The sequence below is a fragment of the Pristiophorus japonicus genome, chromosome 8 (genome assembly GCF_044704955.1).
Source record: "Pristiophorus japonicus isolate sPriJap1 chromosome 8, sPriJap1.hap1, whole genome shotgun sequence".
Lineage (NCBI taxonomy): Eukaryota > Metazoa > Chordata > Chondrichthyes > Pristiophoridae > Pristiophorus > Pristiophorus japonicus.
The window spans coordinates 208380262-208452350 of record NC_091984.1 but is presented as its reverse complement, the minus strand read 5'-3'; the positions used below and the strand labels follow the sequence as shown (position 1 = coordinate 208452350).

General features: G+C 42.8%; 1 protein-coding gene across 1 annotated transcript; it reads left to right on the top strand.

Moving 5' to 3' along the window:
* The first annotated feature begins 19172 nt into the window (after positions 1 to 19172).
* Positions 19173 to 64692, top strand: pes (pescadillo). Its single transcript, XM_070887888.1, has 15 exons — positions 19173 to 19410; positions 20765 to 20844; positions 22718 to 22871; positions 26649 to 26758; positions 39986 to 40157; positions 42361 to 42450; positions 52907 to 53023; positions 55018 to 55098; positions 55194 to 55283; positions 56989 to 57119; positions 57879 to 58004; positions 59239 to 59423; positions 61442 to 61581; positions 62275 to 62442; positions 64145 to 64692. Exons 1-15 carry the CDS (start codon positions 19387 to 19389, stop codon positions 64229 to 64231), a joined length of 1755 nt encoding a protein of 584 aa, XP_070743989.1. The 5' UTR covers positions 19173 to 19386; the 3' UTR covers positions 64232 to 64692.
* The last annotated feature ends 7397 nt before the right edge of the window (positions 64693 to 72089 follow it).

Genomic DNA, 72089 nt, shown 5'->3' with positions numbered 1-72089 from the left:
AGCCTTTCGGCGTTTCATAAACCAGACAAATGGCATATTCATTCCATCGAGTAAATGCAATTAGTCGTTCTGAAATAATAGTATAATCTCTAATCAATTTTCTGTAATATTCTATCATTCAGTGAAATTGTGAGACATTCAACATTATCTTCGGCCATGCAAGTACACTTATAGCTGTTACCTTTCCAGGATTCTGCTTAATGCCATCAGTAGAAACAATATGTTCTAAGAATGCTATTTTCCTTCTCAAAAATTTGCATTTTTCAGTTTTATAGTCAGTCCTGCTTTCTGCAGCCAGAACACTTGCTGTAGATCATTCAGATGGTTGAGTATTGTGGATGATGTCACAAAAGTGTTGTCCAAGTGCACTACACAGTAAATGTTTACATATAATTTAAATTGAAATCAATATTCAGTGATTTCCCTGAAGAAATACGGAGAATAAATTTGTCTTGGGCATTCAGGTAAAAACGGGTGGGAGCAAATCGGCAGCCTGTTTTGCACTCCGCCTCATTTATCTTTCCTTGACTTGGAAATATATCGCCGTTCCTGTGAGTCGAACTACTTCCCTAACAGCACTGTGGAGTAACCTCGCCAGACCGACTGCAGCGGTTCAAGGAGGCGGCTCACAACCACCTTTTCGAGCGTAACTCGGGATAGTCAGTAAACACTGGCCTTGCCAGCGATGCCCACATCCCAAGAATGCGCGTATATTTTTTTTAAAGCTGCCCATTGTCATGTTTGTGAATTGTTCAGTAGCTTTTAATTGAAGAGTCTGTGATAACTGTGAATTTTAAATAGCAGAGCCAGTATTATGCAATTACTACTGAACCAAATGGTATTTAATCCAGCTCGTTTTAGTAGTGCAGCAGAGCAGGTCTCCAGTCATCTTGGATAACCCTTGCCACTGGACCAAGACCTAGCTCTGTCAAGCCCGTGTGGTGGCTGGTGTGCAACGGCTACCACACGTTTAAAAAAAAATCCACGCACAGGCATCTTCCACCCTTCAGGATGTAATATAGGACCTGGAATATTAGGTCCTTCATTGAAACACCTGTGAACTCATCCTTTTTTGGCGTGGAAGCAAGTCATCCTCGCTTCGAGGGACTGACTATGATGATGATGATGATTATGACAATGCTACAAACCAGACCAGTCAGCACATCCTTCATAAGGTGCTGGAATGTGACAGGAGCATTGCACAGCCCAAATGGTAGCACTTTACCTTGAACTGAAATGCCATCTTGGACCTGTTATTAGGACACACACCCACTTTCCAATATCCAGAAGTCGGATCCAGTCTGCTACTTAGCATTATCACAAAGTATTTAGTATTTTTCTTCAATGGTCACCTCATGTAGTCAACACCGAATCTAACCTCCCCCCACCCACCCCCGCCCCGTGCCTTTTGAACTATGACCACAGGAAACACACACACAGACGTTAGATTGGTTCAGTAATATCGTCTGCTAGCATCCTCTCTTGATATGTTGGTCTACTGATGTTCTTTTTGCCAGTGATGTTCAACAAGGGGTTAAGGCAATGGGAGCAGCCTCTCCTGTATCAATATAATGTATAGTCATATCAGTGCATGCCATTCAGCAAATAATTTAAACTGTTCTTCGAACTTCCTTGGCCGAAGTCATGTCCCCAACTAATTGCCCAGCTACCTTATATTATGCCTCTCCCATCTGTTGCAGAGCAAACATATTCTGCGGTTCTGGTGAATCTATCCACAGGTTTCTGTCTGACTGAAACTTGTCTCTAACAAGCTTTCCTTTAACCATGATTGCTGTAGGCCAACAGCTATCGAATTGCTCCCGGTCATACAGGCCAATCGTAACCCCATACTGATGAATTAAATTACGGCCTAGCAGGAAAAGCGCTGACAAATTTTCAATTGATAGGAAGTCCTGATTCCAACTGGCATTCAAATTTAATGTTAACTGCTGCAGCGGGTCTGGGTCACATTTAAATGTTTGGACGCCACCATAATGTCTAACGATCAACCTTGGACTATCAGTAAGCCCTGAGGATGTGCCACATATGTCCAATAGGCTGTGAACTATCTATTATTATTGCAGACAGTCAGGTGTGCCTTTTAGTCATGATCCTGAGGGAAAGAAAGAAAGAAGTGAAGTGCTGTTCCAGTTATTGATTCTGCCTTTGGAGATTTTCTTCTTTCCTGCGCCTGGGGAATCGGTGCTCTGGTAGGGAAGAGGAAAAAGGGATGGAAACTTGTTATGTCAGGTCTTTTTTAAAAAGTCATTCTCGTGATGCCCATCTTTACCACAACTCCCTGCTTGAATCGCTTCAGTCAGGTTTTCACCCTGCCACAGCACTGAAACAGTTCTAACCAAAGTAACAAATGACATCCTCTGTGATTGTGGTGAATTATTCCTCCTCAACCTCTCTTCAACCATTGACATGGATGACCTCCTCCATTGCCTTTCCTCCATTGTCCAGCTCAGTGTGATGACCTTTGCTTGGTCCCACTCTTAACTATTCGATTGTAGCCAGAGCACTTCCCATCCCCGCACCGCTACCTCCGAAGATCTAGCCTTGGCCTCCTCCCTTTCCTCGTCTATATACTTCCCTCGGCTACATCATCTGAAGATATAGAACGAGTTTCAGCATATATGCTGACGACCCTTAGCTCTACCCCTCCACACCATCAGCTATCAGACAGGGACAAAATAATAAATTCAAATATATTTGCCACCTTTGCCATGGCAAAAGATGATAAGCAGCATCCACACCTGACTGAAGAGATTCAAGCAGGGTGTTGTGGTAAAGATGGGCATCACAAGAATGAATTTTTTTAAAAGACCTGACATAACAAGTTTCCATTCCTTTTTCCTCTTCCCTACCAGAGCACCAATTCCCCAGGCGTAGGGAAAAAGAAAATCTCCAAACAAAGACAGAATCAATAACCGGAACACACTTCACGTCTTTCTTTCTTTCCCTCAGGATCATTACTAAAAGGCTAAACGGTGAGGTTCAATTTTGATAAGATGCATTGGTCAGAGCACCCTGAGCAAAGATTATATGAACTGCCAGGTATGCATAAGTGTGTCTGTTATTACACTATTAGTGCCACATGATGGCACTAGAATATCATACTGTGGCAACTCCAAGCAGTCCTCTTAAACATTTGGTGTTCCCAGTTATTAGTGCCTTCAAGATTAAGGAGTATGCTCCCTCTTGTGTCATTAAAGTGAACGACCGAGCTACGGATAGGGTAAATTCCAGAAACTGGCCTCAATACATGCAAACGATACAGTGTGTTAGAGTACTGTACACAGAAATAGGCTTCACTGAAATTAATATATAGAGTCCAAGAGAGTTCTGGATTTCATCCACAATATAGTGAGAAGCTATTCATGCTTATCTGCTTTCAGGCATCTGCCAATATTGCTACGTAGCCACAGGTTGGAAAGAATGATCCCGAACGCTGTGCTGTCCTGTTTTCCCTTACCTCCTGTGTCTTACAGCATGCCTGAGATCACAAACTCGCCACTTGGGGGCTGCAAATGGAAATTCAAAGCCTAATATACGCAAAGCCCCACCTCCACACTCCACCCCCTATCCAACCAAGCAAAACTCACTGAATAATTACCACACTGCCACAATACCATCTGCTACACGATTTTCACAAAAACTTCACAACATACTTTTGTTTTTCATTTCCGAATTGATTACAATGAATAAAAATTCAAAGTTCCCAAGGATATTGTTTTTATAAAAAGATGCTGCATTCTTATTTAGTAACAATCTTGGCAATCGCTGCACTAAAACTGATGTAAATATAGTAACACAGAATATTATTTTTCTATTATTAAAACAATTAAGACATGTGAGATTTGTAGGGTACGGGATTGGGATGGGAAAGCAGAACCTTTATCTTTTATGAGGTCATTTACTGGTGTTTTTATTTTGTTTATAAAGGGTCAGACTACACACCCCTTCAGCAAACAGTAAATAGCATACTTGGTCCTTCACACAAAACAATCCCCTGTCCAAAACTGAAATAAATTGAAATAAGAACCATCCAGCAGTTGAGCAGGGGAAGGGCATCTCACAGATTATGTTCCATGATGCGAATAGGCTTTTAACATGTGTTTTCAAGAAAAGTTCCAGTGATATTGGGCTCAAGTTTCGGCCTTCCCTTAGAATGGCGCACCTCCGAGAGGCACGCCTATTTCGTCGAACAAAAAGTGCGTCTAATGCCTACCTCTGTATTCTGTGATGTTTTTCGGGCCCGTTCCAGGTCGGTGCGGCGCAGCAGCAGCTGCGGGGGCGGGGCCAAGGCGTGGCACCGAAGAACTGCCGGCCAGGGGGGCGGGGCTAGCTCACAGCAGCACATTTAGTGCCGGCAGCCCTGCGCATGCCCGCTGGAGCATGCACGCATGCGCAGTGGAACACAAACATTGGCACTCGGCTATTTTTAAAGGTAGATGTAGAACAGTGCTGTTTGCTTTTGTGGAGCTGTGGAAAGGCTTGTGAGTAAATTTTGGTGATTTTTTTGTGCCTGAAGGAGTGCTTTTAGCAGCACTGTTGAAGAAATCACCTGCTGAAATCAGTGAATGCTGTTTGTTGCTGCTAAACTTCCAGAACAAGTGCTGCATAGGTGCATGAAAAATAAGGACTATGTGTTTTGAAAAATCAGAGTGTCAATTCAATACAGCAATGGAACAACGTCCACCAAAAACAAAGAATTTATTGCATGAGGAAGTGGAGACATTAGTTAATGTCATTGAGCAAAGATGGCAGGAGCTGAATACCAGCAACAGAGGTCGCACAAAAGTGCCACCCAAAGAAATGAAGAAACGCTGGAACCAAGTTACAGAAGATTACTGTGCAGTGGTGCATACCAGGAGATCTGGAAGCCAGTGTAAAAAGAAATGGCACAACCTTGGTCAAGTAGTTCGTGTAAGTAATATTTTCATTTTTCAATGGAACCTTAACTGTAAATGTGACCATCTGTATATGTCCCACCCTGCAGAAAAACATACTCTGTAAAAAGTTATATTTTAATCTTTGCAGAAGAAATTGGCCCACAACAAAAGGGAAAGAACTCGAACAGAAGGCGTGCCAAATCAGCATCCCCTGACACCCTTGGAACAGAGGGTAGCTGCTATGATGAGTCGTACATGGAGAAAAGCAATCAGTCCACACGCGAGGGAGAGGGTAAGTGCTAAAAATGCATCATGGCCCTTCAAATCAACCTGCTGCCTGGCCTGCTATGTGTGAGAGTACACATGCCACCCATCCTGCCCCCTCCTGTGCTGCTAAACATTTGATTGTTATGATATATTTTGCAGAAGATGATGCCGATCCTGAAGATCCAGAAAAAGAACCAGAAGAACCAGATGCGGATGATCCAGACCAAGGGTGGCTGCAGGCGTGGACTGAAATGTCTTCAGGGGAGACCTTAGAACTTAATATTTATGAGCACACATTAACGGACATTAGCGTTTCAAACCCTTGCATAGGTTCTGGTTCCACCTTCCATGGTTTCACAGATTCCAACGTTGAAGGTCCCAGTGCTGCTGGTGTAATGCAGCAGTTTACACCCACTGCCCCACCATCCCAACCCGCGGCTCCCACTGGAGTGGTGCTGCGAGGCAGACCCAGGCAGAGGAGGAGATTGGAAACACGCTCTCCTGAGATGCAGCGTGCAACAGATGTGGCTCAGGTGGTGGCATTGGATATGGAAAGCAATGACCTTACCCGATCACTCATGGGCAGCATCAGTGCAGTGGGTGAAGAGGTAACGGTACTGACGGGAGAAATAGCAGTAATGACACAGGAAATGAGGGAGGGAATGTCCGAGGGAGTGCAAGTAACGGCACAAGCCATCAGGGAGGGCATGCAAGTGATGGCACAGACCCTCATGGAGGTAGCTGCTGCAATAAGGGCACACAGCCCAGTCAATCAAATGACACCCCCATGAAGAAGTGAACATTCACTGAGATGTGGATGAGAGATGGTTGCAACCTTTCTTTGCTGCTTTTGTTCTTGTTCTTGATGTAACTGTAGTAACTTTTTTCAAATTGAAATTGTTTTGTAAGTTTTGTAACTTTACAACTTATAAGTGTTTTAAGTGATCTCAGTGTAAATGTTCTCACATTTTGTAACTTATTTAATTTTGCACCTAAAAAGTGATCTTGAAGTTTCAGTGATCTTAAGAGTGTAAGATTTTTCACATTGAAATTGTTTTGTAATTTTTGTAACTTTACAAGTTTATAAGTGATCTTAAAGTTTTTAAGTGATCTTAAAGAGTCATATTAAAAAGTAAAGTTTGATACAACAAATATTTTATTACACTAATGTTAACTTTTCAATAAAATATTTTTCATTAAAACTGAATCATGTTCCATTAACATAACACAACATAAGAACAACTCCAAAAAATAAACATGTCCATGCGCAACAGTTGTCACAGAGCCCTCGGGCATCAGTAATAGAAGCTTTCATGGATGAGCTGCTGGCACAGGGCTCGAGCAATCGTTAAAGGAGCACGATGAACCGCCCTCCTCCGACCTCGTGCTCCGGCATCAGGCACTTGCATGCTTTCCTGATCGTCGTCATCATCCTCATCCTGCTCTTCCAAATTACTATCATCAGACACTCTCCCCTCATGTGGGTCTTCTGGTTCCACTGCCAGCTCCTGCTACCTCATGATGGCTAAGTTATGCAGCATGCAGCACACAACAGTGAACTGACTGACAATCTTAGGAGAGTATTGCAAGTGGTCTCTGGAATGGTCCAGGCATCGGAAATGCTGTTTCAAGATGCCAATGGTCCTCTCTATGATGCTGCGCGTCGCAATGTGCAACATGTTCTACTGATGGTCAGCTTCTGTCCGTGTTGCGCGTAGGGGCGTCATGAGCCAGGTGGCGAGGCCGTACCCTTTGTCTCCCATTAGCCAGCTCTGCCCTTCTGGCTGCTGCTGAAACATGTCAGATATAACACCGTCACGTAGGATGAACGTATCATGGGTGTTGCCAGGGTATCTCGCATCGACTGACATGATGCGCTGCTTGTCATCACACATGAGCTGTACATTAATGGAGTGGAACCTTTTCTATTCCTGTACTGCTCGGAATCCTCCACAGGTGCTCACAAGGCGATGTGGGTACAATCAATGCAGCCCTGTACCTATGGGCAGCCAGCAATCGTGGAGAAGCACACAGCCCTGTCATGCATTGCTTGGAAAATCAATAGGAACTTGATGAAGTCATTCCTCCACGCACACAGTGACCTGGTAAACGCAGGCATGTGTTGCATGTTGAGAAATGGCGGCACACATCTTATAAGGGGAAAATGGGAAGGCTTCTCCTCCCACGAGTGGGCCCTCTGATATAAAGGGTCGACGCTCGCCCCAACCCGCGTAACAGCCCCCGGAGTTAGCAGACAGAGACGAATGGCAAGGTATAACGATCTTTATTACGAACGTCCGGGAACACCTCTCATCACAGCCGCCTGTGAGTGGAGATGCTCTCCGAACAGCAACTTTTATACATTTCAAAAACCTCTCCGTTCCCTGGTAAGATCTCCCTAGATCTCTAATTGGACTACCTTATCAGTGCTACTTCTCTAATTGGACTACCTTATTAGTACTTTGGATTGACAGGCCAAGACCCTCGTGACCACCTTAGGCCGTGACTAGAATGACTTCATTAGGTCAGAATTTGTTGATTCTCCTTGATGCCCATGAGTCATAGAAACATAGAAACATAGAAAATAGGTGCAGGAGCAGGCCATTCAGCCCTTCTAGCCTGCACCGCCATTCAATGAGTTCATGGCTGAACATGAAACTTCAGTACCCCCTTCCTGCTTTCTCGCCATACCCCTTGATCCCCCGAGTAGTAAGGACTTCATCTAACTCCCTTTTGAATATATTTAGTGAATTGGCCTCAACTACTTTCTGTGGTAGAGAATTCCACAGGTTCACCACTCTCTGGGTGAAGAAGTTTCTCCTCATCTCGGTCCTAAATGGCTTACCCTTATCCTTAGACTGGTTCTGGACTTCCCCAACATTGGGAACATTCTTCCTGCATCGAACCTGTCTAAACCCGTCAGAATTTTAAACGTTTCTATAAGGTCCCCTCTCATTCTTCTGAACGCCAGTGAATACAAGCCCAGTTGATCCAGTCTTTCTTGATAGGTCAGTCCCACCATCCCGGGAATCAGTCTGGTGAATCTTCGCTGCACTCCCTCAATAGCAAGAATGTCCTTCCAAAAGTTAGGAGACCAAAACTGTGCACAATACTCCAGGTGTGGCCTCACCAAGGCCCTGTACAACTGTAGCAACACCTCCCTGCCCCTGTACTCAAATCCCCTCGCTATGAAGGCCAACATGCCATTTGCTTTCTTAACCGCCTGCTGTACCTGCATGCCAACCTTCAATGACTGATGTACCATGACACCCAGGTCTCGTTGCACCTTCCCTTTTCCTAATCTGTCACCATTCAGATAATAGTCTGTCTCTCTGTTTTTACCACCAAAGTGGATAACCTCACATTTACCCACATTATACTTCATCTGCCATTCATTTGCCCACTCACCTAACCTATCCAAGTCACTCTGCAGCCTCATAGCATCCTCCGCGCAGCTCACACTGCCACCCAACTTAGTGTCATCCGCAAATTTGGAGATACTACATTTAATCCCCTCGTCTAAATCATTAATGTACAATGTAAACAGCTGGGGTCCCAGCACAGAACCTTGCAGTACCCCACTAGTCACTGCCTGCCATTCTGAAAAGTACCCATTTACTCCTACTCTTTGCTTCCTGTCTGACAACCAGTTCTCAATCCACGTCAGCACACTACCCCCAATCCCATGTGCTTTAACTTTGCACATTAATCTCTTGTGTGGGACCTTGTCGAAAGCCTTCTGAAAGTCCAAATATACCACATCAACTGGTTCTCCTTCGTCCACTTTACTGGAAACATCCTCAAAAAATTCCAGAAGATTTGTCAAGCATGATTTCCCTTTCACAAATCCATGCTGACTTGGACCTATCATGTCACCATTTTCCAAATGCGCTGCTATGACATCCTTAATAATTGATTCCATCATTTTACCCACTACTGAGGTCAGGCTGACCGGTCTATAATTCCCTGTTTTCTCTCTCCCTACTTTTTTAAAAAGTGGGGTTACATTGGCTACCCTCCACTCGATAGGAACTGATCCAGAGTCAATGGAATGTTGGAAAATGACTGTCAATGCATCCGCTATTTCCAAGGCCACCTCCTTAAGTACTCTGGGATACAGTCCATCAGGCCCTGGGGATTTATCGGCCTTCAATCCCATCAATTTCCCCAACACAATTTCCCGACTAATAAAGATTTCCCTCAGTTCCTCCTCCTTACTAGACCCTCTGAACCCTTTTATATCTGGAAGGTTGTTTGTGTCCTCCTTAGTGAATACCGAACCAAAGTACTTGTTCAATTGGTCTGCCATTTCTTTGTTCCCGTTATGACTTCCCCTGATTCTGACTGCAGGGGACCTACGTTTGTCTTTACTAACCTTTTTCTCTTTACATACCTATAGAAACTTTTGCAATCCGCCTTAATGTTCCCTGCAAGCTTCTTCTCGTACTCCATTTTCCCTGCCCTAATCAAACCCTTTGTCCTCCTCTGCTGAGTTCTAAATTTCTCCCAGTCCCCGGGTTCGCTGCTATTTCTGGCCAATTTGTATGCCACTTCCTTGGCTTTAATACTATCCCTGATTTCCCTTGATAGCCACGGTTGAGCCACCTTCCCTTTTTTATTTTTACGCCAGACAGGAATGTACAATTGTTGTAATTCATCCATGCGGTCTCTAAATGTCTGCCATTGCCCATCCACAGTCAACCTCTTAAGTATCATTCGCCAATCTTTCCTAGCCAATTCACGCCTCATACCTTCAAAGTTACCCTTCTTTAAGTTCTGGACCATGGTCTCTGAATTAACTGTTTCATTCTCCATCCTAATGCAGAATTCCACCATATTATGGTCACTCTTCCCCAAGGGGCCTCGCACAATGAGATTGCTAATTAATCCTCTCTCATTACACAACACCCAGTCTAAGATGGCCTCCCCCCTAGTTGGTTCCTCGACATATTGGTCTAGAAAACCATCCCTTATGCACTCCAGGAAATCCTCCTCCACCGTATTGCTTCCAGTTTGGCTAGCCCAATCTATGTGCATATTAAAGTCACCCATTATAACTGCTGCACCTTTATTGCATGCACCCCTAATTTCCTGTTTGATGCCCTCCCCAACATCACTACTACTGTTTGGCGGTCTGTACACAACTCCCAATAAAGTTTTTTGCCCTTTGGTGTTCTGCAGCTCTACCCATATAGATTCCACATCATCCAAGCTAATGTCTTTCCTAACTATTGCATTAATCTCCTCTTTAACCAGCAATGCTACCCCATCTCCTTTTCCTTTTATTCTATCCTTCCTGAATGTTGAATACCCCTGGATGTTGAGTTCCCAGCCCTGATCATCCTGGAGCGACGTCTCCGTAATCCCAATCACATCATATTTGTTAACATCTATTTGCACAGTTAATTCATCCACCTTATTGCGGATATTCCTTGCATTAAGACACAAAGCCTTCAGGCTTGTTTTTTTAACACCCTTTGTCCTTTTAGAATTTTGCTGTACAGTGGCCCTTTTTGTTCTTTGCCTTGGGTTTCTCTGCCCTCCACTTTTCCTTATCTCCTTTCTGTCTTTTGCTTTTGCCTCCTTTTTGTCTCCCTGCATTGGTTCCCATCCCCCTGCCATATTAGTTTAACTCCTCCCCAACAGCACTAGCAATCACTCCCCCTAGGACATTGGTTCCGGTCCTGCCCAGGTGCAGACCGTCCGGTTTGTACTGGTCCCACCTCCCCCAGAACCGGTTCCAATGCCCCAGGAATTTGAATCCCTCCCTGCTGCACCACTGCTCAAGCCACGTATTCATCTGCGCTATCCTGCGATTCCTACTCTGACTAGCACGTGGCACTGGTAGCAATGCCGAGATTACTACTTTTGAGGTCCTACTTTTTAATTTAGCTCCTAGCTCCTTAAATTCGTTTCGTAGGACCTCATCCCTTTTTTTACCTATGTCGTTGGTACCAATGTGCACCACGACAACTGGCTGTTCTCCCTCCCATTTCAGAATGTCCTGCACCCGCTCCGAGACATCCTTGACCCTTGCACCAGGGAGGCAACATACCATCCTGGAGTCTCGGTTGCGGCCGCAGAAACGCCTATCTATTCCCCTCACCATTGAATCCCCTATCACTATCGCGCTCCCACTCTTTTTCCTGCCCTCCTGTGCAGCAGAGCCAGCCACGGTGCCATGAACTTGGCTGCTGCTGCCCTCCCCTGATGAGTCATCCCCCCCAACAGCACTCAAAGCAGTGTATCTGTTTTGCAGAGGGATGACCACAGGGGACCCTTGCACTACCTTCCTGCTGGTCTTCCATTCCCTATCTGGCTGAGGACCCTTCTCCTGCGGTAAGACCAACTCGCTACACGTGATACTCACGTCATTCTCAGCATCGTGGATGCTCCAGAGTGAATCCACCCTCAGCTCCAATTCCGCAACGTGGACCGTCAGGAGCTGGAGGCGGATACACTTCCCGCACACGTAGTCATCAGGGACACCGGAAATGTCCGAGTTCCCACATGGTACAGGAGGAGCATATCACGTGACCGAGCTCTCCTGCCATGACTTAACCCTTAGATACCCTTAAATTGGCAACAACAATGCTAAAAGTTACTGACTGATATAAAAAAGAAAAAGAAAAACTACTCACCAATCACCAGCCAATCACTTACCCCCTAGGCTGTGACGTCACCTTTCTGTTTCTTTCTACTTCTTTTTTGCCTTCTCCTTGTAGCTGCACAAGTACGCCTCACCAACGAACTCCCGACGCCTCTCGCGGCCTTTTATAGGCCTCTGCTGATCCCCGGACTCACGCCTCACCAACGAACTCCCGACGCCTCTCGCGGCCTTTTATAGGCCTCTGCTGATCCCCGGACTCACGCTTCACCAACGAACTCCCGACGCCTCTCGCGGCCTTTTATAGGCCTCTGCTGATTCCCGGACTCACGCCTCACCAAGAGTCTGCCTCGAGCCTCTTCGCAAGGTCTTATCAATGTCTGTTTAGGTTCTCACATCGTATCCTGTCGGAATATTATTGAATTGATAACTTCTGGAGCCTTGGTACTGGAATGTGCAAGGCCGAAGAGAGGCCTTTTACGTCCTTATGGGTCGGTGCAGGAACCAGCACTTTAACCCTTGTCCCGCTGGTACCCCTAATACCAAATTTCTTTTACACATCTCCAGTGAAACGATCTCGAGGCATAGAAGGAAAGTGCAGCTGTAACCTTCACTTCAACAAACAAGGCAGTCGGTGTTCTGCTTCTCAGCTCTCAGCATATTACAGATCTCAACGACAACGTCTCTGCGGAAACGCAGCCTTTTGACACAATCAGCCTTGCTCATGTCCAGGTACGAACGTCTGGCTCGATATTGCCGACGTGGGTAAGGCCTCCTGCCCATCAGCCTACGGGCTATGACATTCCTAGTGCGTTGAGCTCTAATCAATTCTCTCCTCTGCACTGAATTGATGGAGAACCCTTGCATAATCCGTGGTGTTGATAATGCAGCACTCAAACTTGAAGTACAAATTAAACTTTTAAACTTGCTGGCTGGCTGGCTGACTCTCCCTCCCGGTGCTTTGCACGCCTCCCCTATCCCCTGGCCGAACAGCCGAATTCTTCTTCACAGCTCGGAGCCTGCTGCTGCCGCCGGGTTGTACTGCCGTCGCTCTCGCCTCATGCCACCCCATCCCCTGGTCGAACGACCTAACTCGTAAACAGCTCGGTGCCTGCTGCTGCTGCTTCAGACAGGTAGGGAAATTAAATGTATTTTTTATTTGATTTATTTATCATTTATTATTCATGATGACTCTTTATTTATAGAAGTGAAGTGTTAAATGCTTGTAAAATTCCCTAACTTCACTCTAACTTCCCTCCCCCACTGCTCGCCTCCCTCAACCCCCCATCTCTCGTTCCTTGCACCTAATTTGTAAAGTGTAGGCAAGGTTTTTCTGAGCGTACAAAAATCTACACTTACTCCATTCTAAGTTAGTTTGGAGTAAGTTTTCGCTGCCTAAACTTGCAAAACAGGGGTAAGTGACTGAACACGCCCCCTTTTGAAAAAACTGTTCTAAAATTAAACTATTCTAACTCACTAGAACTGGAGCAAACTAAATGTTGAGAATTGCAATTTCTAAGATGCTCCATTCTAAACTAGCTGCTCCAAAAAAATAGGAGCAACTCAGGCCGAAACTTGAGCCCAATAATTCTGCTTTCATTTTCTCAGTCTGTAATTGTGTGTGCAGTATAACGTCTAGACTAAAGCAATGAGTGCTGCTGTTCATATGCTTAATTCAAGAGAACTCACGGGCAGTAATATATCAAGGGGTTCAGATAACATTGTAAATTGAAAGAACAAAACTTGAATGGCCTATCAGTGCTATCTGATCCAATTGTCCAGGATGAATTATTGCTATGAACTGTGCTCGAGCCTCCACATTTCAAACCACTTTGTCAGCAAGTTCAGTACTTTTAATTATTGCTGTCATATATTATTTATATCACTTGGAACCCTATCCAACATGGATTCCTGCTCATGTTTATTCAATTGGATCCACAATTTGAATACGTATCATATTTAACAGTCTATTGTAACGTTTGATATCTGGGAGTTTTGTTTGATTACCAACAGAAGTCAAGGGAAATGTTTAGTTTTATCTCCTTGGAGGTTTAACCAATGGTTATTCAATTATCTCAATAGATTAAATAAATTGGGTAAGGTCCACCTCCTGTTGCAAGGAATGGGCTTAATATGGAAAATATTTCCATCATGGCAAAGTTATGAACAAGAAAAATGACCATGAAAACTGCAATAACGTCATAAAATGATTCAATAATATTCTTGAGGGGGTGGAGCCTGCACCCTATCCAATATGGCCTACACATTGTTGTAAAGAATCACTACAATGTTCAATAGGTGGAAACAAACTGGATTGGATTCATCAGCAATGTATTAGATTTCAGCAATCTCAGCTCAGTTGACACTGCAAAGTCCTCCTTACCAACATTTGGTGCCCAAGTTGGAAGAAATGACCCATAGACTAGTCAACAGTCTGACATAGTTGTACTCACAGAATCAAATCTACCAGACACCATCCCAGGCTTTTCCAGGAGTGTGGGAATAGTGGTTTACAGTAGCCCTGGGAGTCTCACCACTGACTTGAGACCCCATGAAGCCTTATGGCTTCAGGTCAAACAAGACCAACAGAACCTCCTGCTGATCATCACCTACTGCTCCTTCAACTGTTGAACATCACCTGGAGGAAGCGTTAAGGGAAGCAAGAATGAACTTGTGTCTACTAGTGAGAGTAGCTTAGTTGTACTATTACTGACCAAACTAGCTGTCAGACTGGGCATGTGTCAAATGGTAAGGAAACCTACATGAAGGAATAACCTACTTGACCTCATTCTCACCAACCTAGGCATTTGTCCACAATAGCACTGGTCGGAGTGACCACTTCATAGTCCTGTGACGACAATGTCCCTTCTCAAAAGTTAGGGTATCATCCATCATGTAGTTTGCCAGAACTGCCGTGCTAGGAGGAACAGGCTACGTGCAGATCTCGAAGCCCAAAACTGGACATCCATGAGGCTCTGTGGACCATCAGCAGCCAAACAAATTGTATACAATCACAATCTGTAATCTCATGGCCTAGCATGTGCGACACTCCTCCATCGCTATCAAGCTGGGAAACCAATGCAGAGTGTTAAGGGGCAGCACGGGCTTACCTTACAATGAGACATTAACCTGGTGAAGCTACAACACAGTTTGACCTGCATGATAAATATCAAAAGCAACAAGCTATAGACAAAGGTAAGCAGGCCTACAACCAATGGATGATAGCAAAGCTCTTGAGCTCTATGCATCCAGAATTGTGTTTGACAATCAGGCAATTAATGGAAGAAGTCTCCATGAACTTACCTATCCTGAATCATGGTAGAGTCCAGCACCAGTGCAAGAGGCAAAATGTAAGTATTTGAAAGTATTATCAGCCAAAAATAGAGAGTTCACAATTTTACTCAGCCTCTTTCCGAGTTCCTCACCAACATAGATGCCAGTGTCCAGCTAATTTGCTCCACTTGACATTAAGAGGCAGCTGACTGCACTGGACACAGAAAAGATTATTACACAGGATAACATCGGATATACGGCACAGAAACAGACCTTCCACCCAACTAGTCCATGCCGGCGTTTATGCTCCACTCGAACCTCCTCCCATCTTTCCACATCTAACTCTATCAATATAACCTTCTATTCCTTTTTCCCTCATATGCTTGTCTAGCCTCCCCTTAAATGCATCTATTCTATTCGCTTCAACCACTCCCTGTGGTCGTGAGTTCCACATTCTCACTATTCTTTGGGTAAAGAATTTTCTGTTGAATTCTCAATTGGATTACTTGGTGGCTATCTTATATTGATGGTCTCTAATTATGCCCTTCCCCAAAAAATGGAAACGTTCTCTCTGTATCCACTCTATCAAAACCTTTCATAATTTTAAAAACCTCTATTAGGTCACCCCTCTGTCTTCTTGTTTCAAGAGAAAAGAGACCCAGCCTGTTCCTTTCCCTATATGTATACCCTCGCAATTCTAATATCATCCTTGTAAATCTTCTCTGCACCCTCTTCAGTGTCTTTATATCCTATTGATAATATGGTGACCAGAACTGTCCACAGTACTGTAAGTGTGGTCTAACCAAGGTTTGATACAGGTTTATCATAACTTTCCTACTTTTCAATTCTATAGCTCTAGAAATAAACCCTAGTGCTTGGTTTGCTTTTTTTATGGCCCTGACAACATCTTTGCTCTAGTGCTGAAGCCCTGCACACCAGAACTAAACACTCCCTTACCCGAGCTGTTTCAATACAGTTATGGCACTGACATTTACCCAACTACATGGAAGATTTCCCAGGTATGTGCCATCTACAAATAACAGAATTACTCAGCCAATTACAATCTTGTCAATCACTTCCCAATTATTAGTAAAATGATAGAAGGAGTCATCAATAATGCTATCAAGTGACACCCTACTCACCAATAACCTGCTTACTGAGACTCAGTTCATGTTCCACCAGAACCACCTAGTTTCAGACTTCATTACAGTCTTGACCCAGACATGGACACAAGAGCTGAATGCCAGAGGGGAGATGAGAGCAGTTGGCCTCAATATCAATACAGCATTTGACCAAGTATAGCACCAAGGAGCCAAAACTGAGGTCTTATGGGAGTCAAAGGGAAAACCATCCAACTGGTCATGATTATTGGAAGTTAATCATTACAGCTCCAGATCATCAATGCAAGGGTTCCTCAAGGAAGCCTTCATGGCCCAATCATCTTCAGGTGCTTCACCAATGACCTTCCCTCTGTCATAAGGTCAGGATTGGGACTGATGATTTCAGTATTCAGCTCCGTTCACAACTCTTTCAATAATGAAGCAGCCTACAACAGAACTCGGACAATATCCAGGCTTGGACTGACAAGTAGCAAGTAACATTTGTGCCACATAAATGCACAAAAATAAGTGCACATAAATAAAAAAGTTAAATGACTACATCCAACAAGAAAATGTACAACCACCTCCACTAACCTTCAACAGCACCACTATGTTGAGTACCCCACTATCAACATCTTGCCGATCATTACTGACCAGAAGATTAACTGGATCAGCCATATCAACACTGACTACAAAAAGCAGGGCAGATGCTGGGTACTCTGCAACAACTGGGCAATCTGCTGACCCTTCAAAGCCTCTGCACCATCTACAAAACTCAAGTCAGGAGGAGTGCATTGGAATACTCACCACTTGCCGAGGTGTGTGTAGCCACAGCAACACTAAAGAGGTTCAATACCATCCAGGATGGAGAGCGATTGTTTGATCGGCTTCCTTTCCACTGGACTCAAAATCCATCCCCTCCACCTCCAATGCATTGTTTTTTTTTTTGTTTTTTTTTTTAAATTCGTAGCCAATCGTTCCAATTCTTTGTCAAATCACAAACGCCAGAGGTCACCTTGCACACGCCAAGGATCACTCTGCGCCAATGCTCTTAGCCAAAAGGCCTAGAGCCACTGCACCGTTCCTGGAAGTACTGCAATACCAGGTTCGTGCCATGGAGGTGGATGGGTCAGGTCCCCCACACACCTCCTGTTAAGACAGTTACCCAGCACCGCCTGTAGTTGTGTGTGTGTGCTGTTGCAGTGAGTACTATCTACAGAAAGCACTGTACCAAGCTTAGTTTGACAGCACCTCCCACCCCTGTGACCTCTACCACCAAGAAAGATAACAAAAATGTTGTGAGAACACCATCATCTTCAAGTTCCCTCCAAGTCATGGACCTTCTTGACTTGGATCTATATCTCTATTCCTTCACTCTCACTGGATTAATATCCTGGAATTCTCTACCGAACACAATTGTGGGGGCACCATCAGCACAAATGTCAGCAGTGGTTCAAGGAGAAGGTCTCCCACCACCTTCTCAGGTGGCAACTGGGAATGGGCAATAAGTGCGACCTTGCTAGCATCATCCACTCCCCGAGGATTAATTTTAAAAAACATCCTTGTGTACTTGACACACATTCTGTACTAGTCCCTTTTCCACACATGGCTAGCACAACTGATTCAGCAAGACATTTTGTCATGCAGCGGCCTATAGAATGTAAACAATTTAGTGTTGAGGTTATTTTCAATCCATTCTCATTCCCCAAAGTTAATCCTTAGCAGGATCATACATAGAAAACAGCATTTAAGATAGAATTTGGGAAATTTAAGGCACAGAGGAGGCTATTCGGCCCATCATATTTGTGCCAGCTGCAAAAAAGCTATCCAGCTTAATTCCACTTTCAAGTTCTTGATTCACAGTGTTCCTTAACCACTGACTCCATCCCTCTCCCCAACTTCTGTCTGAGGCTGAACCAGACTGTTCACAACCTTGGTGTCATATTTGACCTGGAAATTAGCTTTTGATCACATATCTGCAGCATAACTAAGATCGCCTATTTCCACCTACGTAACATCGCCCGTCTCTGCCCTTGCCTCAGCTCATCCGCTGCTGAAGCCCAATGTCTTGGTTACCTCTAGCCTTGATTATTCCAACGCACTCCTGGCTGGCCTCTCGCATTCTACCCTACGTAAACGAGAGGTGATCCAAAACTCAGCTGCCTGTGTCCTAACTCGCACCAAGTTCCGTTCATTCATCATCCCTGTGGTCGCTGACCGACATTGGCTTCCGGTAAATAAAGGCTTCGATTTCAAAATTCTCATCTTTATTTTCAAATCTCTCCATGGCCTCGTCCCTCCCTATCTCTGTAATCTCCTCCAACTCCACAACCCCCCGAAATGTCTGCGCTCTAATTCTGTCCTCTTGAGCATCCCTGATTATAATCGCTCAACCATTGGTGGCAGTGCTTTCTATTGCCCAGGCCCCAAATTCTGGGACTCCCTCCCTAAACCTCTCCACCTCTCTCTCCTCCTTCAAGATGCTCCTTGAAACACACCTCTTTGACCACACTTTTGGTCACCTGTGCTAATTTCTACTTATGAGGCTTAGTGTCAAATTTTTTATCTCATAATACTCCTGTGAAGCGCCTTGGGACGTTTCACTATGTTAAAGGCACTACATAAATACAAGTTGTTGCTGCTGTAGGTTGTAGCATTTCAAGTGCATACCCAAGTACTGGGGTTGTTGTTCCTTGTGCACAGAATCAGGGAAATTTATTGTACAAAAGGAGCCCATTCGGCCCATCGAGTCTGCTATCCAGCCTAATGCCACTTTGCAGCTGTTAACAGAAGGGGCATGGGAAGCAAAATAAACAGCAAAAGACAGCATTGCCACCGTGCTCCAACCGCAAATGATGCTCCTAATTCCCACGGAACAAGTTGGAGCCAGCTTGTTCTGCATTCGCCCACCAGAAGCAATAGTTTCTCGATATCGGCCGCATCAATGGCGCCACCTTGCAAACTCTGAGGGATGCCGGCTCGCTGCCCGCAGGCACGCGTCACAGATCAGGCCCCAAACACTGAGCAGCCCACCCACCGCCTCTCATTAATTTAAGACCGTTGATTCTTTCCACCCCAATTTTTTCTTTTTTTAAAAAGTATAGTAAAACGACACCAATGCGAAATGTGTATTGCGGAAGTTGATTGGAGCGCGGGGACGTGAGGCAGCTGCACGGCTAGCTGCAACCAGGCCCCGGGGTCCTGCCTCGCGGCCCATGTGCGGAGCGGCTCGGCGGTGAGGATGGGCGGCCTGGAGAAGAAGAAGGTTCGGCGGGGCTGGGGCTGGGGGCGCGCAACTCCACCGATTTTTATACATGTGTGATTCCAGCCAGGCCTTGCAGCGCACGGTCTCCGTTAGTGACTCCGGCCCAGCAAATATCACCAGGCCTTGGGCCGGGCCCGGTACTGGCAGCTTGCCCCCCTCCCCCCGTAATACTGCCCCGTCCCCCCCCCCCCCCCGTAATATAATACTGCCCTCTTTCCCCCCCCCCCGTAATACTGCCCCTGACCCCCCCACACGTAATACTGCCCCTGACCCCCCCACACGTAATACTGACCCCCCACACACCGTAATATTGACCCCCCCTCCCCCTGTAATATTGACCCCCCCCTCCCCCTGTAATATTGACCCCCCTCCCCCTGTAATATTAACCCACCCCTCCCCCTGTAATATTGACCCCCCCCTCCCCCTGTAATATTGACCCCCCCCTCCCCCTGTAATATTGACCCCCCCCTCCCCCTGTAATATTGACCCCCCCCTCCCCCTGTAATATTGACCTCCCCCTGTAATATTGACACCCCCCTCCCCCTGTAATATTGACCCCCCCCTCCCCCTGTAATATTGACCCCCCCTCCCCCTGTAATATTGACCCCCCCCCTGTAATATTGACCCCCCCTCCCCCTGTAATATTGACCCCCCCTCCCCCTGTAATATTGACCCCCCCCTCCCCCTGTAATATTGACCCCCCCCTCCCCCTGTAATATTGACCCCCCCTCCCCCTGTAATATTGACCCCCCCTCCCCCTGTAATATTGACCCCCCCTCCCCCTGTAATATTGACCCCCCCTCCCCCTGTAATATTGACCCCCCCCCCTCCCCCTGTAATATTGACCCCCCCCCCCCTGTAATATTGACCCCCCCCCTCCCCCTGTAATATTGACCCCCCCCTCCCCCTGTAATATTGACCCCCCCCCTCCCCCTGTAATATTGACCCCCCCCGTCCCCCTGTAATATTGACCCCCCCCTCCCCCTGTAATATTGAACCCCCCCTCCCCCTGTAATATTGACCCCCCCTCTCCCCCTGTAATATTGACCCTCCCCCTGTAATATTGACCCCCCCTCCCCCTGTAATATTGAACCCCCCCTCCCCCTGTAATATTGACCCCCCCTCTCCCCCTGTAATATTGACCCTCCCCCTGTAATATTGACCCCCCCCTCCCCCTGTAATATTGACCCCCCCCCTCTCCCTGTAATACTGCCCCTCCTCCCCCTGGTAATTCTTGCCCTCCCTGTAATATTGACTGCCTCCCTCCAGCTGTAATATTTACTGTGCTCCTTGCCCGAGTCAGTTATGATTACCTTTTCTGCAGAAAATAAAATGTGATTTTTTTTCCCATCAGCATGAAAGAGGAGCCGCCACAAACTACATCACCAGGAATAAAGCCAGGAAGAAGCTGCAGCTCAGTCTTGCGGATTTCAGGTAAAAATTTAGTTAAATGCGTCACGGTGTCAGTTATACTTTTAGAAGGGGGTGAAAGTTAATGGAAAGATTGCATTATTTATTGTCCTGGTTAAACGGTTAAGGGAGTGTTTACCTTTTGTAAATTAAGCGGTAATACTGTATAAGACAACATCGAAACCACTTCTAGAGTATTGTGTCTAATACTGGCTGTTATGATGCAGGAAGGATATTGTTTTCCTTGAGGGTGCTTTTCAAAATGTACATGTATTTCCTGCAGGAGAAGCAGTCAAACAGACGCACACGACCTCTTTGCACTGCTCTCCTGTGATTTTAGTTTAGCTGCTCCTGAAAGTTAAGTGGAGGTGTGACGAGCAACTCTTAGAATTCATGAAAATGTCAGTCGTTGATGGCATTGGGTTTCAAATTTTATACTAGAGTGCTTTTGCTCAGTGGTAGCACTCTCACCTGAGTCAGAAGATTGTGGGTTCAAGTCCTACTTTAGAGACTTGAATACAATTTAGGCTGACATGCGGAACCTTCTCAGGTGGACGTAAAAGATCCCACGGCACTATTTTTGAAGAAGAGGAGGGGAGTGCTCCCTGGTGTCCTTGCCAATATTCCTCAATCAACAGATTATTTGGTCATTATCTCATTACTGTTTGTGGGACCATGCTGTATGCAAATTGGCTGGCACGTTTCCTACATTATAACAGCGACTACACTTCAAGAAAAGTATTTCACGGACTGTAAAGTACTTTGGGACATCCTGAGGTTATGTTAGAATGATCTAGCCTGTCTTTTTTCTGTCAACATAAATGTGCATTACGATATTGGATCTTAGAAATACCATACTTAAAGATTAAGGAAATTGAACTAATTCTCACTGGAAAAGGGGAAAAACTTTCAGTCAGAGAAAGACAGACTTGCATTTATATCCTTTCATGACCACCAGTCGTCCCAAAGCACTTTACAATAAATGAAGTGCTTTTGAAGTGAAGTTACTGTTGTAATGTACGAAATCTTTTGGAGGTTTTCAAAATGATGAAACAAGTTGTTGATAAGTGGTTCAGAAAAATTGTTCACAATAGTTTTCAACAGTTAAACAAGGTGCAATTTCAAAATTGCGGATAAATATTTTATGCAAGAGTAATAGAAGCAATCAATATAAGTAAATAAGTGAATAAAAACTTGCATTTATATAGTACCTGTTAGCGTAGTAAAATGTTCCAAAGTGCTTCACAGGAGCATTATCAAACAAAATTTGACACCGAGTCCCATAAGGAGATATCCAGGCAGATGACCAAAAGCTTGGTCAAAGATATAGGTTTTAAAGAGCATCTTAAGGGAGGAGAGTGCGAGGCAGAGAGGTTTAGGGAGGGAATGCCATAGTTTAGGCTCTCGGTAGCTGAAGGCACGGCCACCAGTGCTGGAGTGATTAAAATTGGGGGTGCGCTAGAGGCCAGAATTGGAGGAGCACAGAGATCTCGGAGGGTTGTAGGGCTGGAGGAGGTTACAGACATAGGAAGGAGTGAGAACATGGAGGGATTTGAAAACAAAGATGAACATTTTTAAATCGAGGCCTTGCCGGACAGGAAGCTTATATAGGTCAGTGAGCACAGGGGTGATGGGTGAACAGGACTTGGTGCAAGTTAGGATATGGGCGGCAGAGTTTTGGATGAGCACAAGTTTATGTCGGGAGGAAGATGGGAGACCAGTCACGAGTGCATTGGAATAGTCAAATCTAGAGGCGTGGATGAGGGTTTGAGCAGCAACTACTGGCAAAGGCCCATCAAAAAAGATTGACTTACTGGGCCAAATAGTTTTTCCTATTACTAGTTTCTATTCCTAAGAAATAGTTGCTGTATCCATATACGCTTTTTTCTTTCAACAGGCGGCTCTGCATACTGAAGGGTATTTATCCTCATGAACCCAAACACAAGAAAAAGGTTAACAAAGGTTCAACAGCCCCACGTACTTTTTATCTCATCAAGGATATCAAGTTCTTACTGCATGAGCCTATTGTGAACAAGTTTCGTGATTATAAAGTAAGTTTGCATTCTCTCATTTCCAATTTAATTCTTCTCTTAAATGAATAGTGCATGTTTTAGAAACATGAGGCATAAGGTTGTTTTCTGGTTGTGTTGGGCTGAATGAGTCTTCAAATTCCGCGACATGTCTCCAAAGGTTTATTCGTTTCAGCTATCATGGCTGTGCTGCAGCATCACTTAGTCTTTCACTGAAAATTGTAATTCAGGAGAAATTAAACCCCCAGACCATAATCGTGTTTTCTTAATCGTGTTTTCTCTTAAATTCATTACTCAGAGAAAGCTTTGCTTCTCTGCATCCTAAGGAAAGGACATCTTTCCTCTATGCCTTCTATCGTCAGGAAAGTTGCAAGCTACAGTTCCTGTGTCAGTTGTGGCAGGGAAATTCTTTGCTAAGGCAGGCAGATGAGTCTTTGATACCAGACTCGCTGGTCTCAGTTGATGGAGTCTTGGTGTGAAAGCAGCGGCCAAGCTGCTCAAGTACAACAGTAATTTATATTTTCACTGTCCATCCTTCTGCAAAACTCTAAAACACGTTCTGGTATAGTTTACATGGGCTGGATTTCCCATGGCATCTCTGCCCGGTTTCTTGACGGTATTGGTCGGTTTGGACGGCAAATTTCGGAAAACAGTTCCGCTGGCGGTTTTGAAATACCGCTGGGGAGCGGACCGCCGGCGAGCACCGTCCAAAAACCGCCACTGCCAGAGTTTTGTCCCAGCGGTGACCCGTAGATAAGTTTTTTTTTAAAACCGCCAAACGCCCACGAGAAACCAGCCGGAGCTGGACGGTAGTTATGAAGCCCGACAAAAAAAAGGTAAGTTAGAGTTTTCTTTTACTTTTTCAACGATTATGTGTAAAAGGATCCTGAGAATGTATAATTTATTTTTTGTATTTAGAAAAAATTGAGTGTTTTCTCTCTTTCCCCCCACCCCCCCCCCCCCCATCCTAGGCCCAACCCGCAGCCTCGGTCTAAATTTTAGTAAGTACCACCCAATTAGATTAATTTCCGCCCAATCAGCCGAGGATCACATTTTTCGCCGAAAATTGGGGTGCAAGGTCCATTTTTTCTGCCGGGCGTAATTTTTTCTTTTGTGGAATTTTTTGCCCGCGGTAATTTTAAAATCTTAGCGGTATTTTGGGCGGCAATCCGGCGGTGGAGGAGTTTTTGGAAATTCTAGCCCATATATTTTTTAAGCAACTAATTTTATTGTAAATACAGACAAAATCTGCTTTAAAATATTGTAATATTTTTTGTTTTGCTCAGGTAGAAATTTGAAACATTGTTTTTCTTCCGTCTACACATCTTGAACACAATTTCATTTAAAATCTAAAAGTCTTTAATTTCTGATAGCAGTCCCTTGAGCCTTGAAGTGCATAATTACTCTCTTGTGCTTCACTTTCCTCTCCCAAAACTGCTAACTACTCCAGGATCATCCTGCATATCAAAAATAAGTAGCGTCCCGTCACCAGCAACTGTCTCCTTAAACCCCTCTCCTCCACCCTCCCTTCCAATAGCAAGTGCAATGAGCTCAGGGGATGTCTGTCACTAAGATTGAGACCATTGTTCATCTGTAATCCCCTCCCTTGGCCACCAAGACAAACCCCCTCCCCCAGCCCTGAACTTCTGCCTTTTTACTATTTTCTCTCAAATCTCCCCACATGCCCTTTGGAATCTCATCTTGTGCATGAGACTCACCTCCTCCTCCCTTGACCCCAGTCGCACAAGACTGCTGATCACCCAGCTTCCCCCTACCACCGCCCCCCCCCCCCCCAGGCTCAAGGAAAGTGTAAATAGTTCCCTCTTCACAGGTGCTGGCTATGTCCTTTTCAGAATTGCTGTCATTGCCCCTTCCTCAGAAAAATCATTCTTGGCTCCTCTATCCTTGCAAACTTCTGTTTCTATGTATCTCCAATCTTTTCCTCTCAAGTTCTTGAACATGTTGTTGCATCCACCCCTGCTGGAGCACTGAAACATTTCAGCCCAAATCAAAACGACAGATGCTCTGTGACTGTGACCATTGTGCAATATTCCTCCTCGGCCTCTGCAGTCTTTGAGATGGTCAACCCTTTCTCTTAATGCCTTGTCCAGTTCAGTGAGATTGCCCTCGCTCAGTTCCACTCTTGCCTTTCCCATCATAGCCAGAGCATCTCGGGTTATGGGGAATTGGCTTTGTTTGCCACTCCTGCACTTTTACCTCAGGAGTCTCCTCTTCCTCATCTACCTGCTGGCTCTTGGAGACATTGACTGTAAAAGAAAGAGGGCGGCTCCCACATGTACACTAATGACAATCAGCTCCACCATTTTACCGACCCTTTACTGCCTGTGTTGTCGGACAGCTTGTCCGATAGTCTTGGATGAGGTGCAATTTCCTCCAGTTAAACATTGAGACTGAAGGCATTGTCTTCAGCCCCCACTACAAACCCTTGCCACTGATTCCATCCTTCTTTGTTGCCATTGTTTCAAAATTCTCATCCTGATTTTCAAATCCCTCGACGGCTTCGCTCCTCCCTATCTCTGTAATCTCCTCCAGACACACAACCCCCCCCCAACCCCCAGAGATGTCTGGCTCCTCTAATTCTACCCTCTTGAGCATCCTTGATTATAATCGCTCAACCATTGGTGGCTGTGCCTTCTGTTGCCTCGGCCCCAAGCTCTGGAACTCCCTGATTACACCTCTCCACCTCTCTACCTCTCTTTCCTCCTTCAACACTCCTTAAAACCTTCCTCTTTGACCAAGCTTTTGGTCACCTGCGCCAATTACTACTTATGCAGCTCAGTGTCAAATTTCTATCGCATAATACTCCTGTGAAATGCCGTGGGCCGTTTCACCACGTTAAAGGTGCTATATAAATGCAAGTTGTTAGCTTGCGTTGAATCAGACTGTTCATAACATCAGCATGCTATTCGACCCCAAGCTGAGCCTCTGACCCCTATAGTCTCCATCACAAAGACTGCCTACTTCTAACTCTTAACACCACCTGCCTGAACCCATCTGCTAAAACCCTGAACCATGCTTTTGTCACCTCCAGATGCAACTAGTCCAGTGCTCTCCTAGCTGGCCTCCTGCCCTCCACCCTGTAAACTTCAGTGCATCTAAAACTCTGCTGCCTGTATCCTGTGCCACACCAGTCCTGCTCATCTATCACTCCTGTCCTACATTAGCACCCAGTCCCTCAATGCCTCCAATTTAAAATTCTAATCCTCGTGTTTAAATCCCTCCATGGCCTCTCCCCTCTTTATCACTAATCTTCAGCCCTGCATCCAATGTCCCCCCTGCCCGCAACTCTCCATTCCTCTGACTCTGGACACCATGTTTGTTTTAATTCACCTGGTTACAATAAAAGCTCTACATCTGAGCATTCTGGAATTTAACTGGGGCAAGGAACCCTTTTCTAGTAGTTTGTGTAAGAGCAGTTAGTCATTCTATATTAAAAGACCTGTATAAATGGAATTACAGTTACCTTAACAGCAAAATAATTAGCTACCTCTGAAGGGAAGTTTCAGCATTAATAAAGCATCAATTGTTCCAAGGATATTTCCATTTTACATCCACATTCTTCAAATGCTATTTCAACAGAAATTTAGTAGAAAATAATTTTTTTCCCTGACATTTTAATAGTAACCGCATATTTTGAAAGCTGCAAAACTCTATTAATGCTCTGGATTAAATTGCATTCTGTAATCATTTTACAGGAAACTGACATCCTTTGTAATTTATTCTGTTAGAGTGATGATGATGAAAGAAAAGCTGTGATGCATGGTTATGCTTTCTCAGGTATTTGTCCGGAAACTCCGTAAGGCCTATGGAAAAGCAGAATGGGGTACGGTTGAAAGGCTTAAGGACAATAAACCTGTGTACAAACTGGATCATGTTGTCAAAGAAAGGTAATTTGTGGAGGAACTCATTCATGGTCATAAAAGCCATCTGTTTCTATCCATTTGTTACATAGTTACCATTGCACATTGTATGCATTTCAAATGACTTGAGAGGTGTGCTCACCTTTTAGCCACTGAGATACAGCTGACACCAATAAAGTCTTATAAGGCCACAATTCTGACCTGCTTGGGACCTGGTCTGGAGCCACCTGATCTGGGAAAGCATGTTGCTGACTAGGTGCTGTTAATTTATTTAATTTTGAACTGAACAGTAATCTGTTTTGCAGGGTGTCTATTGCCCCCATGTTAAGTCATTAAAATCAGGACTGTGAGGAGAAGAACATGTTTATAAAGATCTCAAGCTAATTTCAAATCTTAATTTTCTTTTATATGTGTTAACAGATGTGTACACGGTTCACACTCACTGTTTTGGTGCTTGAAATACAGGGATGGCTTGAATATCTCTCAAATTTTTTAGGGTTTTTGTTTACAATTTGTGCCCCAAAATTGATCGTCCTTGATTTTACATATATCACCAACTATTAAAACATCTAAAGTAAAGAGATGAGGGGTTGCAGCCTAGCAGTAATAGAGGAATTTTCTATCACAGTTTATTGTCTGAGCGTGCAAGAGAGTTGCTCAAAGCCTTTCCAGTTATTGGAGCAGTTTTCAAGTCTTGGACAGATTTGGACTTTCTAAAAAGAATTTTTGTATAGTTCGTGGGGGGAGAGGAGAGAGGAGAAACTGGCATTGACAAATTGAACAGTGAAATTTTCATGGCCACTTGAAGGGTGTGGAGGAGGTCGGGATATGTTTGCTCAGCTGGTACATTGCAAAAAGAATGGAGACTGAACTGAGCCAGTGCGAAGTTGATGAATCCAGAAGATCGGATAGGTTTGGGTAATAAATGAAGGAGGTTGTTATGTAAAGGGAACAGAGTGGGAGAGGGCAGAGCTCCTGGAAAATCCACCCCCAAGTTAATGGACAAAATATCAGTGGATAAGCTTATCACAAATGGAGCAGTTTGAGAGAAAACTAACTATGGAAGCATTGGTGAGGGAGTGTGTTATAGTAACTCGTCAGAACTGGCTGAGATGTCCAAAGCAGTGATGTGATTCACCAAAGTTTTCAAAAGCATAGTTCTGGGTATAGTGCAGACCTTCACATCCTTGCATCAGACCAGGGTGAATTTAAAAATGTTTTCTATAAATTTAAAACTTTTAAAAATCGACAGATCTTTTCTGACCCATCTAATTTACAATTGCCGTAGTCCCTCAGTTGTGCCATGGTGTGGCGCTGTTACAAATGGAATAACATCATTCTTGCATTTGGAGTGTCCATTTATGCCTCCGATCCAGTGATTCTTAAATTAACGGTGTCTATAATTTAAGGCACTTATAACTGGCCGCACGATCTCCAGAACAAGAGCTACCACTGTTGCATGGAGAGAGCCATAGAAGGAGGCCATTCAGCTGTTGTGTTGGCTGGTTCTTTGCGAGAGCAAGCCAAAACAAGTCCCACTGCCCTGCTCTTTCCCCTTAGCTCGGTATCTTCCTTTGCTTTAAAAATGTATTTACACTTTTGGAAGATGCAATGGTTTCTGACTCAACCACTCTCTGCAGCAAAGCATTCCACCAATCTTCACTTGAAATATCTCCCACCTTGCTCTTCAATTCTCTGCCCATTTCAAATTGATGGCCATCTTTCCACTGACTCCAAAATCAGAAAATTCTTTCCACATTCAAAAATTGAAAAGCCTTCATTAAATTTCTTGGGCTTCTCTTCTGCAGTGGAAATAATCCCAGTATCATTTTTCCTTAATCATAGTTTCCTATCCCTGGTATCATTTTAGTAAATCTCTTTTCAGAAGGACAGAGCAATCAAGGTCAAAAATCAAAAAGGGCCACATTACAACATAATTCTAAAAGGACAAAGTGTTTAAAAAAAACAAGCCAGAAGGCTGAGTCTCAATGCGAGGAGCATTCGTAATAAGGTGGACGAATTAACTGCGCAGATTGCTGTTAATGGATATGATGTAATTGGGATTACGGAGACATGACTCCAGGATAACCAACGCTGGGAACTCAACATCCAGAGATATTCAATATTCAGGAAGGATAGACAGGAAGGAAAAGGAGGTGGGGTAGCGTTAATGGTTAAAGCGGAGATTAACGCAATAGTAAGGAAGGACATTAGCGTGGATGATGTGGAATCTATATGGGTAGAGCTGCGAAACACCAAAGGGCAGAAAACATTAGTGGGAGTTGTGTACAGACCACCAAACAGTAGTAGGGAGGTTGGGGATGGCATCAAACAGGAAATTAGGGACACGTGCAATAAGGGTACAGCAGTTATCATGGGTGACTTTAACCTACATATTGATTGGGCTAACCAAACTGGTAGCAATACTGTGGAGGAGGATTTCCTGGAGTGTATAAGGGATGGTTTTCTAGACCAATATGTCGAGGAACCAACTAGAGAGCAGGCAATCCTAGACTGGGCCTTGTGTAACGAGAGAGGATTAATTAGCAATCTGGTCGTGCGTGGTCCTTGGGGAAGAGTGACCATAATATGGTAGAATTCTTCATTAAGGTGGAGAGCGACACAGTTAATTCAGAGACTAGGGTCCTGAACTTAAAGAAAGGAAACTTCGATGGTATGAGACGTGATTTGGCTAGGATAGACAGGCGAATGATACTTAAAGGGTTGACGGTGGATCGGCAATGGCAGACATTTAAAGATCACATGGATGAATTACAACTATTGTACATCCCTGTCTGGCGTAAAAATAAAACAGTAAAGGTGACTCAACCATGGCTAACAAGGGAAATTGAGGATAGTGTTAAATCCAAGGAAGAGGCATAAATTGGCCAGAAAAAGCAGCAAACCTGAGGACTGGGAGAAATTTAGAATTCAGCAGAGGAGGACTAAGGGTTTAATTAGGAGGGGGAAAATAGAATATGAGAGTAAGCTTGCAGGGAACATAAAAACTGACTGCAAAAGTTTCTATAGATATGTGAAGAGAAAAAGATTAGTGAAGACTAATGTAGGTCCCTTGCAGTCAGAATCAGGTGAATTCATAATGGGGAACAAGGAAATGGCAGACCAATTGAACAAATACTTTGGTTCTGTCTTCACTAAGGAACACACGAATAATCTCCCAAAAATACTAGAGGACCGAGGATCTAGCGGGAAGGAGGAACTGAGGGAAATCCTTATTAGTCAGGAAATGGTGTTGGGGAAACTGATGGGACTGAAGGCCGATAAATCCCCAGGGCCTGATAGGCTGCATCCCAGAGTACTTAAGGAAGTGGCTCTAGAGCATTGGTGGTCATTTTCCAAAATTCCATAGACTCTGGATCAGTACCTATGGATTGGAGGGTAGCTATTGTAACCCCACTTTTTTAAAAAAAGGAGGGAGAGAGAAAACAGTTAATTATAGACCGGTTAGCCTGACCGGTGGTGGGGAAAATGCTGGAATCAATTATTAAAGATGTAATAGCAGCGTATTAGAAAGCAGTGACAGGATCGGTCCAAGTCAGCATGGATTTATGGAAGGGAAATCATGCTTGACAAATCTAGAGTTTTTTGAGCATGTAACTTGTAGAGTGGATAAGGGAGAACCAGTGGATGTGGTGTATTTGGACTTGCAAGGTTCAGTGCTGGGTCCCCAGCTATTTACAATATACATTAATGATTTAGAAGAAGGAATTGAATAATATCTCCAAGTTTGCAGATGACACTAAGCTGGGTGGCAGTGTGAGCTGTGAGGAGGATGCTAAGAGGCTGCAGGGTGACTTGGACAGATTAGGTGAATGGGCAGATGCAGTATAATGTGGATAAATGTGAGGTTATCCACTTTGGTGGCAAAAACAGGAAGGCAGATTATTATCTGATTGGTGACAGATTAGTAAAAGGGGAGGTGCAAAGAGACCTGGGTATCATGGTACATCAGTCACTGAAGGTAGGCATGTAAGTATAGCAGGCAGTAAAGAAAGCAAATGACATGCTGGCCTTCATGGCGAGTGGATTTGAATACAGGAGCAGGGAGGTCTTACTGCAGTTGTACAGGGCCTTGATGAGACCATACCTTGAGTATTGTGTGCAGTTTTGGTCTCCTAATCTGAGGAAGGACGTGTTTGCTATTGAGGGAGTGCAGCAAAGGTTCACAGACTAATTCCCGGGACGTCAGGACTGACATATGAAGAAAGACTGGATCGGCTAGGCTTATATTCACTTGAATTTAGAAGAATGAGAGGGAATCTCATAGAAACATATAAAATTATGACGGGACTGGACAGGTTAGATGCAGGAAGAATGTTCCCGATGTTGGGGAAGTCCAAAACCAGGGGTCACAGTCTAAGGATAATTGGTAAGCCATATAGGACCGAGATGAGGAGAAACTTTTTCACCCAGAGTGGTGAACCTGTGGAATTCTCTCCACCACAGAAAGTTATGGAGTGCAGTTCGTTGGATATATTCAAGAGGGAGTTAGATGTTAGTTACGGCTAAGGGGATCACAGGGCATGGAGAGAAAGCGAGAGTGTGGTACTGAAGTTGCATGATCAGCCATAATCATATTGAATGTTGGTGCAGGCTCGAAGGGCCGAATGGCTGCTCCTGCACCTATTTTCTATGCTCTTTCTGGCTCGAATGCCCTTTCCATAATGGGTGCCCACAACTGCACAAAGTACAGTGACTGTGGCTTATCCATTGCCTTGACAAATTTATCATTTCCTTTTTGCTCGTAAGTTCTATGCCCCTATTATTAAACCTAAAATGCTATTAGGGAGGGTTTATCTACCTTCACTTTTAAGGAATGATGTATTTAAACATAGGAATTGCTCGACAAAAAGAACACAGTCCATCTGCTTTGCCTTCTACCATTCTGGTGAACGCTTGATTCAGCATTAATGGAATTATTGATTCATCATGGCAACCAATCAATTAGTCTACAGCAGACTCAGACATGACGTGTGCAAACCCCCAGTGGTGGAGAGCTTTGGGAACCATGGGTCCAAAGTCACCCGTTCCTTCCAAGCTTGCGTCACCTACCACATTTTGTATGTCTCATTACTGTATCCCAGACTGTTGTGTGCGGCTGCATAAATGCAGATTGGGACAGGACACTGGATATTCGTGCTTACTGTGGTTCTGCGGTAGCTTAATCACAAGACCCCCATTACTAATGCAGCGCATTTACTCAGGTCACATACCACATGGCTGACACGAATGTGAAAACATCATATATTATTAATGCTGTTGGTTGCAGGCCTCACAAACACCACTTTAGAAAACCTGCCTAAGATGCAAGTAACTTCAGTATTTTCTTCGTCAGAACCTTTAATTCCCTCAGTTTTTGACCACAATTCTTTGCCCTACTCCCTAAGGTGAATTTGTAATATTTGCTTAAGATGCAATTGCTTTTATTTTTTTAATATGCCCCAAAACGTTTTCCCTTACCACGGTAGATTTGCAATTCTTGCTGAAGCTCTCGTTGGTAAAGTGTTATAGCACTACCAGTGATGTTCTCATCCCAATCTACTCATCGGCCCAACCCTCTTCTTAATCTTCCTCGCTGCAATGCTCCACCTCAGTCAACAAGCTCCCCGCTGGAGTGGAACTAAACTACAGAACCAGTTTCCAGGCCAGGTCCAAGACCACCCCAACCTCTGTCGTCGAGCTACAGTACCGGATGATGCCTGCGTCTCTGCACATTCAGAGGCTGAACTCCAGGATATAGTTGACGTATTTACTGAGGTGTACGAAAGCATGGGCCTTGCATTAAACATCCGTAAGACAAAGATCCACCACCAGCCTGTCCTCGCCGCACAGCACTGCCCCCCAGTCATCAAGATCCACGGCGCGGCCCTGGACAAAGTGGATCATTTCCCATACCTTGGGAGCCTTTTATCAACAAAAGCAGACATTGTTGAGGAGATTCAATGCTGCCCCCAGTGCACCTGCGCAGACATTAGCCGCCTGAGGAAAAGAGTGTTCGAAGACCAGACCCTCAAATCTACCACCAAGCTCATGGTCTACAGGGCTGTAGTAATCCCTGCCCTCCTGTATGGCTGAGAAACATGGACCATGTGCAGTAGACACCTCAAGTCGCTGGAGAAATACCACCAACGATGCCTCTGCAAGATCCTGAAAATCCCCTGGGAGGACAGACGCACCAACATTCGAGTCCTCATCCAGGCCAACATCCCCAGCATTGAAGCACTGACCCAACTCCGCTGGGCAGGCCACATTGTCCGCATGCCAGATACGAGACTCCCAAAGCAAGCGCTCTACTCGGAACTCCTTCATGGCAAACAAGCCAAAGATGGACAGAGGAAACGTTACAAGGACACCCTCAAAGCCTCCCTGAAAGTGCAACATCCCCACAGACACCTGGGAATCCCTGGCCAAAGACTGCCCTAAGTGAAGGAAGTGCATCCGGGAGGGCGCTGAGCACCTAGAATCTCATTGCCAAGCGCATGCAGCGGAAAGAACGTGCGGCAAACCTGTCCCACCCTCCCTTACCCTCAACGACTGCCCCACCTGTGGCTCTCGTATTGGACTGTTCAGCTACCTAAGGACTCATTCTAAGAGTGGAAGCAAGTCTTCCTCGATTTCGAGGGACTGCCTATGATGATAACAGCCATGTTTCAAAACTGACTGATTCTTGCCACAATTTCCAAACTTGATATTATTGCACCTCTTAATGATCCCTTTTCAGCCCTAACATAAACATTAGTCCCTAACAATAACCTGAAATACAAAGCCCCTATCTCAGTAATCTCCTCCAGCCCCAAAACCCCCTGAGATGTCTGCATTCTTCCAGTTCTGGCCTCTTGAGCATCCCTGATTATAATCGCTCAACTATCGGTGGCCATGCCTTCAGCTGCCGAGCCCTCAAGCTCTGTTTTGCTAAAAACTTTATTTAATAGCCCAAGAGAAATTCCTAATTCAGAGACTGAAGCTGAATTGAAGTCTCAAGCTTCAAAGAGAATTCAGGTCTGTGCAGGGGAACCTTCTTGCATTTATTTCTACCATCACTAAATAACTACTATTATAGGCAATTTTGATTTTCTTTTTTTCTTTCTCACCTCACCCCAATTTTATAAAAGTTTTTAGTTGTGTACACGAATCCAAATCCATCATCCATCATCCATGTCTTTGTTACCTCTCGAATTGACAATTCACGCACTCCTGGCTGGCCTCCCGTGTTCTACTCTCTGTAAACTTGAGGTCATCTATAACTCTGCTGCCCATGTCCTAACTGGTAGAAAGTCTGGTTCACCTCTGTGCTCGCTAACCTATGTTGGCTCCCGGTTAAGCAACATCTCAATTTTTAAAAATTCTCCTTGTTTTCAAATCTCTCCATGGCCTCATCCCTCCCTATCTTGGTAATCTCCTCCAGCCCCAAAACCCCCCCTGAGATATCTTCACTCTCCAGTTCTGCCCTCTTGAGCATCCCTGATTATAATCGCTCAACAATCGGTGGCCGTGCCTTCAGCTGCCAAGGCCCCAAGCTCTGGAACTCCCTCCCTAAACCTCTCCGCATTTTTTCCTCTTTCCTCCTTTAAGACGCTCCTTAAAACCTACCTCTTTGACCAGGCGTTTGGTCATCTGTCCTAATCTTCTTAAGTGGCTCGGTGTCAAATATTGTTTTGTAACACTCCTGTGAAGCGCCTTTATAGCATTAAAGGCGCTATATAAATAAATGTTTTTGTTGTGGAATGTGGAAGGAAAATAATCAAATTCACTTTTTTTAAAGTTAAGGGATTTGGGTTGTTTTGTGGCAGTTTCTTGTTCCCAGTTGGTAGCTTTGGCAGGGGGGGAATGGATGGAAGAACAATTTGGTTGCTGATTTCTGGTTAGCTTTTCCTACTTCGCTACTGCTTTGTGATTCATCATGATGGCTTTTTCTGTCTGCCTGTATTTGAGCAAATAGACTGCGTTTGACAAACAGATGAATGTGCCATTCACTTTCTCATGCACTGCAAACATAGGCAAGATTTTTAATTGTGTAGATAAAGTCAGTTGAAACCCTAAATGGTCATGGGTTAGTTGGTGTATCTTTAGAGGAAGTCTTCAGCCAGGTGGAGGAAAGAGGGAATTCTTGCCATACTCATTTTGGTAACTATAATCACCATCTATTGTTACTCTTCCCACCCACCACCTCCAAACACACTGACATTTACTACCAGCAGAGTGACCACTGGTGAGGTCAGTTTTAAGATCACTTCTGCGTGCTAAGGAGGCCATTTTATGTTGTCCCTGCCTGATCTCTTGAAGGATCCATATATTTAATTGTGAGCACTCCTGCTTTGCTATTCTGAATGCCAAAAAATAGTTCTATTCTCTTTGATCAATATAACTAAAGCTCTTGTCTTTTTTCTTCTTCCCATCCCCCCCACCCTGCCTCAATGCAGTCAATAGCACCACTCTGCATTCCACTATCTAATAAATAGTCAAGACAGCTGTGTAAAGGCATGATGCTTGAGATGGGAGGAAAACTGCAACTTGAGTTTCAGAACTGACTGCTATTTGTAATGAAAACAGGAAATGGTTGAATCGCAAACAGTCGGTCAGTGTTTAAAGGAGAAAACTAGGATAGCGCTTCAAATGAAGCCCTTCATGAGAATTTTTTTAATTTCAGATTTCTAGCATTCGTGGTTCTCATACTGATTCCTGTAATATGTGTTCTCCTTTAGTTAAGTCACAATGTTTATTTTTGCACACTCAATGTTCTGATCTTTTTTTAAAAAAAAAACAAATTAAGATGGCTAGGAATGTTACATGGCTACAATAATCTCGGTTTTTGGATAACAGCAAAGTGACGTCAATCATGTCCTCAAAGACATTTCATTTCACCTCCAGTGTGTTTATCTCTTTCTGTGTCGTCTCTTCCCTGCCCAAGCCCTAGCACTCCATGATGCTTTCCCCAACAGCTTGGCTGAGATTGAAAACTTAGCAAGTAGCGTACTGGTGGTGCGTACTTCTGTTCCACTGCTCTGTACTGCCACAGGTTGGAGCACACTGTGCCTGTTCCCTGGTATCTATTTGTAATGTATATGCTTTCATCTCGCTCTTTCCACCTCCACTCCCACCAAAGTGTGAGCTTTCCCTTTTTAGTTTTTATAGGGAATTTGCATCTTCTGTCAACCATTACCAGCTCTTCGCTGCTGAATTTTCCCCCATGTGGTATAAAATTACTTGATGCAGAAAGTGTTTTTGTTTTTCTAAAAAGTGATTTTGATGCCAGAACAAGCTTCCAATGGTGTTAGCTGATGTGGAATCCTATTTTCTTAAACAATTCTTTCTGGGCACATTGATACCTCGTGTGTGTGTGTATTTTATGTATTTGAAGGACCTGTTCAAAATTATAGTTTTTTAAGGGTAGAAATATCTCAATTCAAGGTGCTCTTATAAGTGTTAATGATTGATAAGCCATCTGAATATATCATTCATTTGCACAGTTATTTAGGTTTCTGTTTGCATTTCAGACAAAAGGACTTGTAAACCTGCAAAGTAAATTATGCTTCAAATCTTTTTAGAAACACACATGCCTCCTTTGTTCACACATGTTCCCCAGTGCATAAAAATCAAATTCCTCACCTATAATTCCATCTGTGACCTGCCCGTCCATGACCTTGCCCTACCTTATCTCTGCAATTTCCTCCATTCCAACATTCCCTCTGATTCTGGACTTGTCTTTTACCCTGCCTCTTTGCCCCAATGTTGGTAGCAAAGCCTTCAGCCACCTCTTTAAAAGACTTCTCAAAACTATTTGATCAAACTTTAACTCCTTCTCCTCCCCATCTCTCCCTTCCGAACTTGGCAACATTCCTTTCTCCTATTTGTAATGCACCTTGAGATGTCAAAAGTGTTACATAAATGTTGTTGGTCACAGTACCTTCTAGTTATATCCACAAATTCTAGTGGCTCTGAAATGAGCACCCATGAAACTCTTATCTCGTCCCTCCTTCTGATCTTTAAAACATTGAGTATTTGTTGTGTTCCAGTGATTTGGTCTATGGAAATCACTTGACCTATACCTCCCTCGGTCTTTCACCAGTTTTTTTTTAAACAAGCCATGTGATCCAAAGCTCACCTTCATCTAGCAGTCTGACCTGCGGAAACCATATGGCCCACAGAGGCACAGACTTGCTAGATTTCTTCCAGTAATGACAATTGCTTTTACACCATGTCTCATCTCTGCCCTGCCTCTACCTCAGTCTCCCCAGTCTGGCTCTACAAATGCCTCTGGCTGTGCAAATGCCCCTGCCTGGAGGAGGGTTTCAAGTTGCCGATCTCTTTGTACAAAACTGCATGTGCTGTCCACTTTTCCCACTCGTTGCAGACTGCCCAGCTCTGGTAACCGCATTTATGTGCCTGTTCGAGTTGATTGTCAGGTCAATGATGAAGCCCAGGATGTTAATGGTGGGGGGCTCACCTAGGCCCCACACTTTGGACATCCTTCTTTAAACCCCTCAAACTCCCTCTCTCCTTTAAGACCTTACTTAAAATCCACTATAAAACTACCTCTTTGCCCAAACCTCCTAATGTCCTCGTTTGGCTTGGCATCAATTTATTTTGATTGTGTCTCTGAAGTGCTTTCTACATTTCTATAGTTTTGGTCTCCTAATCTGAGGAATGACATTCTTGCTATTGAGGGAGTACAGCAAAGGTTCACCAGACTGATTCCCGGGATGGCAGGACTGACATATGAAGAAAGACTGGATTGACTAGGCTGATATTCACTGCAATTTAGAAGAATGAGAGGGGATCTCATAGAAGCATATAAAATTCCGACGGGATTGGACAGGTTAGATGCAGGAAGAATGTTCCCGCTGTTGGGGAAGTCCAGAACCAGGGGTCACAGTCTAAGGATAAGGGGTAAGCCATCTAGGACCAAGAGAATTGTGAACCTGTGGAATTCTCTACCACAGAAAGTTGTTGAGTCCAGTTCGTTGGATATATTCAAAAGGGAGTTAGATGTGGCCCTTACGGCTAAAGGGCTCAAGGGGTATGGAGAGAAGGCAGAATGGGGTACTGAAGTTGCATGATCAACCATGATCATATTGAATTTTGGTGCAGGCTCGAAGGGCCGAATGGCCTGCTCCTGCACCTATTTTCTATGTTTCTATGTACATTAAAGATGTGATATAAATGAAGTTATTATTGATTAACTCACAGTGGCTTCATTTGGCAGATTACATAGTGAATCCTTTCTGAAGGTCAATCCTGCTTAATTACCTCTCGTGTAGTGAGTACATAGACCACAGTTTTCAGTCCCCATACATGCAATCAGAATGATTCCTCACCCGACTCTGAGACTTCAAGACAGTGGAGCACAACTGGAGTATAGCAGACGCAATGAAACCACATCAGCAGCACACTGACTTGGATTACAAACATACTTGGACTGTGACATCTCTCCTCGTCCCCAATAATTCTATTCAAGTTCTAATCATAGATGAATCTCAGAAATTTACAGCACAGAAGGAGGCCATTCGGCCCATCGTGTCCGTGCACGCAGTACTCTCGCTGCGGCCTAACTAATGTTTTATACAGTTTAAGGATAACCTCCCTGCTCTTGTATTCAGTTCCTTGGCTAATAAAGGCAGGTATCCAGTATGCCACCTTAACCACCTTATCTACCTGGCTTGTTACCTTCAGGGATCTGTGGACATGCACTACAAGGTCCCTCTATTCCTTTACACTTCTCAGTGTCCTACCATTTACTGTGCATTCCCTTGCCTTGTTAGCCCTCCCCAAATACATTACTTTACACTTCTCTGGATTGAATACTATGCCACTGTTCTGACCATAAGCACATAAGAAATAGGAGCAGGAATAGGCCAGATAGCCCCTGGAGCCTGCTCCGCCATTCAATAAGATCCTGGCTGATCTGATATTGGCCTCAACTGCACTTTCCTACCTGTTCCCCATAGGCTTTGACTCCACAATAGTTCAAGAATCTGTCGATCTCAGCCTTGAATATATTCAATGACTCCGCCTCCACAGCTCTCTGGGATTCACGATCTTCTGAGAGAAGAAATTCCTCCTTATCTCCATCTCCGTGGGCGACCCCTTATTCTGAACCGATGCCCACTCGCTCTAGATTCCCCCACGAGAGGAAACATCCTCTCAGCATCCATCTTGTCAAGCCCCTCAGAATCTTACATGTTTTAATAAGATCACCTCATTTTTCTAAACTCCAATGAGTACAGGCCCAACCTGCTCAACCCTTCCTCATAAGACAACCCCTTCATCCCAGTAATCAACTTAGTGGACCTTCTCTGAACTGCCTTCAATGCAAGTATATCCCTCCTTGAAAAAGGAGACCAAAACTGTACGCAGTACTCCAGGTGTGTACCCTCTGTACCGCAACATTCTATAGTCTCTTTCCTTTAAATAATTTGCTTTTCTATTCCTACCAAAGTGGATAATCTCACATTTTCCCACATTATACTCCATCTGCCAAATTTTTGCCCACTCGCGTAACCTATCTATATCCCTTTGCAGACTCTGTGTCCTCCTCGCAACTTGCTTTCCCATCTATCTTTGTATCAACAAATTTGGTGGCAATACACTTGGTCCCTTCATCCAAGTCGTTAATATAGATTGTCAAAAGTTGAGGCCCCAGCACTGCTCCCTGTAACAAACTAGTTACAGTTTGTTAACATGAAAATGACCCATTTATCCAGACTCTCTGTTTTCTGTTTGTTAGCCAATCTTCTATCCATGCTAATATAGTACTGCCAAAACCATGAGCTACAGTCCATTGATATCTTCCTGCAATCTACAGCTTTCTTCTTCATTATCAACCACACGGCCAATTTTTGTATCATCTGCAAACTTAAACATATGCCCTATATTCAAGTCCAAATCACTGATATATACCACAAAATAAATCTCTTTCTCCCCCCCCCCCCCCCCCGGCCCGAGTGCATTGTCTGTGTAAGATCAGAAGTATCTCAAAATAGACAACTTGTTCTATAATAAAGTTGATATATTTTTTTTGGAATGTGGTTCAACTAGGGGAAATGCCATTATCTAATCCAAGTTATAATGAGGGCATGTACAAAGTTCATTGCTATCTGATTTGGTGAACTACAATCGATATGTTCATTAAACTTTGAATTTTATGGCTCACATTCTTTCCCCAGTGAAATGCTTTTTAAAAATTATTATTCTTTGATTTCTCCCCCCCCTCCCCCCCCCCCTTTCTCTATTAAGGTATCCGACCTTCATAGATGCACTCCGTGACCTGGATGATGCATTGTCCATGTGCTTCCTATTTGCAACATTCCCTCGCACGGGTAAATGCCACGTACAGACGATTCAGTTATGTCGGCGGCTAACTGTGGAGTTTATGAATTTCGTTATTGCCTCCAGGTCACTACGTAAGGTGGGTATCAGCTAAAAGAGTGGAATGTCGGCATGGTGAAATAGGGAGCGTTATGTTCAGCAAGGTGGGTTATCAGTGATGGGAAACGTGGCTGTTCTTCCACCTTTGTTCCCGAGTATCAACGGGAAACAATGCAAGATCTGGTAGGGTGTACGTTTCCAGGATTTACAAAGTTAAGATATAACGAGAGGGCAAAAGAGCTCCGACTACTGTAAGGAAACCTTGTAAGTCAGGTGTATTATGGGTGGAATGGAAAAGTACTCGGGTCATGATTATCATATAACAAACCTGCAAACTGAGTAACCACTCCACAGAGCTGGTGCTGTGAATGCTGACAGAAAACATTCAGATACTCATGGAATGTTTTTATTAAAAATATGCATCAATATTGGCTACTAACCAAGAGATGAAAATTGCATTGATTGTGAATGTAGAGCAAAACAATTAGTAAAGATGGAAAGGCTGAAAGGCCTTTTTGTTCGTATTCTATATCCTTGTAATGAAACTACTTTAGTAAGTCACAGTAGTTTTACCAGCTAAGAATTCGGTGCATTGATTATCAATATGCTATTCATATGGTTATGAATAACAACCTGATCCCACAGGAAAATCTGAGCTGCTGGTCAGACTTGCTAACAACACAAAAGTAAGAACAAAGGAGACAAAGGACTTGCAGAAAGCTTTATATCTAATTGAGCAAAAGAAATTCATGACAGAAGGGTAAAGACAAAAGTATAAGTATTGAATTAGCACAAGGAGACTGAACATTTTGCTGTCCATTGTGGTGAAGAAATCTTAAAGTACTAACAGAATGTTAGAATATATGTAGCTTTTCATAACTTCAGGGGTCCCGAAGCACTTCAGAGCCAATGAATTACTAATCCAACAGTAAACTATAAAAGTACAGAAGTTAGGTGGCTCGGTGGTCAGATCTTAGACTAATGTATTCAGTTTTTTTTTCACCTCGTCAAAAGTATACTTGTATTAGTTGAGGTGCAGGACAGAGCAATGAGAGTGATCCCACATGTAAAGGAAATGGGATTTGATGGAAAAACTAGAGAAGTTTGAATGGGAAGAAAAGTAGAGAGTACCTTCTTTGTTCAAAGTGCCTTCCCCATTTTTATTATTATACAGGTAAATTAAAACACTTGATGTTTCTTTGCCATTCTTTTAAAAACAGTGATCACCATCCTGAAGACTCCTAGTCTGCTCCAGTATTATCAGCAGAGAATCTTGAGTACATTACTCTGGGGACTATTATCGCAAACTTTGAGATCTTTCATTGCAAATTATGGAGGAATCAGACTTCAGACTAGCCTGAGGATCTCTCTCGGTTGGCTAATATTCTGTGTGTTGGTCAGTCAGACCTGGCTGCTTTAGCTGAATAGCAGATGCTCACCATACCGGCTCTCAAACGAAGAGTCCCATTGTTGCCAATGTTCTAGAAGGCTGTTGCCCATGGAACCCTAGCTCAGCGTGTATGCTAGAGTGTAATGTTGTCACGTAACCTGCAGAAGCTCTGTTGGAGCTCACGTGATCAAGTGCTTGACAGCTGTGAAACTGCACAGTACATAGTCAACGACTTCAAAAGCTAACGTCATAAAATTGGCAAAAGAATTTTTAAAAAGAGGAAAAGTTGGCAGGCACTCCTGGTACTTCGAATTGGGATGCTCTTATTCTGTAAGAACAGAACTGACGTAAATAGACTGACACCTGATTAGTTAGCAAGCCATGAACTGGAGCTGGCAGTCGACTGGAATTGGGAATTAGCGAAACGTAATAGGACCTGGAGATCATCCTGAGATTGTTTTAAGAAAATTGCACTAAAGATAAAATGTAGAGAAAAGCAGCTCAACTGATGAGTGGACGGGACAATTGAGTTGAAGTGTATATGATGTGTATTGTTTACTATTATAGTTGCATTTTGTTCTGCCAAAACCTATATAAAAAAAATTAAAATAAGATGTACTCCATCTTTTACATACTGCAAAAAATTTAATTCCCTGTTGGAGGTACAGTTGTATTGAGGGTTTTTTTAAAAAAAAGAATTCACTGTCCAAATTTAGATACATAGCAACAAGCACGTACTGTTTAACTTTGGAAAATATAGTTGTAAATCGCCTACACTGCGCTGCTTACTCGTTCATCGACGTGAGCTTTTCTCCTATGAGTTTTAGCTTAATGGGATATAATTTCTTTCTAGGTATTCCTGTCTATCAAAGGAATTTATTACCAGGCCGAAATTCTTGGTCAGCTGATAACCTGGATTGTGCCCTATTCGTTTGCACACGATGTAAGTATCAAAACAGCGTGCTGGCAGCTTGCAGTGTTGCTATTCAATAGCTCTTGATGAATCCTTAAAGTAATAGACAGTGAGAATACAGGAATATGGTACGTATTATTTCAGGCAGGCAGTGTTATTGCTGAATGTCTGTCGCATAGTCAAAATCTATTGGTTCGCGTTTGTCAACACACAATCATACAATAATCTGATTGTGTAAATTCCATAATGTTGCAGTAATTTTGTCATTTTGAAATGTTTCTTTTAGAAAGAAATTGGGGTAATTGCATAGTGGCAAAGAACTGAAGAAGCGGCTTTCTGAGTATACAGTTCGACCATTAAATGAGAAGTTTCATCCCAAGTCTGAATGCTATTCAAGGGAACATGTTTACCTGCACACAATACACTTTACAACTAAGTGCAGCTTTATAAAAAAAAAATCATAGTCGCGTTAAACAGAAGTTCTTGTTTTGTAGAAACTTTAATCTTTTACACTTTACGCATGGAATTTGGAAGAGGCCGATTCAACTATAACCTTGTTTGTGCAATGTGCAATTGATGAGCTACAGGTAGTGGTGTGTTATGATTGCAGCTGCTCCTGTTCAGGTTTCATATTGCCTTATAGGACAAGTCAATGTAATTGTGGATTAGTCCCGATGCTATATTGTACCACAACTCAGTCCAACTTTTAAAACACAGACTGGCTCTATAGCAATTATTTGACACTCTTCTGCTCGGGTTGAAGGATCACCAGGAATAAAATACTCGCACAAAATTACTTTTGAAGGGAAGCACGAGTTTGATTATCATAGAATTTTGCAGCAAGGAAGGGTGCCATTCGGCCCATCGCGCCTGCACCAGTTCTCTCAAAGAGCTATCCACTCAGTCCCATTTCCCAATACCATTTTAAACTTTAATTTTCTAAATATTTATCCACTTCACACACATTGTGGGCTTCCCCCCCCCCCCCCCCCCCGTTTTAATATCAACAGACACAGCAACTTAGTGATTTCACCCCTCAAATATAGTTTTAGGCCTACTGTATAAGAACATAAGAATTAGGAACAGGAGTAGACCATCTAGCCCCTCGAGCCTGCTCCGCCACTTAATAAGATCATGGCTGATCTGGCCGTGGACTCAGCTCCACTTACCCCCCGCTCCCCATAACCCTTAATTCCCTTATTGGTTTAAAAATCTATCTATCTGTAATTTGAATACATTCAATGAGCTAGCCTCAACTGCTTCCCTGGGCAGAGAATTCCACAGATTCACAACCCTCTGGGAGAAGAAATTTCTTCTCAACTCGGTTTTAAATTGACTCCCCTGTATTTTGAGGCTGTGCCCCCTGGTTCTAGTCACCCCGACCAGTGGAAACAACCTCTCTGCCTCTACCTTGTCTATCCCTTTCATTATTTTAAATGTTTCTATAAGATCACCCTTCATCCTTTGAACTCCAACGAGCAAAGACCCAGTCTACTCAATCTATCATCATAAGGTAACCCCCTCATCTCCAGAATCAGCCTAGTGAATCGTCTCTGTACCCCCTCCAAAGCTAGTATATCCTTCCTTAAGTAAAGTGTTCAAAACTGCACGTAGTACTGCAGGTGCGGCCTCACCTATATACCCTGTACAGTTGCAGCAGGACCTCCCTGCTTTGTACTCCATCCCTCTCGCAATGAAGGCCAACATTCCATTCGCCTTCCTGATTACCTGCTGCACCTGCAAATTAACTTTTTGGGATTGTTTTTTGTTTTTGCAGATAAACTCCAAAAAGAGTTTCATGCACAAGGACTCGCGGCCTTCCGCGAGAGGTGGGCACCGGAGGGACTGGAGTGCATCATCACGCCCGGCAATCAAATTTTAATTTGATTTTACGTTTTAAAGTTTAATTTTGTTTTAATTGCCGGTGCTTTTAGTGTCCCCCTCCCCTTTTATAGGGGGCACTTGGAAAAATGTGATTTTAGCGCCCAAAAAAAGAAGGAAAAAAACACAAAAAAAGGAAAAAAAAGGGGCCTTGAAAATGTCTGCTGTGTCACCCAGGCGGGTGGCACAGTTTAATGTTTATGTTTTTTTTCAGGTAAACTCAAAAGAGTTTCATGCACAAGGACCCCCAGGTCCCTCTGCACCGCAGCATGTTGTAATTTCTCCCCATTCAAATAACATTCCCTTTTACTGTTTTTTTTTTTCCCCAAGGTGGATGACCTCACATTTTCCGACATTGTATTCCATCTGCCAAACCTTAGCCCATTCACTTAACCTATCCAAATCTCTTTGCAGCCTCTCTGTGTCCTCTACACAACCCGCTTTTTCACTAATCTTTGTGTCATCTGCAAATTATGTTACAGTACACTCTGTCCCCTCTTCCAGGTCATCTATGTATATTGTAAACAGTTGTGGTCCCAGCACCGATGCCTGTGGCACACCACTAACCACCGATTTCCAACCCAAAAAGGACCCATTTATCCCGACTCTCTGCTTTCTGTTAGCCAACCAATTCTCTATCCATGCTAATACATTTCCTCTGACTCCGCGTACCTTTATCTTCTGCAGTAACCTTTTGTGTGGCACCTTATCGAATGCCTTTTGGAAATCTAAATACACCACATCCATCGGTACACCTCTATCCACCATGCTCGTTATATCCTCAAAGAATTCCAGTAAATTAGTTAAACATGATTTCCCCTTCATGAATCCATGTTGCGTCTGCTTGATTGCACTATTCCTGTCTAGATGTCCCCTTATTTCTTCCTTAATGATAGCTTCAAGCATTTTCCCCCACTACAGATGTTAAACTAACCGGCCTATAGTTACCTGCCTTTTGTCTGCCCCCTTTTTTAAACAGAGGCGTTACATTAGCTGCTTTCCAATCCGATGGTACCTCCCAGAGTCCAGAGAATTTTGGTAGATTATAACGAATGCATCTGCTATAACTTCCGCCATCTCTTTTAATACCCTAGGATGCATTTCATCAGGACCAGGGGACTTGTATACCTTGAGATCCATGAGCCTGTCCAGCACTACCCTCCTAGTGATAGTGATTGTCTCAAGGTCCTCCCTTCCCACATTCCTGTAACTAGCAATTTTTGACATGGTTTTTGTGTCTTCCACTGTGAAGACCGAAGCAAAATAATTGTTTACGGTCTCAGCATTTTCCACATTTACCATTATTAAATCCTCCTTCTCATCTTCTAAGGGACCAACATTTACTTTAGTCACTCTTTTCCATTTTATATATCGGTAAAAGCTTTTACTATCTGTTTTTATGTTTTGTGCAAGCTTACTTTCGTAATCTATCTTTCCTTTCTTTATTGCTTTCTTAGTCATTCTTTGCTGTCGTTTAAAATTTTTCCAATCCTCTAGTTTCCCACTAACCTTGGCCACCTTATACGCATTGGTTTTTAATTTGATCCTCTCCTTTATTTCCTTGGTTATCCATGGCTGGTTATCCCTTCTCTTACCGCCCTTTTTCACTGGAATATATTTTTGTTGAGCACTGAAAGAGCTCCTTAAAAGTCCTCCACTGTTCCTCAATTGTGCCACCGTTTAGTCTGTGTTCCCAGTCTACTTTAGCCAACTCTGCCCTCATCCCACTGCAGTCCCCTTTGTTTAAGCATAGTACGCTCGTTTGAGACACTACTTCCTCACTCTCAATCTGTATTACAAATTCAACCATACTGTGATCACTCATTCCGAGAGGATCTTTTACTAGGAGATCGTTTATTATTCCTGTCTCATTACACAGGACCAGATCTAAGATAGCTTGCTCCCCTGTAGGTTCTGTAACATACTGTTCTAAGAAACAATCCTGTCTGCATTCTATGAATTCCTCCTCAAGGCTACCCCGTGCGATTTGATTAGACCAATCGATATGTAGGTTAAAATCCCCCATGATTACTGCCGTTCCTTTTTCACATGCCTCCATTATTCCCTTGATTATTGTCCACCCCACCGTGAAGTTATTATTTGGGGGGCCTATAAACTATGCCCACCAGTGACTTTTTCCATTTACTATCTCTAATCTCCACCCACAATGATTCAACATTTTGTTCATTAGAGCCAATATCGTCTCTCACAACTGCCCTGATATCATCCTTTATTAACACAGCTACCCCAACTCCTTTCCCTTCTTGTCTATCTTTCCGAATTGTCAGATTTACCCCTGTATGTTTAATTCCCAGTCTTGGCCACCCTGCAACCACATTTCAGTAATGGCCACCAAATCATACCCATTTGTAATGATTTGTGCCGTCAACTCATTTACTTTGTTTCGAATGCTGCGTGCGTTTAGGTAAAGTGTTTTAATATTAGTTGTTAAACCATGATTTTTAGTTTTGACCTCTCCTGCAGCCCCTTTATGTTCAAACATATTGTCCCTTCCTATCACCTTGTGGTTTACACTTATCCCAGTGCTACTCTGCTCTGTTGCCTCCTGCCTTTTGCATCCTTTCTTGGGGTTCTGTTCATCTGAGCTCTCACCCACTCTAACTAGCTCAGAGCCCTCTCCTGGGTTCCCATCCCCCTGCCAAGCTAGTTTAAAACCCTCCCAACTGCACTATCGAAACCACCCGCGAGAACATTGAGTTGGAGGAGCTGGAGACACTTCCTGCACACATGGTCATCCCTGTTGCGGGAAGCATCCAGGAATTCCCACATGGCACAGGTGTTGCATTCTGTTTGAATGAGCTGCCCTGCCATCCCACTAGTTACCCTTAAATTACCCAGCAAAAACACTGACTCCCACTACACACACGAAACAGCTATTTAGTAATTTATCCTCTTATCTATTAGAACACAAAATCAAAGAGAAATACTCACCAGCCAACCACTTACCAGCTTGGCTGTGATGTCACTTTTTGATTTCTTGTCCCTCCTCCCCGCACTGCTCGCTCACCGACTGCCGCTGGGCCTTTGTAGGCTGCTGACCCCCGGACTGCCGCTGACTCTGCTCCTCCCCGTAATCTGACGTCACCCCTTGATTTCTCACCTCTCTATCTTTGTCTGCAGCTGGTATGTCAAGGCTGACTTTTCTCTGGTTAAACACCACACTGTATTAGCCCATCGCACTTCAATAATCTCTCCAGCTCAATACTAATCTCATAAATGACCCAAATTTAGTTTAAACATTAATTCTTAATTACTCCAGTCTTTTTGATAAGAATCTAGGATCCTTGGTTGACCATCACAATATGAGCAATTTCATAAAGTTGTCTTGAGGTGGTTTTGGAAAAAATTGTAATACAATTGATCAAAATTATTATTTTTTAAAGAATTGTATTGGAAACCTATGTACGGTTTAACATCTCTCTCTAGTAGGCCAACATGCAGGGATTTCGCAGTTAAACCAGGAACTGCTGCACGAGTGGCATGACCAGGTTTTAATTTCAATGAATTCTTTGCCCAAACTACTGGGAAAATAAATTCTTGTGTTGCATTCCTCAGCGTGTTGGACAGCTACTGGGCTCAGACCACTACTTGTCTGTCGTTCGTTTAGCCAACTGCAATACTGTGGGCGTTTTTTAATATTTTAAAAGCCTTCATATAACTGAAAAGGATCCCTTGTAACATTGGTATGGGGCACTGCAGCTGGCCTCTATCAATAAAGCCTCCTTTGTGCCCTGGTGGTGGATGAACAAAGAACTTTGTAATTCCTTCTATTCATTGTTCAAATGGTCCTATATGTTAAATCATGTGATATTTCTTAACCTTGGTGGCACTGCTGTTCCAAAAATGAGCAGTCTGTTTCTGGCAGCCTAGCTAATGATGGGGATGGTAGTCCCCTTCTACCAAACTGAAGTCCAGTAGAATGATTAGTACTTTACAGAAATGGGGATAATATGCTTTTATTTAGGGGATTGGTCTGCACTGTCTACATACTTGCCTTTATTTCACCATTACCCCTCGCTGATTCTGTAGCACTAAACTATGCTAGACCTGTGCATCGCCAAATGCTTAATCACGATCCCCATGTTTCGATAGAGGTTTGCCTGCCATAAAGCTGCCTCTGCCTCCTGGTTGCTGAATGTTGGGCTGGAGCACTCCCACCCTGGAGCTGCTTTCCCTTTCGGTCACCAATCGCTCAGCCTGGTTCTGGATCTCTCATGTGGGCCAGAGGTATATATCTCATTGCAAGCCTAGGAGTTCTGAAGCATGAAGGAGCACGGTTGGCCATGTGCCTCACAAATCTATCCTGATTTTGCGATCATTGAAGAAAAAAATCCCCTGCTGAAAGCTCACACGTTACAGCAGCTGTTTGCAGCAGCCAGGTTTGAGATTGTTAAATAGTGCCAAATATGTTGGCGCCAGACAAAATCTAAGGATAATGGTACTTATTACTAAATGAAGTGTTTATAATAATTGCGAAGCTGCAAAATAGTACTGGATGGATTTGTTGGAATACATTTTTATAGCGGTAAGAGCTAATCTTGTGGTATTGCTCACTGGTAGACTGGGGCCGGGAGTGCAGCTCTGCTGTTTAGATGCTCATCTGCCACTGCTCAGTACTGACTAAAGAAATCATTCAAGTAGGCCCTGATGTCTGTTTTGTTGCTGTTGGCGAGGGAAGTTTGCAGATTGATAGGCGTTTATAAATTTCTGGCCTTGCCTCTTTGTGAATATAGCTTTATTAAAACACACCATAGATAGCAGCAAACGTTTGCAGCAACCAGATTTGAAAGTGAAACGTTTTGTTCTCCAACAATGTCTTTGAGATGGAGGTGATCTTTTGCATTCCTTTGATAATTACTTTCAAAGAATTGTACTGTCATAAATCTTGGATTGTATTCTTGTCTGGCAAAGCTTTTTCCAATAGCCAAATGAATCAGGTAAAAGAATAAACCAGAAAATGCTCAACAGCCATAAACAACAGAGCTAATAGTTCAAACTATTTGTACCTTGTGGTTACTGTTCAGAATTGTTCTTCACGTTTATTGAGTACAAGATCTTCAAAAACAGGTGACTTTACACAAAACAGCCTTTTGCAGCTGCAGGGTCAACTTTGCAATAATCTGTGTTTATTTGCAGTGTATACTGCTGACTGTGGGGCTGATCGTTGATAATTTACCATTTGAGAAGTTATTCTGAGGGACTGGATAATGCGATGGCTCGGCATACCTGCCTTTGCTTAAAATCTCGGCTGATGGGATAAATGTCTCTCTTGACTTCAAGGCTCCTGTGGAAATTGACTTTGTCCAGCTTGACTCCCGTTCCTAATGTGTGTGGACTTGTAGCAAAAAAAAAACATTTTTGTGATGAGTTGGCCATTTCATTCAGGCCAAAAGGATGGTTAAGCGTGGCAAGTGGGAGAATCCTCCTTGGTACAATGAGGGTGCTTTCCTGTGATAGTGGTTGAGGCAGAGTAGAGGGAGCTTTAGTCTGCATCTAGTTGAGCTGTAAATTACTTGGAAAGATTTGATATTGACACCGGATGCCTGAAATGGCAGTGTTCTATTCCCTCATCCTAATTAGCACACTAATTCAATCAGAAATTGGTCTCTCCTAGTTATAAGCAGAATTATTTTTAATTCAAGCACATGGCAGCAATCTGAAAGATTGTTATGTACAATGTTTTTCAATGCATTTGGCTTTTTAAACATAAATAGTGATGCATCTGAATATGTTCAGTTGGTTTATTCTGACCTACCAGTATATGGAAAACTGTTAACGTCTCTGTCCTTTTTGATTTACCTACTTGTCTAAAATGTGACTTATTTTGGTATCTGAATATATGATCCAGCGTGGTTTACAACAAAGTCATCCTTGTGCTTTGGATGTATTCCATCTAAAGTTGGTATTAGAAACATAGAAAATAGGTGCAGGAATAGGCCATTCAGTCCTTCGAGCCTGCACCACCATTCGATAAGATCATGGCTGATCGTTCACCTCAGCACCCCTTTCCTGCTTTCTCTCCATACCCCTTGATCTCTTTAGCCGTAAGGGCCATATCTAACTCTCTCTTGAATATATTCAATGAACTGGCATCAACAACTCTCTGCGGTATGGAATTTCACGGGTTAACAACTCTCGGAGTGCAGAGGTTTCTCCTCATTTCAGTCCTAAATAGCTTCCCCCTTATCCTTAGACTGTGTCTCCTGCATCTGGACTTCCCCAATATTGGGAACATTCTTCCTGCATCTAACCTGTCCAGTCCCATCAGAATTTTATATGTTTCTATGAGATCCCCTCTCATCCTTTTAAACTCCAGTGAATACAGGCCCAGTCGATCCAGTCTCTCCTCATATGTCAGTCCAACCATCCCGGGAATCAGTCTGGTGAACCTTCGCTGTGGGTTATAATTAGCTGTTTCCTCTCTCCCTCCTTTTTTTAAAAAGTGGTGTTACATTCGCTACCCTCCAGTCCATAGGAACTGATCCAGAGTTGATAGACTGTTGGAAAATGATCACCAATGCATCCACTATTTCTAGGGCAATTTCCTTAAGTACTCTGGGATGCAGACTATCGGGCCCTGGGGATTTATCGGCCTTCAATCCCATCAATTTCCCTAACGCAACTCCCCGTCTAATAAGGATATCCTTCAGTTCCTCCTTCTCACTAGACCCTCGGACCCCTAGTACTTCTGGAAGGTTATTTGTGTCTTCCTCCAAAAGGCAGAACCGAAGTATTTGTTCAACTGGTCTGCCATTTCTTTGTTCTCCATTATAAATTCACCTGAATCTGACTGCAAGGGACCTACGTTTGTCTTCACTAATCTTTTCCTCTTCACATATCTATAGAAGCTTTTGCGGTCAGTTATGTTCCCGGCAAGCTTCCTCTCATATTCTATTTTCCCCCTCCTAATTAAACCCTTTGTCCTCCTCTGCTGAATTCTAAATTTCTCCCAGTCCTCAGGTTTTCTGCTTTTTCTGGCCAATTTATATGCCTCTTCCTTGGATTTAACACTATCCTTAATTTCCCTTGAAGGTGGTTGAGCCACCTTCCCTGTTTTATTTTTACTCCAGACAGGGATGTACAATTGTTGAAGTTCATCTATGTGATCTTTAAATGTTTGCCATTGCCTATCCACCGTCAACCCTTTAAGTATCATTTGCCAGTCCATTCTAGCCAATTCACGTCTCATACCATCGAAGTTACCTTTCCTTAAGTTCAGGACCCTAGTCTCTGAATTAACTGTTACTCTCCATCTTAATAAAGAATTCTACCATATTATGTTCACCCTTCCCCAAGGAGCCTCACACAACAAGATTGCTAATTAGTCCTTTCTCATTAGGCATCACCCAGTCTAGGATGGCCAGCCTTCTTGTTGGTTCCTCGACATATTGGTCTAGAAAACCATCCCTAATACACTCCAGGAAATCCTCCTCCACTGTATTGCTACCAGTTTGTTTAGCCCAATCTATATGTAGATTAAAGTCACCCATGATGACTGCTGTACCTTTATTGCATGTGTTGATACGGATTCTTTTCCCTCAATCTGTCTCGGCGAAAACACTGACACGAACACCAAGTTACTCTGAGTTATACTTTATTAATGCAACATCGATGCTGGCTTGTCTTCACCAGGGAGTTCCGACTCTCCGGGAGTCAGTTATCCCTCGCAAGACAAGCCAAAAGATAGTACAAACATACAGTAGTTATACATTTTCCAGACAATACACAGTTAACTGACACTCAGCTTGCCCAATCCCTGTCTCTCTGTTCTTCATTCTGAGCCAATAGGGCTTTTCTGCTGCACACGGTTCGGCAGACACAGCCCGCCTCACTTTAGTTTCCTCCCCTCTACACTCGAGACTATGTTCACAATATATCGGTACTGTACCATCTGGTTCTGCTACGCCGTTCTTATCCTGTTATCTGCACCACATTTTAGCTGATTCACGCTGACTTAGCACCCCAACTGGTGACCAAAGTCTGTGGACACATGGCATTTTATTATGTTCAATCCCTTATACTTATTTCACATTCTTTCAACATTCCTCAATACTTTCTCACATTCTCACATGCATCCCTAATTTCTTGTTCGATGTTGTCCCCAACCTCACTACTACTGTTTGGTGGTCTGTACACAACTCCCACTAGCGTTTTCTGCCCTTTGGTATTCCGTAGCTCCACCCATACAAATTCCACATCATCCAAGCTAATGTCCTTCCTTACTAATGCTTTAATTTCCTCTTTAGCCAGCAACACTACCCCACCTCCTTTTCCTTTTACTTTCTGTCTATTCTTGATTCATTATATTGTCCGAATAACACACAGCTTAACTAGTAAAGAAAATCCCTTTTCACTTCAGATTTTGTGCTGTTGCTTTGTTCCCAGGTGATCTCAAATAAACTATTATTGTGTTCAAAACAGATATTTCTATTTGGTTTTAAAAGCTTTCTGGGTTGTCCAGTTTAAAGCTGTACATTTTTTTTTTAAACAGCATTTTCATCCTGGAAATGATTTCATAATGTTTGTTCTTGTAGCTTAATTAAGGCTCTTAACTCAAGCTCTCAAATTCTGTATGTGTTTCTAGCATCCAACAGATGTGGACTACAGAGTGATGGCTACCTTCACAGAGTTTTTCACAACCATTCTAGGATTTGTCAATTTCAGACTCTACCAGAGCCTCAATCTTCTTTATCCTCCAAAGGTAGATTACATTTTCATTCATTAAATTTAGCATCTTCGAAAGTGTACCTGAGATCATTTGAAACTTCAGGTTTGTAGGATTTGTTATGCAGTTTGTGAACGACCTGGCTCAGATTATACATGAACCAGTTTTCCCTCTTCAAATTTTCATGCACTGTATATTCTCTGCTGTCTTTTTTGACAGCTGAAATGTTAAACGCTCTGCACAAACTTCTGTTATTAAATTGTTGTGCATCACCAAGAGTACAAAGTACTTTTATTCTGTTTGTTTCAATACTTTGAAGCCCATGATAGTAATGCTCCATCTTGAGTGAATTTCTCAGCTATCGTAAAATAATAAAAAATTAAATTGTTCACTCGGATAGAATTGAGGGAGTTTTAATAGGTCAATAAATCTTTGATCTAGTTAGTTACAAAGCCCCCCCCCCCCCCCCCCCACCCCGAGTGCTACCTTTCACACGTGGAATGGCTATCCATTTACTATACTGCTCATAATGAACCTGCCATGGTATTTAGTGCTGGACTAGGTCCCCTCGAGCTGATAAAAGTACATGGTGTGACTGTGTTTTTCTAACATTAACCCCTTTTCCAGAATAAACCCTTTTGGAATGTTAATTATAGTCTGAATGTTTACCAGGTCCACGTAGTATTCCACACCTTGAGAAAGCTGCTGGGCAATCATCCAGCACTATCCTTAAGTTGGCTGTTGGTGGACAACTGAATAGTGTGGTCTGGGCAGAGAGGAACTCGCCCTATGGGAAATTGCTTGATACGTTGTCAGAAACATCCCCATCTGCACAGCAAGTTTCAATAACCTGCCATGTGGGGAATCTTGAGCACGAAGCAGCGTTCTGCTGCTTTGTGAAACGACCCTTTGGCGCAATCAGCTCAATGTGAAAACAAAGCACTTTTACTAAACCAGATCAGGCAGTTAGATAGCACATGCAAATACTGTTCTGTTGGAACATGATTCATTTCTATCAGCCCCCTTGCCGCTCTTATTGTTGGATGTATGCACATTCCACTCCTTATACAAAATGTTCGTGTTTCATTTGTATTTGTGACCTTTTCAGTTTTGAGCCGTCCACATTCATAAATTAAGTTAATAATATTCCCTTGCTGATATTTGCTAATCTGACCACAGGCTGTTTGGTGTTTTTCTTAAAAATTCAGAACTGATTTATAGTTATTTGAGCAAACATTAACGGCAGAACCTTTCATGAGATTTATTTCTTTAAAATACCATCTTTGGAGAAATTGATATCCAGTTTACATGCCAGCTAAAGTGGTTTTGATCCAAAATACTGGAAAGAACTTAATTTAATTACATAGTTTCCATAGTTCCAAAATCATTCATCTATAATTTATGGACTACCTGAATCCAGTGTAAAAGTTTGATAAATTTAAACTTATTTGAATTCAAAATATTTAATGGTCAGATTAAATGAGCAAAAGTCACGGAGGAAAATAAATCCAATCTGATGAATCAAAATATAAAAACACTATCTCAGTTTGGGAAAGTAATCACTGCAGTCCAAAATTATGCAAATGGAACTCAAACCATTGAAATACAATGTTGAGCTAATGTTTACAAACTGGAGAAAGATCCAAAAAGTTGAGAGCTACAAAACTATCTCACATCTTTATGATTAGAGAAGGTTATCTGTTCCATATATGTTGGTAGGTACTTGTCATATTTTCACTGCCCTATAGATATCCCATAAATGTGGCTAGTTTGTGTATGCAACAGTATCCACTTTTAGTTGTAGAATTTGCCCATAAAACAATAAGTTGCTTTCTTTGTGATAGTTAATTGTTTTACTGTATTATGTGTTTGTATTTTAGTCATGTAATGTATAGTATTTTACAGACTGATCCATGTTGTATCTAACATTGTGATTCTACGATTCGTGAAAGATTTGTGGTCAGAAAAGTCTGAAGGATTCATATCCTTTTATATGTTTAACATAATTAACCAAACTGAAAATTTTTCAGCTTGAAAACAAGCCAGAAGACAGTGTGCTGAAGCAAGAGGATGAAGAGAAGTATGCAATGGACTCGGAAAGTTATATGGAGGTAAGTGGCAATCCTAACTGAGGCCTAACCTTTTATTAAAAAATAAGTTTTCCCGTTATTCACTGTGCTGATTTGAATGTTATGATCTTTTGTAGAAATTGGCTGCCTTGGGTGCAAGTTTAGCTCGTGTGGTATCTTCAAATGAAGAGGATGATGGGGCACCAGATGAATTCCCTGCGGATGGAGTAAGTTTTAAATTGTATTGCTCACCATTATTGAGCAGTATGTTTTTCAGTGAGAAGGAGACCTTCTTTCCTTTGGTGCTCGACTTCAATTTTCAATATTCTTATAGTTGGTTGGTTTGACTGCAGCTTCTTCATATTTTCATCTGAGGAAAGGAAAATTGGGCAGCTTGGTGCCGGCAGAACTGCGCGTTGGATGACCGCAAGAACTGTCCATCAATTCTGTAGTTGTAGCTCAGATTCCTTTGCCCACCTTTCCCTCAACGACTATCTGTCCCACCTGTGACAGAGAATGTGGTTCTCGTATTGGACTGTACAGCCACCTAAGAACTCATGCTAAGAGTGGAAACAAATCTTCCTCGATTCCGAGGGACTGCCTATGATGATGATCTACAGACAGAAAATATATTTATATCAGCAGGGCTAATTGTCACTATTGTGTAGGTGACATACAACATGGACAATCTAGGGTCATTGCTTTTTTGATGTTGTAGACCCATCACCCAACAGCGATTCTCACTGTCGCTCTAATTTACCAGCATGCATCCTTGCCGAGTGTACCAGTTGCCTGCTGAAAGAGTAAAATGCTATATTAGCTATAAAATAGGTATGTAACCGTGCAATGAATACAAAATTCAATCAATCAGTTTGAAGTTATTCCAATTGAATCTTTCCCCTTCTCGCTTTTCATCAGTTCTGTTAGATTGCATGGCTCCTGAATTTAATTAAGAGAACACTGCTGACTTTTAGCTGCATTAAATACTATAGATTCATGACAAAACTGCTTGAATTTTTCCTTCCCAAGAGAGATTGGAAGTGCAAATGAAAGGAAAACTTAATTTAAGACGTAGAATGGAGATTTTTGAAATGTGTGGGCTTACACCCACCTGGTCAGTTGATGCTTGCTGTTGAGAGTTGCACGTGAATAGCAGCCGCTCAGCTAACCGGAGCAAGAAGTCACCCTTCAGGAGAGAAGGAAGGGATAGTTCAAGAAAAATAAAAAATACTGTTTAATTTCCCCTAAGCATAACAGCACAATATGAAAAGTACACAAACAAGCAGGCCAACTCCAAAAATAGTACTTTTAAAAACAAAAAATTTCCTTTTTATTGCTGGATACAATTTGCATGTCCTTTGTGACCTTTTGACATTTTGAATGATTTACAAAACCACCTTGATTAGCCTCTTTTCCAAGATGATTTTTATGAGCACCCACCTTTTAGTTTGTTTCTGTGCATGAACCTGATTGTTTATTAAAACAATCTTTTTTCTCAGCATGTGTTTAACCTTCCTTTACTATTCTATTAATGCTCCTTTCCCTCATAACAGTAACTGCCTGAATAATAATGCAAAGTAAATGTTAGATTTTGCTGCCTAGTTGATATGTTAAGACCAGAAGGTGAAATACTGTTTTCAAAATTAGTTGGGCAATAGGTTAATGATTTGTACCATAAATGTGTTACGTGAAATAGAAAGGGATATTTTGCTGCCCACACTGGCTTTATGGTATCTGAATAAGCTCTTTGATGTTTTAAATATAAAAACTTAAGTTAATACTTAAAATTTTAACGCTGTATATCTGGTATGCTCAGAGTATTTACTGTGTTACATACACAACTTGTTTGAGACGGTTACTTGTGCGTTAAGAGGTTATCCTCAGCAGCAAAATAAATAAGGTACCCTAGGGTAACTTCTATAATTTATTCAGGAAAATGCAGAGTTGCTTGAAGAGCGGCAAAAAGAGCAACAAATATTAGAAAAACAGAAGAAGTTGTTTGAAGGGATGAAGTTTTTCTTGAACCGAGAAGTACCACGTGAATCACTGGCATTTGTCATAAGGTATGTACGCCAGGTTGTGTTATGGGTAAACAATGTTTTTATCCCTTACACCCCACCCATCGACACCTTGCTCGGGTTCACTTCGACAAGTGCTGTGCACTCACTGGTACCTCACACAGGTGACCGTTATTCACTTGGGAGCCCCAATCTCACATGGACCATGGGGCCAAACCCAATCCTGTTCTCTTTCACCTGTGTTGCTGGATAACGATGCTGAGTGGGAACCCCAGCTGACTTTTTGTCACCTCTCCGCTCCACTTTGTGCACTGAGGCTACAGCAGCTGAGGCATCAAACCTGGTATCTTCCTGGTTTGTAGGGCTCCACGATTTGTCTGATAAACTTGCTGAATCATTGACATTGATGTCTGCAGAGATTAAATGTCACTTTTTACCAATTTAAATACTATTGCCCTTTTTTTTTGTCCTCCCGTTTTGAATTTTGCTAAGGTACAGTTCCTCATTCTGGCCATTTTCATACGTGTGTCCAGACTCTGAGTGTTGACGGGTCATTTGATTATATAGCGCATCGTAACCAAGCCCAATCCTGTTTTTAACTTAATATTCACACATGCATAATTTGCAGCAGGGGTGACTGGATAGCATCGTAGAATGGGAATTGTGCTTGGCATTTCTCTCTTCTCTCTCTCTCTCTCTCTCTCTCTCTCGTACTTGTTTGTTGCTCAAGAAAACTCTGCTTTAGAAAAAAAACTTTACTAAATATTTAACCAACTTGTTTTTTTTTACCAATTGCTTATTTAGGTGTTTTGGAGGCCAGGTATCATGGGATAAGTCACTTTGTATAGGTGCTGCTTATCTTGTTACAGATGAAACCATTACTCACCAGGTAGTGGATAGGCCAAATCTTGATAAACAGTTTATCAACAGGTACGTTTTTCGGTTTGGTTCAGTGAGTATGTTACTTTTTGGCACCAGTGGCAAATCTTCTCTTCCGGGTTTAATGGAAGTGAATGTTTCATCGTGCGTCCTCCACATACCATGGGTGTCTGGTTCATGAAACAAAGTACAAAATACTGCAGGTGATGGAAATCTGAAACAAAAATAGTTCCTTATCATGGCACATTGTTTCACTTTCCAGCGACAGGGCATGGTAACCTGTTCCATCTTTGCATTCCTAGAAGCCAGTCACAGAACTAAGACATTGGATGCATGCTGCCTGCTCTGCCAAGTTAAGAAAAGGTTCCTTTGTTCCCTCTCCCCTCTTTTCCCCCCAACCCCCCAAAGATAAATAATGCTGGCTTTGGGTCTTTATCCATGGACTGGTGAAGCAGAACTTGATTAGAAAGTATTTATTACGATATCTTTGAACAGTTTTACCCATTGTTTTAACTGAGATTTAATCTTTCAGTTTAAATTGTAATGCAGACCACACTTCTTGTACTCGTGCTGATCCTTCAGTATAAATTGTTATTTTCCTTGGATCTGCGGGGTAATTTAAATCGGTAGATTGACGTGTGAAGCGCCTGCAATTTCTAAATTTTGACTAATAGGTTCTGGCTTGTGGTATGAGAAAATGAAGAAAAATATAACCAGAATACCATCTGCTTGCCTATCCATGTAATGAGCAGAGTGTCATGACAATATGACTGGGTCCCATCAACAGCTTTTAACTATTAAGCAATTTATTAAGTTAGTTTTTCTCCCTCTTTATATTCCTATATCTGTTGCTTCTCATGTCATTTGTTGAAACAGGCAGTCATGGTGTGGCATTCATGTATATCATCCAGCAACAGAACGAGGACTGCTGGGTGCTGTAGCCTCCCCTCGTCCGGCAAAATCCTATATCTGGCACAGATCAAGTCCCAAAGGTGCCGGATAAGAGTGATTCAACCTGTAATTGGTTTATTAACAATCACACAACACAATACCAGTTCATCCACTAGGCTCACAATTGCATGCCTCATCGTAGATGACCTAGACTCAACTGACTGGGGTTTTATTCAGTCTTGTGAACATCACGTGACTGGCTAAGCCACTCAATGCAACAGCTCTACAAACCTGGGTGCATACATTACAATAACTAACTCAAAATCTATATGTCATTGTCCACTGCTGCAAATTATTTAGCATTGATCAGCTCTTTTTTTTTTATTACTTGCAGGTATTACATCCAGCCCCAGTGGATCTTTGACTCTGTTAATGGCAAAACGCTGCTTCCTGTAGAAGATTATTTTCTCGGCGTGTCATTACCACCTCATCTCTCTCCGTTTGTGGAAGAAAAAGATGGAGACTACATTCCACCAGAGAAACTCAAACTCTTGGCCATTCAGAGAGGCGAGAGTACATGTAAGCTGGTTGACTCATTAATTTATGTTTAGTTCATTCCTAAATACAAGTATCATCTCGAGCACTGTTAACTGTACCTGATTTGTCTACTTAAAATAGAAACAGAGCTTTGGAATGCAGTATTTAAAGCACAAATGTTTCTGACTCTTCTCAGTCGTCATAGATTATATTAAAACTTAAAAAGCTTACAGAATATAAAATCTCCTGAGGGTTGTGCCAGCTGACTGTGAATTGGAGAAAAAATTCTACATTGACTGATCTGATAAACCATCTTGCCTATAATATAGCCCGCTTTGGATGACTTCATGTAACACTTGCAGGCATTAATTCTCACAGACTCCTTTAGGTAATGTTTCCAATATCTAATGAGCAACAAAGCTAGTACTGCATGCTCAGCCTCCATCTCAGTTATGATAACGAATGCATCTGCTATAACTTCTGCCATCTCTTTTAATACCCTGGGATGCATTTCATCAGGACCAGGGGACTTGTCTACCTTGAGTCCCATTAGCCTGTCCAGCACTGATTGTCTCAAGGTCCTCCCTTCCCACATTCCTGTGACCAGCAATTTTTGGCTTGGTTTTTGTGTCTTCCACTGTGAAGACCGAAGCAAAATAATTGTTTACGGTCTCGGCCATTTCCACATTTCCCATTATTAAATCCCCCTTCTCATCTTCGAAGGGACCAACATTTACTTTAGTCACTCTTTTCCGTTTTATATATCGGTAAAAGCTTTTACTATCTGTTTTTATGTTTTGCGCAAGTTTACTTTCGTAATCTATCTTTCCTTTATTGCTTTCTTAGTCATTCTTTGCTGTCTTTTAAAATTTTCCCAATCTTCTAGTTTCCCACTAACCTTGGCCACCTTATACGCATTGGTTTTTAATTTGATACTCTCCTTTATTTCCTTGGTTATCCACGGCTGGTTATCCCTTCTCTTACCGCCCTTCTTTTTCACTGGAATCATACAGACTCTATCTCCATAACATTGCCTGTCTCTGCTCATCTGCTGCTGAAACCCTCATCCATGGCGTGGTTATCTCCAGAACCAACTGTTTGAAAGCTCTCCTGGCCAAACTCCCTTCCTCCACCCTCTGCAAACTTCAGCTGATCCAGAATTCTGCTGTCCAAATCCTATCACATATCAAGTCCTGCTCACCAATTATTCCTGTCCTTGCTGACGTACACTGGCTCCTGCTCCCCCAGTGTCTCCATTTTAAAATTCTTAGCTTTGTGTTTAAATCCCTTCATGACCTTGCTCCTCCTTATCCCTGTATACTCCTGCAGCCATACAACTGCCCCACACCCAGTCTCTACTCCTTCAGCGCTGACCTTACACTCTAGAATACCCTCCCTAAACTCTGCGACCTACCTCTCTTCCTTTTTGACCTTCCTCATCAGCTACTTCTTTGACCAAGCTTTTGGTCAGTCCTAATATCTCCTTTTGTGGGTCAGCATCCACGTTTGCCTAATTATGCCTCTGTGAAGCTCCTTAGGATGTTTTCCTACATTAAAGGCGCTATATAAATGCAAGTTATTACCACCTAATTTATGTTTTCTGACCTCCGTGTCCAATTCCTCCTGACTGAATAGCTCAGTTATTGTCATGCTTTGGCTAACCAAGAAAGGAATAATTGGGGTTAATTAGCTTAAAAGAGAAAGAGTTGTAATTTAGGAGGAAATGAAAGGGGGGTTAGAAAAAAAAGATTGTAAAATAGGACAGTGAGTAAAATTTAAACTCCTGATAGTACAACCAGTGATTTAGAATCAACAAGACAAAGGAATTTTTAAGAAGGGTTTAACTTTACCTGAGGTGGCTGCAAAAGTTAATAGTGCCACTGGATACTTGACTTCACACATACTTTACTTAAAAAGCAAAAATAAGCAACCAACCTTTGTGAGCATACATAGAAGACAGGACACGATTCCAACAACAATGTGGAGGTCATTGATGTAACTTATTCTGAATAATCACTGATATCACAAAACTTGCATTTCTCGTGTTGCATCTATTACAGATGAAAATGAAAGTCAATCTGAAGAGGAGGATGAAGAGGACCAAGAGTCCGAGGATGAAGCAGACGATGATATGGATGAAACCGAAAAACAAGATGAGGCAAGACTGAAGAATATGGAGGCTCAGAAGGTGAAACGCAATGTGAGTTTCAGCAGAAACTGCTTCTATTTGTGTAAAATTCAGTGTTTCGTTATGCCATAATGATTTCTTTAAAACTCCAACCTGTGGAGCTCATCTTTCAAATGTGACAAATCAGTGACTTTATATTTGGCTTAATATGAAATATAACATCCCACATCCACAGTCTTCAGTTCTGTGGTCCAATCAAGAACGCGCAATTACACTGCAAGAGGAAACCCACATGAATTGCAGAAAAGGTGATAAATTAGAAAGGAGTTCCTCGCTGTGGGTGGGGTGGGGGGAGCGTTCTCCTAAACCTCTAAATTTTGAAGAATTTTAACCTATATCATTTAGGTATATAGTACTTCCTGGAAATTTAGATTTTTTTTCCCTAAAAGTATGAAACACCTAGGAGCAAAAAGGTAACGATTGACTTTTAAGTTGCAGCTTTGTGATAAGTGTAGTCAAAATACACCCAGTATAGACTGAACTGCTACAAGTCAAGCGAAACGCTGCTTTGGCTGCAGTTTTGAATGTAAAAGGGTTGTCTGACAAAAGGAGTTCAAGGGATGCAACATTGGTGCAATTATACTTGTGCTTTTCACCATCTTTCAAAGTGTGGACCTGTGCATTGATTATTTGTGAATGCCAAAATTGAACATATTTGGTATTTTCCTTGAGTTACTGAATCAGTGTTGATGCTGTTTTCCACAGAAGCTGAATGTGAAGGTAACTGCAGGGACCGTGAAGACGGAGAACAAAGCACAGGCATCCCAACGGGAACAAGCTGAGGAAAAGCGCCTGGCTATCATGATGATGAAGAAAAAGGAGAAGTACTTGTACAATAAAATCATGTTTGGCAAGAAGAGAAAAGTTCGTGAGGTTAGTGTTTCAATCAGTTCTTCTTATTTCTATTATCTAAAATGGGTCCAGATTCTGTGTTTGAAGTGCTTGGAACACACTTTATTTTTTAAATGAGTTGTATAGTAATTTTATAAATCTTCAGGATTTTCTTAAAGGTAAGCGTTCTATTTAAAATTTGATGCCTAGTTCCTATTTCCATACAAATTTGGGGCGTGATCCCACTGGGAATGAAACTGTTGCACAGAAATCGATAATTGAGTTTACTTGGTGCTGAGGGTCAATGAGGATTTTTTAAATAAAATGTTATATATTTTTATTTTAATTTCAATCCTTTAATATGTCTGCTATTGTCCAGTTTTGGTCACCCAGTGAAAGGGACACATTCAGGGCATAAAGTGAGACCATGAAGACCTGCAAGACTGAGGAAGGGGAGCCTATAAAGCTATACATAAGAACATAACAAATAGGAGCAGGAGTAGGCCATACGGCCCCTCGAGCTTGCTCCGCCATTTAATACGATCATGGCTGATCTGACCATGGACTCGGGTCCACTTCCCTGCCCGCTCCCCATAACCCCATAGCGGTACAAGTTATTAATTTGTATCGATAAGCTAAGTCATGAGCTCTATAAGATGTAGACACGACAATAAAACAAGGGAGCACAAACTAAACTTAAAAGACCAGTTTAGCTGAAGCTGCTTCATACCAAGACTGATCTAATATGCGAATGCGCTACTTCCTCTTGAGGCTGAACAGCTAATTTTCCTTCAGTCTTGAATGTCTGTCTTGTGTACTACCGGAGCACGCTACGGTTTTAACATACAGAATAATTGGGAGCAAGTTAAAACTGTGACCTTATTGAGCAGGCCAGTTAAATACCACCAGAGATTTATCAGTCTCCAACAGTGAATTTGAGTTACAACTTTTCACACTAATGTTCTATTTATATTCCGTTGGAAGCCTTTGTATGTACTTTAGCTGAAGAGTTAAACACGATACACAATATTTACTAGATGCTGTTTGGCCTTCATGTAACAATACCTGAAGTTTATTTTTGTATAAAGTTTTTTTATGCATTTATTAAACAAAAAATAAAAAGCATATGCCCACATTCCCATTGAAAATAATTGAAATTCCTAGAATTCTTAAACAAGAAGGGGCTCAACTAGTGGGAATAAAACAGTCTTTCAATATCATTATATTCAATTCACATTCCTTTTCTTCTATTCTCTCCCCTCCCTCCGCCCCACAGTATGATTTTTATATGGCTGCTTTCAGGTTGAAGATTTTGTTGCCGCTAATGTCACTCCGAGCTGATCGCTGGGATGAGATACACTGACGGCTGCTTTTTCTATAGGAGAGTAGCCAGTCTCCAAGCAACGCTCCTTCTAAGCTGCATGCCGTCCGGGCCTGGCTTTTTCAATGTTAGGTGAAGGGGCTGCGCACCCCTAAAAAGAAAAATTACAGGAAACATTATCTCCAAGTACTCCACCTAATAGCATAAGTGGGAACTGACACAACGTTTTGTAAAGTTATGGTCAGGAGTGGCAGCCCAGGAGATCAACTTAATTTTTCTAGATTATGAATTGAAATCTTCCATTATTCCTCCCAAGTTACCATTTTATGTGGTGGATTATTTAAATGATTAAATATTTGAAGACTTATATTTTAACACCATTATTACGCTATCAACCTGCATCCTTTTTCTCTCCCTCTACAGACAAACAAATTGGCAGCTAAGAGGAAGGCTCATGACGACGGACTTAAAGCTGAAAAAAAGAAAAGCAAGAAAATTAAATCACAATAAAATACTGAAAGCCATTGCATATCTGAAGTTTTAAACTGAATTCTGCTAACAGTGGACAGTACGGATTCCATGCCCGGTGGTAGTACAATTATCTTGAAGCCTTCCAACAACCTATTCTGAGGCAGTTTCATTGGGTGCTGGATTTCATGAGTTACCATCTAGCTAAATAGAAAGAACAATATCTGTAAAAAGTTATTGAAGACTTTGCTGCAAGAGTACTTGTGCTGTGCACGATTGAAGAGATGTCCTTGCAGGGCCTGCCTTGTGCTTATGGATTTCTTGTCCATAGACTCTGTTCTACTATTTTTCAAATCTAAGGAGAGTGCCATTTCGGCATTATAAACCTATCGCAAGCAGGATAATGTCGGTCTGCAGAAATATGTAGTGCATTGTGTACAGCTTAAGCTTGCACTGAAGACTGGGAGTGTCAAAAGTGGAATCATAAATCTATTTTAAAAATATCGTGATCTGACAATGCTGCACTTTTTGTAATTGCAAATTTATTTCTTGTACAGTCAGCAGTTTAAAAGATTTCCGGTCTCCATTTAATTTGAAACCTTTAAGCTTATTGACATGTTTTAATTGAAGTAAGTAAACTAATAACTATTAAAATTCTAAAGAAAAACTTGCATTTATATAACACCTTTCACGACCACCAGACGTCTCAAAGCGCTTTGCAGCCAATGAAGTACTCTTGGAGTGTAGTCACTCTTGTAATCTATGAAACGCAGCAGCCAACTTGCGCACCGCAAACTCCCACAAACAACAATGTGATAATGACCAGATAATCTGTTTTTGTTATGTTGATTGAGGGATAAATATTGGCCAGGACACCGGGGATAACTCCCCTGCTCTTCTTCAAAATAGTTCCATGGGATCTTTTATATCCACCTGAGGATGCAGACAGGGCTTCACTAACGTCTCATCTGAAAGACCTCCAATCTCTAGCACTACACTAGAGCATTGGCCTAGATTTATGCGCTCAAGTCCCTGGAGTGGGACTTGAGCCCACAACCACCTGACTCCGAGGTGAGTGTGTTACCCATGATTAATACTGTAGCAACATAGAATCGTGGAAATTTACAGCACGGAAGGATATCATTTCGGCCCATCGTGTCCGTGCCGGTCGACAAACAGCTATCCGGCCTAAACCCACTTTCCAGCTCTTGGTCCTAGTCCTGCAGGTTACAGCAGTTCAAGTACACATCCGAGCACCCCTTAAATGTGGTGAGGGCTTCTGCCTTTACCACCCTTTCAGGCAATGAATTCCAGAGCACCTCCACCCTCTGGGTGAAGAATTTCCCCTAAACCTTCTACCAATTACTATAAATCAATGTCTCCTGGTTGTTGACCCCTCCGCCAAGGGAAATAGGTCCTTCCTATCCACTCTATCCAGGCCCCTCATAATTTTATACACCTCAATAAGGTCATGCCTCAGCCTCCTCTGTTCCAAGGAAATCAAACCCAGCATTTCAATCTTTCCTCACAGCTAAAATTTTCCAGACCAGGCAACATCCTTGTAAATCTCCTCTGTACCCTCGCTAATGCAATCATGTCTTTCCTGTAATGAGGTAACCAGAACTGTGCACAGTACTCTAGCTGTGACCTTACTAGTGTTTTATATAAAGCATAACCTCCCTGCTCTTAATGTGCAAGTATTCCATATGTCTTCTTCACCACCTTATCTACCTGGTCTGCTACTTTCAGGGATCTTTCAGCCTGCACTCCAAGGTCCCTTTGTTCCTCTACACTTCAGTGTCCTACCATTTAATGTGTATTCCCTTGCCTTAGCCCTCGCCAAATGCATTACCTCACACTTCTCCAGATTGAATTCCATTTGCCACTGTTCCGCCCACCTGACCAGTTCATTGATACCCTCCTGCAGTCTGCAGCTTTCTTCTTCATTATCAACCACACAGCCTATTTTTGTATCATCGGAAAACTTAATCTTATACCCCCTATGATAGGTCCTTACTATACAGTAGAAATGCACATGAGGCCCATGCTTGAGAGGTCAGTCTGTGACCTGTTCTTTATTTCTTAGCACTCCAAGTGATGGTGGGTGGAGCTTCCCCTTTTATACCTGAAGGCCCAGGTTAGGAGTGTCTCCCACCTAGTGGTCATTGATCTCACAGTGTACAACTTAAGTCAGATTATACATGGGTTACAATGCTGGTTGAATACATGACATCACCTCCCCCCCCCCCCCCCCCAAAGTCTTATTGGGATCACAGGTTGAGTCTCCCTGGTGGTTTACGCTCCCTTGTAGAGCGCCTGAGTTGGGGCTCCGGTTGTTGGGCGCTGGCCTGAGTGTCTGCTGTTTACGGTGCCTCAGGCCTATCCAGACTGCCCACAGTGATTGGGCTCTCCTCCCTTTGATTCCGGTGTTCGGTCGCCTGTGGTAGAGTGAACTCTGCATCGTGTTCTTCCTCTGCTTCTTCTATGGGGTTGCTGAACCTCCTTTTTGTTTGATCCACGTGTTTGCGGCAGATTTGTCCATTGGTGAGTTTAACTACCAGAATCCTATTTCCCTCTTTGGCAATCACAGTGCCTGCTAGCCATTTGGGCCCTGCAGAGTAGTTTAGGACAAAAACAGGATCATTTACATCAATACATCGTGCCCTCGCATTCCTGTCATGGTAGTCATATTGTGGCTGGCGCTTGCTCTCGATAATTTCTTTCATGGTGGGGTGTATAAGGGATAACCGGGTTTTGAGCGTCCTTTTCATTAGCAGCTCTGCGGGTGGAACCCCTGTGAGCGAGTGTGGTCGGGATCTATAGGCTAACAGGAGGCGTGATAAGCGGCTTTGTAGGGACCCCCCTTGGATTCTGAGCATCCCCTGTTTGCTTATTTGCACTGCTTGTTCTGCCTGGCCATTTGAGGCCGGCTTGAACGGTGCCGTTCTGACATGGTTAATTCCATTGCCTGCCATGAAGTCCTGGAATTCAATGCTTGTGAAGCATAGGCCATTGTCGCTGACCAAGACGTCCGGTAGACGGGCAGCGAACATTGCCCGTAGACTTTCTACCGTGGCAGAGGATGTGCTTGAATTTAAAATGTCACACTCGATCCATTTGGAGTAGGCGTCTACTACAACCAAAAACATTTTTCCCATGAAAGGACCTGCGTAGTCCACATGGATGCGTGACCAAGGCTTGGCGGGCCAGGGGCTAAGGAGGGCTTCCCTGGGCACACGTGTTGTACCTGTGAACACGAAATTCCAGATCTGCGTCTATCCCTGGCCACCAAACATGTGACCTGGCAATTGCCTTCATCATGACAATGCCCAGGTGTTCATTGTGGAGTTCTCTGATGAACACCTCTCTGCCCATCTGGGGCATGACTACGCGGTTTCCCCACAGTAGGCAATCGGCCTGAATCGAGAGTTCATCCCTGCGCCTGTGAAATGGTTTAAATTTCTCAGAGCATGCCCTGTACGTGGCTGCCCAGTCCCCATTCAGGACACATTTCTTGACTAGAGACATAGCGGGTCTCTATTTGTCCAGACTTTAATCTGACGGGCTGTCATGGGTGAGCCTTCGCTTCCGAAAGCTTCAACAGCCATGACCATCTCAGCAGCATGCTCGGTAGCCCCTTCAGTGGTGGCTAGTGGGAGCCTGCTGAGTGCATCGGCGCAGTTTTTGGTGCCCAGTCTGTGCCGAATTGTGTAGTCATAGGCGGCTAACGTGAGTGCCCATCTCTGTATGCGGGCCGATGCATTTGCATTTATGGCCTTGTCGGCCAAAAGGGACATTAGGGGTTTGTGATCTGTCTCTAGCTCAAATTTCCTGCCAAACAGGTACTGGTGTATTTTCTTTACAGCATATACACATGCGAGCGCCTCCTTTTCTACCATCCCATAACCCCTTTCTGCCTGGGACAGACTCCTGGAGGCATAAGCTACCGGCTGTAACTGACCCTTGACATTGACATGCTGCAACACACACCCGACACCATAGGATGACGCATCGCACGTTAACCCAAGTTTCTTACATGGGTCGTAGAGTGTTAACAGAGTGTTGGAACATAACAAATTGCTGCTTTATTAAAAGCCCTTTCCTGGCTGTCCCCCTAGACCCATTCGCGGCCATTGAGGAGCACTTTCATCATTATCAGTGGTGTCCTGGTGTATGAACTGTATACGTGCTCCACATAAACTCGCTGAACTTCAGCTTCCAGCGATTTCCCCCAGTGTTAATTTCTGCAGGTATTTTGCTCATCTCTGCAAACTCCGGCAGAGTGTGTGCCTCCACGCCTCCAACATGAGCTGTTGTTGGAAACAAAAGGTCCCTTGCCAGTCGATCGTCCTTGACTGCCCCTGTTATTATCCTTGAGTGCGCCATTAACAGGTTACTGGCCACATTGTCCCTTGCAATGGCGTGAATCGCCGTTCATCTTGCCATTGTGTCTGTCGAACTCCCCCTCTGGATTCGACTACATATTGGGGCATGCCCGATTGCCTCTGTCTGCCTGGAGAACTGTGTGCTGCTTTAACAATGTTGAATCTCTGTCCCAACCATTCCTTAACACAGTACCTCTCGTCTGTTCTGCTAGTGGCCATGCTCGCGTGGTTTAAATCCCAGTTTCTCATCGCCATTGATAGGTCCTTACTATATAGTATAAATGCACACGAGGCCAATGCTTGAGAGAAGGTCAGTCTGTGACCTGTCCTTTATTTCTTAGCACTCCAAGTGATGAAGGTGGGTGGAGCTTCTCCTTTTGTACCTGAAGGCGCAGGTTAGGAGTGTCCCACCTAGTGGTCATTGTTCTCAGTGTACAACTTAGGTCAGATTATACATGGGTTACAATGCTGGTTGAATACATAACATCCTACATTTACGTCCAAATCATTGATGTATATCACAAAAAGCAAGAGATCTAGGACTGATCCCTGCAGAACCCCACTGGAAACATCCTTCCAGTCACTAAAACATCCATCAACCATTACCCTTTGCTTCCTGCCTCTGAGCCAACTTGCCGTTAACAACAGTTAATGAACTTCAAAATCTTGAACTACAAAATGGAGACAACAAACTAGTCCATTGCAGGTGAGTTGGAATTTCCATTTCCCTGATCATTGTTATTTACATAAACTATAGTATCAAAATTCTTGGAATAAAATATATTTTTTTAAACTGCAAAGAAACACAATCTCACATAAAAAGACTGATTCCCTACTTGTTTTTTTTAAACTGTATATACTGAAGAGAACAAACTTTGGCTCCATTTTTTATTGAGCCCTTTCCAAAATATTAGCCAATACTGTTTATATATTTTTTTTTAAACTTGTGCTCATTGAGGCAAGGAATGTCAGCAGCAGTAAATGGAACAGTCTTTTCATTTCAAGTACTTGGTGTCAACAATGAGCGCTTACAGTTGTATTGTCCTACTCTTTCCAGTCTGCCTAATCCCCAACATCCCTTACTATATCAGTCTGAATATTTCTATTCCTTCCACTATTTTGGTAACCGCTGTGCAAGATTGTCAATTCCGTGCCAATCCGGTTTTGAGCTGTCGGTCTGGAGCTGCCAGGAGTTGGGCTGTGACTACCCATGTTCATTTCATATAGGACCCTTGCATCCAGCAGAGAATGAAACCTTCATCCAATCAGTCTCATCTAAAGAGAACACATGTGCCCAATTTAGTGTGGAGCTTGGGCTCCAAGCATTCAACATGAAGGAGATTTGATTTTGAATGGTGCTGTGTATATTTGTATTTGAGCTTCTCATTGAGTCCAGGTGCACAAGTAACAAAATATACAAAAGCAAAATACCGCGGATGCTGGAAATCTGAAATAAAAACAGAAAATGCTGGCAATGCTCAGCAGGTCAGGCAGCATCTGTGCAGAGAGAAACCGAGTTAACGTTTCAGGTTGATGACCCTTCGTCAGAACGGATATGGGCCCATAATCTGGTGTCAAAGGTTTCTGACCAGTTTTGTGCACAGATCTTTGGATTTTATGCGTTGATTTCTATGTTGCTCAAAGGAGCACCCTGTCATGTTATGGTCAGAACTGCTTTGACTACAATTACGTACATTTAGAGATTTTGGCTTTGATTTTCTTCCCATTCTCTTGCAAGAGGAAATCCCCAGTTTTAAGTCTCATACTTTTAAGTCTTGCACATACGAGTCAGATCTGTTGGGTTTTTTGGACATTGTTGGAGGAGGAAGAGATCTCATACACAGAAATAACGAGGTTTACTCTGGTTCCATGACAATGTACCTTCACCTAGTTATTTTCAGTTCTGTCAAGTGTCAACCAAAAGAGGCTGGAAGTGCAAGATTAAGTGCTGGGGTCCTAGGTCTACTGCAGTTGCATTCATGTGTTTGCTGTATTTTTGAATGTTCGGTTGTGTGCGCACACGTGGTGGAGTGGGCAGGGGAGGAGCCAAAGTACTGTCGTATTTGGGGAGAAGGGAGCAAAAAGCAAATCTCTACATAACATCCAGTACAGAGTGAACTGCATATTCCTTTAAGAAATTGCATTGAAAGATTTTCTAACGTTTTGCTTTTTGCTTTTGATGACTTGGTGTGGTTACATTGAATGGCTGCTTTGTAAATATCTTCCAAGGCAGCTTAATTTTTAATTCACCAAAAAAAATGTCATTATGGCGTTTTACCTTTGCAGTAATCAGTCTGTCAACTACCAAAACCGATGCAATGTAATCTCTCTGGCAACAGATGAAGCAGCAGTTAGACTGGACTTTTGGAACTCCTATTGTCTTGCCTTCTGGAAGAAATGACTTGGTGCCATTTAATTCCTGTGAAAATAAAGAAAAGTCAACAGCCATTACTAAAAACAAATCTGGTTGTTATGAAATGTCAATATAACAATGGAGTATTTTATTTGAATTCAATCACTTTTAGTGTTAGCTCTTCAAGCTGCAAGATATAATTAAATCACTCAACAATACCTAGCATTAACTGTCATTTTAAATTATTTAGTGAGGTTTCAAATATACTATACCTTGAATAATTGAAATGTTTCAATTGGACATGTCTTGATAAATTTTTGTTCTATTTAGTCCAATACATTATCTGCGACACTATCAACAGTTATCACAATTTCCTGACCCCAGTTAATATTAAAAACTATTGGAAAGATTTGTTTAGACACTTATATGACAGTCATAAATGCAAGTCTCTTGCATTTATGCTCAGTTATTTTTAGGTGTTTACCCTTTTCTGTTTTTTGTTACTGAATCTACTGTGGTGCCATGGGGACCAAATTATTATATTGCCATGTATACCAATTCTAAACCTGGAGTGAATGTCTCGGGTGGATGAATCTGTATTGTAGATTAATAAGAGCTGCAAAGACATTGCTGTTAATGTAAAGTTAAGCAGTCCTATCTGATGCCATAAGGTTAAATGGGCTAAGCTGAAGACTTCCAATAAACTTATGCAACTTTGGGTGTATAACCATATTGCCTAATCTCAAGCCTTACCTTGTCCTAATAATGGCACATTGTCCTCTGTCTACTATCTGCCATCTGGTTTTACAGATGCAGCTGGAATAGACAGCCCTACTTGTGGATACTGGGTAACATTTTAAGAAGCATAAAAGGCCACTAAGCTGCACAAAACTCCCTTCTTCATACGGTGTTGCTGAGGTCCAGTATTTTCCTCTTTGCACTTTCATTTTAGCAGGTAAGTCATGAGCAGTAACCAATAGTAAAGCTCACACAACAATCAAAAACCACGCGCACACTGCTTTCCATCTTGCCATTTTGCCAACCAACGTGCAAAAAGTTTAAAGCAACATGCATATACTACAAATTTGAGTATGGAGATCACATGCCCAATGATGATATCTCTTCTTCAAATTTTATTTACTAGTCTAAAAAGGCATTAATC

What these genes read in the sequence shown, in the direction of transcription:
- pes (XM_070887888.1), top strand. Translation starts at nt 19,387, where the DNA reads ATGGGCGGCCTGGAGAAGAAGAAG. An exon ending in CTCAGTCTTGCGGATTTCAG is followed by an intron (nt 20,845 to 22,717) that starts GTAAAAATTTAG and finishes TTCTTTCAACAG; the next exon opens with GCGGCTCTGCATACTGAAGG. An exon ending in ATCTTCTTTATCCTCCAAAG is followed by an intron (nt 53,024 to 55,017) that starts GTAGATTACATT and finishes AAAATTTTTCAG; the next exon opens with CTTGAAAACAAGCCAGAAGA.